Consider the following 52130-nt stretch of genomic DNA (forward strand, 5'->3'; position numbering starts at 1 on the left):
GGGTCTGGAAGGAAGGTCAGATTGGCAGGGCCAGCTTGTTGTTTTTTTTTAGCATAGCTCTGCAGTCTGAGGCACTAGTCACTTGCAAGGATCTCTAAATAAATCAATTCCCTGCCCTTGCAGGGGCCTCAGGCATTGGTGCAGCTCGGTCCTTCCTATCCTTTGTTTGTGACACATAAAAGTTTACTTTTCTGTGAGCTGTATTGCTTTGGTCTAATTCTGGTTGTTAGGTTTAGTGTGGGTGATGTTTGTGACCTCTGACATACAAGAGGTCAGATTAGATGATCTGATGGGTCCTTTCTGGCTTTAAACTCTAGACTACTTATGACTATCTTTAACACTTCTCTCTTTCCCCACTCAGGACAAGGACTGTCTGTTGTGTTAGTGCCATGTCTAGCACAATGGGGTCCTGCTCCACAACTGGGGCTCCCAGGTGCTACCTCAATACAAAAAATAAAACAGTAATAATATATGGAGGACTAGAATACTCCTCAGATTACCTTTCTTTATAGGGAAAGAAAACGAGCTAAAATTCATACAAAAATAGGAGCTGTGACAGCATTAGCCTCTCACCTCTGAGGATCTAGCTTCAAAATTCTGGATATCTGATCATATGCGAAAAAGAGTGCATTACAGCATGTTACCCAAACTGCCAAGCAATATGGGATCACTTGCCCTTTCATAGGTCTACACAGGATCAGCAGGTGTGTGGCACTAACAGGATTGAGGTATACTGCCAGGAGTGGGTGATGAGAAGCTTCCCACTCTAACCCTGCCTCAAACCATTGCTATCAGTCCATCACTTTTCAAATTGATCTGAGTTTTTAATAAATGATTTACATGAAGATTAGTCAGTCTTCCTCAAAGCCCTGAAGGGTGACAGCTGCACGGTGCTCTCTCTTCAGAAAGCTAGCTCTGGGAATGCAGCAACTTATGAATTTAGGCAAAGGAAAAACCCAAACCCTGCTAAATTGGCAGAACCCTGGGCAAGTGTCATTCTCTAATTACAAGATGTAATACTTCCTGGAACAGGTAATTTCATTTCAGATAAACAGCAAGCAGTGGCCAGTTGAATTATTCTACAAGAAAGATGCGTTATAAAACCATTTAGTTTATGTCAGGAGTAAGGCACTGCAGATGTGCCTGCTCAGTACTTCTGACACCCTACCAAGCCAGCTAGGCTGCCTGATGGAGCACTCTGCCTAACTGGCTGAGGAAGCCAGAAAGCCAATTCTTAAGCTCAGCAGCAGCTCCTCGTTGGTTGTTCAAATGCCCATGGACTCTGCCTCCCTGAGCCTGTCTGTCTCACCAAACTCTGCTCCTGTTTTGCTCTACCACAGGTCCAGCCAAGAGCCTGCTCTGCTCCTGCCCTCCTGGTAATCTCTCTCTGACCTCAGGCCTGATTCCTGACTCTGACACTGTCTTGGCCCTTGGCTGTGGCATTTGGTTTCCAACTCTGGTTCTGATCTTTGGCTCTGCCTCAAACCTTACTGCTGGCATTTGGACTCTGACCACTAGGCTTGACAGCATAATTCTTAGATATCTCCTTAAATTCAACCCAAGAAGCTTTTGCATTCTCTTACCAACTTATTGAGGAAAAAGGCAAGGAACAATACTAGATTTCTCAGACAGTGATGGAGAGTAAAAGATGACTGGTATCTTTTTAACTATGGTTAATAAGAGAGGACAGGAAAAATGTTCACATTTAGGCTGCATGCATTTTCTTCACTGTGCATAAGAACGAACCATAGTAGGAACACGGCTATAAGTACCTGCATAACCAGATCGTTACCAAGATACTTCTGATCATCCCGGCTACTATAGAAGGGTCAGTTCTTGTATTTATTTTTTATGAGAGGCCCAAGCAGATTGGATCTCAAGAATTTATTATTAAATTTACTAACCAGAATAATAGGTTTTGCTTTAAGCATGGGGTGCCAATGAATGAAACCAGCAAGCTTTGCTTATGCTTCTTTTAAACCATTGTCAGCATTATTATAAGGCGTAATGTATGAAATTAGCTCTCTTATTTAGCTCATCTTTTAAATACTATATCTTCCATGAATATTTTTGGATTGGGATTGAATGATATAGGCACAAGACTTTTGTTCACCACTGTTCTTTAGAAGCCAGGTATTATAATAGCCCTGATCTCAAGTTGAAATCTCTAGCTACTATTGTAATACAAATCTGTCTAGTTATAAATAAAGGCAAAATTGAAATTGCTTGTTTAAGAAAATGAGTGAAACAACACTATCATTCCCCCCTTTAGAGATTGAAGGAGTGGTTAAAAATTAGTGAAATTTTTTTGACAAAACCCTACAAGAGTGCAAAGCAACTGGAAAACTGGGAAATTGGGAGGGATAGTTTTGATATATAAACAAAACTAAGAGGGAGCTGCCTGGAGAGAGCGCAAACAGAACACAAAGAAGAGAGGAACTACAAGGTAATACATAGGCAATCAACTCTATAACATGTTTGAGCTCCAGAGAAGGCAATTCTACAAAGATATAAAAACTATGCTTTGAAGAAACTCAGAGTAAGGCAGAAGGAAACTTTGCACAATTGAGTACTCCAGGGGAGCAGTCCAAGTAATTCTTAACTTGCAAGAATAGCACTTTCTCATAACCATTTATGGAATTTTCTTACACTGTAGCCCTGATTCCAAAACTCTGTTACAATGCTCAACACTTTCATTACATCTTTTCCTCAAAATGAAACTACATCATCTGCAATTTCCTCAAAATACAGCCTTCTTCATTGAAAACAATGAGCCAAATTAATCCCGGATGTAACTTTACCAGTTTCACAGAATTACACTCGGACTGCATCAATAATACATTTGTTGTGCAATTTCTTCAGCCTCTCCCCAAACTAGTTAAAATTGTAAATAAAAAAACCTTAAAAAGATCATAGTCCAGCTGTTTCATCTCCCTGGCACAAATAGCGGCCTCAGCCCTCCCAACCTGTTTGGGAGAGTGCTCCCAGGTGAAGTACAGGTACATCTCAGTGTCACCAACTTCCAGAATTTTATCACAAGTCTTGCAGTATTTGGTGTATTTCTTAAAGTCGCAGCTCCTGAGGTCAAGTGGATACATAACAATCTCAGCTGTCTTTCAAAAACAAAGTAAGTTTCCAGTCATCATGCTTAGCGAGAACTTGAAAATGTGACTTGAGCATCACCTAAAAGTTAAAAGAACAAAAGATGCAGAATACATTTGGGGTCCTTGTTTAACAATCATGTGATTTGGGAGGGTGGGTCTCACTCATTTCTGAACATGTGGGTTTGGCAATACTAGTCTCACACTCCAGTCAGGGGAGAACTTTGGGACACTTCCGTCTTTTCACTTAACCCTTGGTAGGTCTGGAACAGGCCCTGGAAAATGATGAAGACCCCAGATCAATCCAGAAGCAAATCTCTACTGCTCTTGTGACCAAACTATCCCCCAGTTGGCCATAATGTGTAAAACTTTCAAAGTATCTAAGCGACATAGGAGCCCATGTTTCAATAGGATTTAACCTCCAAAATCAATTCGGTGCTTTTAAAAACCATGTTCCTTGTCTCTTTGCACATGCATACTCTTCCCCAAATACACCTGCATTGACAGAGTTTTGCTTCATTTTCTTATAGAAATTATTTAAGTTTAGTTTTTGGATTGTGAGCTCGTTTTTTTTTGGTGTGTTTCCCTGGATTGGGGAGGATTTTGGATCATGTATTGCTTTTCTCCCAGCTGCATGGCTTGCTCAGAATTTATTTTTCCTACATCCCCTCTTCTTCCATCTTGTTTCAGGTTGGCTTTATGATAGAGTTCCAAAGCTTCTTCAATCCCCTGAACTGCTGGTGCCAGTGGCTTTTATGTGGAAGGAAGACAGCTCCCTGTGTCTTACCCTTGTAAGATTTTCTCAGCATTATTGAGAGTCTGATCTCCAACAGTCACTTACTAATAATCTTGCCTTCACACACAGCTACTTGTCAGAAACATTTTCTCCACTTTCTCCCCCTGCTGCAGACTATGGCATATAGCATACAGAGAGGAAAAGCCCTGCCCCCTTAATGAATATGCATACCACCTTTTCCTATTTACTGCACTCTCTCCTCCTCCTGTCAAAACTGCCAACTGAAACCCTACACAACACTCTCTTGAACCTCACATGTTCTAACTTCATGAAAACCAAAAATCCTTATGGTCTCATATGAAGATGATTACTTTTACAAGTTATTGCTGAAGACACAGCACCTCCCACTAAATCATTGGGACTACTCTGGTGAGTAACATTACTCCCCATCTTGAATCTTTGCAGAATTGGGGCTCTATGTTTGCATAACAGAAGACCGATCAAAGTTCTGTCACCAATCAGTATTTATAACAATGCCTTGGATTGTGTCAAGATCAGGGGGTAGCCGTGTTAGTCTGTAGACACACACACGAGTCCGGTGGCACTTTAAAGGCTAACTAATGCACCATGCATCTGAAGAAGTCAGGTTTTTTACCCATAAAAGCTTATGCCCAAATAAATCTGTTAGCTTTTAAGGTGCCACCGGACTTGTGTTTATAACAGTGTTAGTCTGTTCAGCCAAGGGATTCCTCCTACTCCTTAGTAAATCACAAAGGGACAAATTCTTACATCCTTACTCAGATGAAACTTTCAATGAGTGCTTACCTGACTCAGGTTTGTATAATCCCTCAGGTGCTCAGACAGAAGCATGAATAGTGGATATAAGAATGTAGGTAGATGAGATAGATACATGGGGGTCAAGGTTTAAGCACTGGGACTTTTTACAGTTAAACACTGCATAAGTTGGTATCAGAAATGAAAATACATTTATGTAGCTGTAAGAGCTCTTTGGGTCATATGAGATAACTTGAATAACCAGTATGTAGGGTAGGCTTGGCAGAATTCAATTTTTATTTTTTTTAATGAGTGGTAAAATTATTCCATTACTCAGCATTTTACACAAAATCTAGTTTTTCTTCAACTGTATCTGCTTTGATATTGTTGCTATTCACATGAGTTACATACTTTCTGAAACATCCATGAGCTATAGCAAAAAGCAGCTAAGATTGTTTCCTACTAAAAATTTGGGTTGCAACAAATATTTACCAGAAATAATTGGACAAAGAAAAATGTCCTTTCTGCAGAAGATTGTGCTGAGTACTACTTATGTTCCAATGTCTCAACACTTCTCATTGGTAAGGCCAAAAACGAAAGAACTATTGGTAACAAATTCATGAACTAGCTTGGATTATGCACATAATTTCATGTGATGAGCAGTACATGAAGATTTATTGATCAAAAACAGCGAGATACTTGTGTAAAGTACATACTAAAGAAGTCATGAAAACACAACTTGTGATTTCAGCATCACAACTTTCACTCGTACTTGAACTTTTGGAATGCAGTATTGTGTAGTAGAACAAAACAGAACAGGTACATCTGCTACTTTAAGGACAGCTAGGATAGCATAGCATCTGAATTTTCTCACTTTAAATTAAGATGTTCAGGATTAATCTTATAGTGAAATAGCTGTCAGAATGTGTCAAATACAGTAGTAGTTAATTTTTAATAAGTCACTAACGCTGTCTGTCTCAGTTTACCTGAGCAATGCAACTGGTATCTTGAGATGGGCAAAAGCATTTTTACTTCCCATACCAATTTTCTCAAGAGTTATCCTACCCTTCCCCACCCCTGCAGACAAACTTGTTAGTGGTTGAATATACCAACTGTAATATTTTTGTTCTTGTTAAAAGTACAGCATGTTTATTTTATTAATTTATGTACAGACTAGGAGTCTTCATCCAGGAGTGCAGGGTGAGATTCAACGAGAATAGTACAACAGCAAGCTCTCAAAATTTTCTTTTGGCAAAAGCAGCTAGCTGTTCTCATTCTTGTCCAATAAGTAGCATATGCTGATGGAAGACCATTCTTTATCTTACTTTAGGACCTGGTGTTAGTCAAGGAGGCAAACCAATCAGAATTAGTTACCCGCATTTATTATATGAAGAGATGCAGTTTCTACACTGATTTGTCTTTTGTAAACCTATTACAGTGACTACATCTTGGAGAATATTAGACTGTACTGATTATGAAATCAATTGTGGAGTCACCCCTCATATATGCACCACTGCAGTTCAACTGTAACCAAATATAGTTCACAAGGGCTGCCATTAAAAAAGACGGTTACTCACCTTTGTAACTGTTGTTCTTCGAGATGTGGTGCTCATATCCATTCCAGTTAGGTGTGCGCGCGCCGCGTGCATGTTCGTCGGAGACTTTTACCCTAGCAACACTCGGAGAGCTGGCAGGCACCCCCTGGAGTGGCGCCTCCGTGGAGCTCGATATATACCCCTGCCGGCCCATCCGCTCCTCAGTTCCTTCTTGCTGGCTACTCCAACAGTGGGGAAGGAGGGCGGGTGTGGAATGGATATGAGCAACACATCTCGAAGAACAACAGTTACAAAGGTGAGTAACCGTCTTTTCTTCTTTGAGTGCTTGCTCATATCCATTCCAGTTAAGTAATTCCCAAGCCTTACCTAGGCGGTGGGGTTGGAGCGAGACGTTGCGGAATGTAAAACCGCTGAGCCGAAAGTGGCATCGTCTATAGCCTGTTGGACCAATGCATAGTGCGATGCAAAGGTGTGGATGAAAGACCTGGTGGCCGCGCGGCAGATTTCCTGTATGGAAACATGGGCCAAAAACGCGGCAGAAGAGGCTTGAGCCCGAGTAGAATGGGCAGTAAGATGGCCAGTCGGAACATGAGCCAAGTCGCAGCATGTCCGAATACAGGACGTCACCCAAGAAGCAATCCGCTGGGAAGAGATTGCCATGCCCTTCATGTGTTCTGCCACCGCTACAAATAGCTGAGGTGAACGTCAGAAGGGTTTGGTCCTCTCGATGTAAAACGCGAGAGTTCTGCGGACATCTAAAGTATGCAGCTGCTGTTCCCGTCGCGATGAGTGCGGTTTTCGAAAAAAAGACTGGCAGGAAGACGTCCTGATTGACGTGAAAGGAGGAGACGACCTTAGGGAGGAATGCCGGGTGTGGTCGCAGCTGTACCTTGTCCTAATGGAACACCTTATACGGAGGATCCACAGTCAAAGCTCTAAGTTCCGAGACTCATCTAGCTGAGGTGACAGCGACTAGGAATGCTGTCTTCCAGGACAGGTACAGCAGTGAGCATGTGGCTAAAGGCTCAAAGGGGGGCCCCATGAGCCTGGTCAAGACGAGGTTCAGGTCCCAGGTAAGGGCTGGTTGTCTGACCTGGGGATAGAGTCGCTTCAAGCCCTTGAGGAATCTGGAAACTATAGGATGGGAAAAGATGGAACTGCCAGCCTCCCCAGGATGGAAGATGGAAATAGCTGCAAGGTGCACTCTTAGCGAAGAGATTGCTAGACCTTGCTCTTTGAGAGACCATAAATAGTCCAAGATGGTGGGGACTGATACAGACTGCGGAAAAAGGTCCTGCTGAGCGCACCAGTGACAGAAGCGCTTCCATTTTGCAAGGTATGTTGATCACGTGGAGGGCTTTCTGCTTCCCAGCAGTACTTGTTGCACTGCAGCGGAACAACGCAGCTCCGATTGACTTAACCAGCCAGCAGCCATGCAGTCAGATGAAGGGACTGCAGGTCCAGGTGTTGTAGCCTGCCGAAGTCCTGCGTGATGAGGTCCGGGAAGAGAGGCAGGGGAATTGGGTCTGACAGAGACAGGTCGAGCAGCATGGTGTACCAATGCTGCCTCGGCCAAGCTGGAGCGATCAGGATCAGGCGGACTTTGTCCCTGCGCATTTTGAGCAGAACTCCGTGGATGAGAGGAAACGGTGGGAAGGCATAACAGAAGTCGCCTGTCCATGGAAGGAGGAACGCATCCAACAGGGAGCCTGGGGAGTGACCTTGCAGGGAGCAGAACACCTGGCATTTCCTGTTCTCCCTGGAGGCAAAGAGGTCTATTTGGGGAAAGCCCCACCTCCGGAAAACAGAATGGAGAATGTCCGGACGGATAGACCACTCGTGCGTCAGGAAGGACCTGCTCAGATGATCTGCGAGAGAGTTCCAGACTCCCGGGAGAAAGGAGGCTACCAGATCTATCGAGTGGGCTATGCAGAAGTCCCACAGTAGCATCGCCTCTTGACAAAGGGGAGAAGATCGTGTCCCTCCCTGCTTGTTTATGTAATACATGGCCGTTGTGTTGTCTGTGAATACTGCAATACAACGGCCCTGTAGGTGATGCTGGAAGGTCTGGCACGCCAGTCGGACCGCTCTCAGTTAGCGGACATTGATGTGAAGTGCCAGCTCCTGAAAAGACCAAAGGCCTTGGGTGCGAAGGTGCCCTAAGTGAGCGCCTCAGACGAGAGAGGAAGCGTCTGTTGTCAGGGACACAGAGGGCTGCAACGGATGACCGACACACACCAGGGAAGGCATCAGCCACCAGTCGAGGGAGCCCAGAACACTTGGTGGAAATGTGATTATCATGTCTGTGGCATCCCTGCATGGACGATAGACTGAGGCGAGCCAAGTCTGAAGAGGATGCATGCGCAGTCTCGCGTGCTTCGTAACGAAGGTGCGCGCAGCCATGTGACCGAGGAGGCAGAGGCAGGTGCGAACAGAGGTTGTTGGGAAGCTTTGTAGTCATTGTATAAGGGAGACTATAGCCTGAAACCACGGTGGGGGCAAGCTGGCCATTGCAAGATTGGAGTCCAGCATGGCCCCTATGAATTCTATCCTCTGCATAGGTAGCAGAATCGATTGTCCAGATTGATTCTCAGGCCTAGACGGATGAATAGGGCCTTGATGACGTTTACATGAGCGGTGACCTGAGCCTCGGAGGTCCCTTGAATAAGCCAGTCGTCGAGGTATGGGAAGACATGTATTCGATGACGGCAGAGGGAGGCGGCGACTACCACCATACACTTCGTGAAAACCCGAGGGGCCGAGGAGAGGCCAAAGGGAAGGACTGCAAATTGGTAATGTTGACAATTCACCACAAAGCGTAGGTACCGTCTGTACGGGAGGTAAATTGCGATGTGGAAATATGCGTCCCTCATGTCGAGAGCAGCGTACCAATCTCCGGGATCCAGGGAAGGGATGATGGTTCCCAGGGATACCATGCGGAACTTGAACTTTCTCATGAATTTGTTCAGTCCTCGCAGGTCCAGAATAGGCTGGAGGCCCCCTTTTGCCTTGGGAATTAGGAAATATCTGGAATAGAACCCCTTGCCCCTTAATTCCTCCGGAACCTCCTCTATAGCTCCCATTGCAAGGAGCCTCAAAACCTCCTGCAGAAGGAGTTGCTCGTGAGAGGGGTCCCTGAAGAGGGACGAGGAGGGAGGGTGGGAAAAGTGGGGTTGAAACAAGCTGAAGACGGTAGCCACACTCCACTGTGCGGAGGACCCAACGGTCTGAAGTTAGCTGGGATCACGCAGGGAGGAATGCAGCAAGGTGGTTGGCGAACTGAAAAGGATCCTGAGAGGTCATTGGTACAGTGCTGTCGGGCGCACCCTCAAAAGTTTGGCTTCGGTCCCGCCGGTGGCTTGGTGGGACCGGAATTGTTACCACCCTGAAGTCCAGACTGTCATCTGCGAGAGGTACAACCTCGCCTTCTGGTGAAGTCTTGCCTTGGCTGAGGCGGGGGGTAGGGGTGCTGAGGTTGTGACCGGAAAGATCGTCTTTGAGTCTGCGGCGTATGCATTCCCAGCGAACGCATAATTACGCGATTTTCCTTCAGACTCTGTAGCCGAGGGTCCGTCTTCTGGGAGATGAGGCCCTGGTCATCAAAAGGTAGGTCCTGTATAGTGTACTGAAGTTCAGGTGGCAGGCCTGACACTTGCAGCCACGATATACGCCGCATGGCAATTCCAGAGGCGACGGTTCTAGCTGCTGAATTGGTGGCATCCAGCGAGGCCTGCGCAACTTTCTTCCCTTCCTCCAGGAGAGCTGTGAATTCTTGGCGGGAGCCCTGCGGGACGAGCTCTGCAAACTTCCCTACTGCCTCCCAGGTCTTATAGCTGTACCTACTCAGGAGGGCTTGCTGGTTCACCATCCTGAGTTGGAGGCCTCCCGCGGAATAGACCTTTCTCCCCAACAAATCCATTCGCCTGGCCTCCCTTGATTTAGGAGCAGGGGCTTGCTGGCCATGGTGCTCCCGTTCATTGACGGACTGTACGACCAATGAACAAGGAGGGGGGTGTACATTCAGGTACTCGTACTCTTTGGAGGGTACCAGGTATTTATGTTCAACCCCTCTGGCTGTGAGCGCTACTGATGCCGGGGATTGCCAGAAGGTATCCGCTCTAGCTTGGATCGAGCGGATGAAGGGGAAGGCCACCCTGGTTTGAGCCTCCACCAACAATATACTGACAACTGGGTTGTCCACCTCAGGAACTTCCTCTCCGGGCAAGTTGATATTGAGGGTGACGCGGCGCAGAAGGTCCTGGTGTGACCTGAGGTCAATTGGTAGCGGTCCAGATGTAGACGTCCCCGCCACCGCTTCATCTGGGAAAGAAGAGACTCAGACTCATAGATCCTAGGTTCAGAAGGGACCAATGTGATCATCTAGTCTGACCCCCTGCACAAAGTAGGCCACAGAACCCTACCCATCCACTTCTATAACAAACCCCTAACCTACCTCCGAGTTATTGAAGTCTTCAAATTGTGGTTTGAAGACCTCAAGCTGCAGAGAATCCACCAGCAAGTGACCCATGCCCCACGCTGCAGAGGAAGGCAAAAAACCTCCAGGGCCTTTGCCAATCTGCCCCAGAGGAAAATTCCTTCCCGACCCCAAATATGGCGATCAGCTAAACCCTGAGCATGTGGGCAAGACTCCACCAGCCAGCACTCAGAAAAGAATTCTCTGCAGTAACTCAGATCCCATCCCATCCAACATCCCATCACCGACCACTGGGCATAGTTATCTGCTGATAATCAAAGATCAATTGCCAAAATTAGGCTATCCCATCATACCATCCCTTCCATAAACTTATCAAGCTTAGTCTTAAAGCCAGATATGTCTTTTGCCCCCACTACTCCCCTTGGAAGGCTGTTCCAGAACTTCACTCCTCTAATGGTTAGAAACCTTCGTTTAATTTCAAGTCTAAACTTCCTAGTGTCCAGTTTATACCCATTTGTTCTTGTATCTACATTGGTACTAAGCTTAAATCATTCCTCTCCTTCCCTAATATTAATCCCTCTGATATATTTATAAAGAGCAAGCATATCCCCCCCTCAGCCTTCTTTTGGCTAGACTAAACAAGCCAAGCTCTTTGAGTCTCCTTTCATATGACAGGTTTTCCATTCCTCGGATCATCCTAGTAGCGGGTCTTGGATCGACTCCTGGTCTTGGGGGATGTCCTGAGGCGGTGGATTTTGTGGGTCTGGTATGTGGGCTGGAGATTCCTCCATACCCGCCAGGGGAGGTCTGCTCACTGTGGTCTCTGGCGCCCGATGTTCAGAAGGGCCGGAGCGCGATGGTATATGCGGATCACCTTCGGTTTGGTGGTAGGCCCAAGGTGTCCAAAAGGGCCACTGATGAGGTCCCTGGTGGTTATCCGAATCCCCGTATGATGCGGAGAGGAAATTGACGGATGACGAGACGGCCATGGGGAGGCGGAGACCATTTGATGTGGGTCTCTGTGTCCACTTGAACTGTCCCTACGCGGTGCTGGAGAACAGTACCGAGAGTCATGATGGTGCCGGGAGTGGGACCGGGACCTGCGACCAGCGCGGTGCTGGGAGGTCGACTGGTGCCTGGAATCGCTGTGCTGAGATCGGCTGCGAGAGGCACGGTGCCGCAAGTGGTGCCGAGATCTGGAGCGGTGCCGATAGTATCTGGATGGCGACCGGGACCTCGAACAGTGCCGCGAGTACAACCGGTACCTCGATGGGGAACGGTACTGGGACTGTGAGCGGCTGCGGGAGTGCCTGTGGGACCTGGATCGGGACCGGCGGCGTTCTGTGGTACCGGGCGGAGATCTCATGAGGGCCGGCTTGCCTATTGACTGAAGAACCCGCACCGGTGGCGCCGGGGGTTGAGGCAGCTCAGGCTCTGTCAAGGCAATCAAGTCCCGTGCCGTGGAGAACGTCTTCGGAGTGGAGGGCACGATAAGCTCAACCACGGCGCGTGCCGGGGAGCTGGTAAGCACCGGACTCGAAGGCTCTTGCGAGGCTGGAATCAATGGTGTGGAGGATGTCGGTGCCGCGGCAGTTGATGGTGCCAGGCGGTCCGACTTGGCTAGGCACTCAGACTGCGGTGTAGATATAGCAGCCGCAGGACGCTTGTGCTTCTTGCTCCGTGGTGAGAGCGAATGGTGCCGGGTAGGAGCTTGGGCAGGTGATGGTTGATGTCGAGGAGCCTTCACTGTTGGCGTGCGCTCCGGTGCCGAAGACGCACTTGTTCCCAGTGCCACTAGCAGTGCCGAAGACTGGGGAGTCAACGCTGCCTCCATCAGAAGTTGTTTTAGGAGAATGTCCCGCTCTTTTTTAGTCCAGGGCTTGAACGCCTTACAGATACGGCACTTGTCCGTAAGATGGGATTCACTCAAGCACTTAAGACAGGAGTCGTGAGGGTCTCCTGTGGGCATCGGCCTATGACAGGCCGAGCATGGTTTGAAGCCCGGTGAACCAGGCATGGGCCCCGGTACCGGGCGAGGGGAAGGGGCTAACCCCCGATCACTCTTAACTACCACAGAACTAATAACTAAAACACTAACTATACTTGAAGAAATCGAACTATATACACAATTACAATAGAAACGAGCGAATCGCTAGGGAGGTGGAGATCAGCTAAGCTGCGCTCCACTGTTCCAACGACCGACACGGGCGGTAAGAAGGAACTGAGGAGCGGATGGGCCGGCAGGGGTATATATCGAGCACCATGAAGGCGCCACTCCAGGGGGGGCCTGCTGGCCCTCCGAGTGTTGCTAGGGTAAAAGTCTCCGACCAACGTGCACGCAGCGCGCGCACACCTAACTGGAATGGATATGAGCAAGCACTCGAAGAAGAACATCTCTTCCAGTGGTGGTGAGGATGGGAGGGGGGCAGTAAATATCTCCCTCCCCATCCAAATTAAGGCTGAAGAAGTGGATGCTGCCATATTCTCTCTCTCTATGTACAGGCTAAGAACTACGTACAAAGCCTCTGTAACTTCAAACTAAGCCAAAGAGGTTGCTTCCCCTTGTGTTTAACTTTGTACAATAAGGAAGTGATATTGGCTGTCATTAGGTCCAACAGTTTTCCACAAAAATCATCGTTACACCAGTGAGATTTTTACAAGCCTTGCCTATAACTGTCTTGGGATTGGACAGCCATTTATCTTTCCTCTTGGTTTTTGCTATCTTAGTTACTTCCTTTGATGTCAGTGCTCCAGAGTTCACTAGAACAGTTAAAATTACTCCCAGTCTGTTTTAATTCCCTCCTCGGGTTGTAACAAACATATCTTTAGTTTAAATAAAATATTTCCTAATAGAAAAAAGGATAGTTCTAGAGCAATATAAAAGCCAACTGAATACACCTGCACATAGCTATATTGATTCAACGGAATATAATAAAAAAGTTATGATTTATATAACTATATTTGATATTAACAAAGAAAGACTCACTAAGTAGACTACTGAATCTTCACCTGTGACAGCATGATCTGAAATCTATTCGTTTCCTCAATGAGGACCTAGTCCAAAGCCCATTGAAGTCAACAGAAAAGCTATTAGATCTGTCCCATAAAGATACCATTACATATAGCTGCTCTGTGGATTAAGTACACACATGTAGCAAAACTTACTAAGGCCTGGTCTACACTGGGACAGGAGGTGGCGGGAGATAATCGATCTACATGAAGTCGATGTACTTAGATCTACTTACCACGGTGTCGTCACTGTGGTAGGTCGACTGCTGATGCTCCCCCGTCAACTCTGTCTATGCTTCTCGCTCTGGTGGAGTACCAGAGTCGACAGGAGAGCAGTCGGTGGTCGATTTATTGCATTTTCACTAGACATGATAAACCGACCCCGGCTGGATCAATCGCTCCAGAGATAAATGTAGGCATGCTCTAAAAGTGGTACCTACTGTAAAAGATTTTGCAATGTAATCTACTGAGGCAAAGGAATTTAACAAAATTCTTCCTGACAAGCCACTGCTCTCCCCCCAAACACAGTCATGTGGAGTACCAGAGACAGTTGGGCATAGTTCCTTATTATAAGTGAAGCTGATAGTGCTGTTTAGTTAAAGGTTGCCTAGCACTTCTCAAATTTAGTATACCAAAAGTTACACCATGTTTTTTCTCACCCCGTGGAACTACTTCTTTACATCATGAGTTGAAGATTCTAGCATTTATTCTACAGAGTTTTGTCCTTGTCTATAGTTATTTGAGAAGAAAATGCATCTAACTGATGGAAAAAACAGCATTGTGGACTCCACGGCAAACAATTATGCAGACGCTCCAAACAAGGAGTAGGTACTGTTCATTTAATTTTCTAATAAGAGGAATGGGGGGAGGGGGAAGGGGAAGATGAAGTTACCCTTAGCTCCCTTACTGAACTGTATGTCTACACTATGGGATTATTCCGATTTTACATAAACTGGTTTTGTAAAACAGATTGTATAAAGTCAAGTGCATGTGGCCACACTAAGCACATTAATTCGGTGGTGTGCATCCATGGTCCGAGGCTAGCATCAATTTCTGAAGCGTTGCACTGTGGGTAGCTATTCCGTAGCTATCCCATAGTTCCCGCAGTCTCCTCCGCCCCTTGGAATTGTGGGTTGAGATCCCAGTGCCTGATGGGGCAAAAATCATTGTCCGCGGGTGGTTCTGGGTAAATGTCGTCAGTCATTCCTTCCTCCGGGAAAGCAACGGCAGAAAATCATTTTGCGCCCTTTTTCCCTGGATTGCCCTGGCAGATGCCATGGCACGGCAACCATGGAGCCCATTCAGCTTTTTTTTTTACTGTCACCGTATGTGTACTGGATGCCGCTGACAGAGGCGATACTGCAGCGCTACAGAGCAGCATTCATTTGCCTTTGCATGACAGCAACGATTTGTTCTGTACCATCTGCTACGCCATTGTAAATAGGCAAAGAGATGACGGGTTATCTGTTGTTCTGTACTGTCTGCTGCTGTCATGGGTGCCCCTGGCTGAGGTCGGCTGGGGCACAAAGACAAAAATGGGAATGACTCCTCAAGTCAATCCCTCCTTTATGGTATCTAAAAATAGAGTCAGTCCTGCCTAGAATATGGGGCAAGTGTACTAGAGAACCAGTGTATCAGAGAGCACAGCCGCTCTGTGTCAGATCCCACAGAAATGATGAGCTGTATGCTATTCTAGGGAGTGTCCCTGCCACAACCCCACCCGTTGCTTCCCTCCTCCCCAAACCTTTCTGGGCTACCATGGCAGTGTTCCCCCATTTGTGTGATGAAGTAATAAAGAATGCAGGAATAAGAAACACTGACTTGTTACTGAGATAAAATGAGGGGGAGGCAGCCTCCAGCTGCTATGATAGTCCAGGCAGGACAGAATCCTTTTCTTTATACATGAAAGGGAGGGGGCTGATGGAGCTCAGCCCCCAGTTGCTATGAGGACAGTTACCAGCTGTTCTGTACCATCTACTGGGAATCATTCCTATTTTTACCCAGGCGCCCCTGGCCAGCCTCACCTGAGGCCAGCCAGGAGCACTCATGGGCTCATGACTAGGATGGCTATCAGTCCTACTGCACTGTACCATCTGCCACTGGGGAGGGGAGGAGAGAGGATGCTACTGTTCACTGCTGCAGCACTGTGTCTACCAGCAGCATGCAGTATACACAGGGTGACATAAAAAAAGTCAAGCAACGATTTCCCCCCCTTTTCTATCATGGAGGGGGAGGGGTGGTAAATTGACAAAATAGACCCTGAACCACCCTGGACAATGTGTTTGACCCTACAGGCATTGGGAGCTCAGCCAAGAACACAAATGATTTTCGGGGACTGCGGGATAGCTGGAGTCATCGGTAACCCCTCTCTCCCTCCATGAGCGTCCATTTGATTCTTTGGCTTTCTGTTACAAAATGTCATGCAGCACTGTGCTGTGGACTCTGTATAATAGCCTGGAGATTTTTCTCAAATGCTTTGGCATTTCGTCTTCTGTAACAGAGCTCTGATAGAACAGATTTGTCTCTCCATACAGCGATCAGATCCAGTATCTCCCGTATGGTCCATGCTGGAGCTCTTTTTGGATTTGGGACTGCACCACCACCTGTGCTGATCAGAGCTCCACGCTGGACAAACAGGAAATGAAATTCAAAAGTTCGCAGGGCTTTTCTTGTCTACCTGGCCACTGTATCCAAGTTCAGATTGCTGTCCAGAGCGGTCACAGTGGAGCACTGTGGGATACTGCCCGGAGGCCAATACCGTCAATTTGCGGCCACACTAACCCTAATCCGATATGGTAATACTAATTTTAGCGCTACTCCTCTCATTGGGGAGAAGTACAGAAACTGATTTAAAGAGCTCTTTATATCAATATAAAGGGCCTCATTGTGTGGACAGGTACAGCATTAAATCGGTTTAACGCTGCTAAAATCAGTTTAAATGCGTAGTGTAGACCAGGCCTAAATAATGTACTACAGTATAAACATTATTGGAAAGGATAAATGAGACCAGTGAACTGTTGGTCTTGGACTTTATTGTTTCAGAAATCAGTACACAAGCATAGCACATTGTCAGCATAGCACATTGAAAGGATAAAATAAGTTTCTCAATTGCTGATTTGATCTTTGCCAGCACTGGTAACTAGACTGAGTACAGCAGCAGTTACAGAGGCCTTGTTTAATTTTAAGGATTTCCAGCAATAGCTTGTGCCCAATATTTTCCACAGGCTTACCTGTTATCCCAGCTTATACTACTTGTATTTGCCAAACCAAGTATGGTACTAGAACAAACAATGAAACATAGTTGCAGAAATTCACCATTAATGTTAGTGGGGCATTTTTGTTACATATGGTAAAGAAAATAGGAGTTGTATGGCAGCAATTTGGGAAGAGGAGTCAAAGGATTACAGGCAAAAGCACTTGAAAGTATATATAGCATTTGGTTTTGGGGCCTGGAGGACAGGTCAAAAAAGCAGAATGTAGTTCACCTTCCCTTTGTTCCAGCACCATCTTTAAACAAATTTTAGAGTGGGACTGGTCACTGAGCTCAGACCTCAGGAGGCCATCACCAAAAATAACTTAGTTGATTTCAGTATAGTTGTTTTATTGGCCAACACACACATTATAGCTTAAATATGTTTTGTTAGTGGAACCAACACTTCAGTAGTTTGATGTTCCCAAAGTTTAACTTCTCAATGCAAAGACAGATATAGCTAATGAACATTAAGGATGTTGGAAACATTACAGCCACACTGAATGCTAATTTTTCAACTATTTACAGGAAAGGTGCTAAAGTTCTATTTACCCACAGGACAAACAGATGTAGTAAGAGCACAAGCTTCTTTATCACTGCCCACCATTCCAGAAGGGTCACATTACCTCTCCAAGGCCTTTGTATTTCTCTGTGCTCACTCTAATTCTTTCCAACATTTCAGTTGAGATGTTACAAGGGCCCAAATTGTGATAGACTAAGTCAAATTCTAGTAGATAGGGCTCTAAATCCTTTCAGGTAGGTCACCCAAAGGCCATCATATAGCAGCAACAGCTCTCAGACAACACCATTTTCAGTTTAAGCACAAGGTTCCATATTTCAATATCAGTCTCTTGAGTTATCTTGTGCCCCTTTCTGTACACTTGATCCCTTATTTTGGAGATCACTTTCTTTTTACTATGCAATTATAGTAGATGCAAAAAGTGATAGTTACAAAATAATATATGTTGTCAAACCTTTCAGAGAAGCAGACTGATTTAGTTTTGTTTACTTAAGTTTAGAATATAATTTACTAAAATATATGTCTTTCCCATTAAGATATCACAAATTATGTACAAGTGTTTGCACTGTAATCCAAATTTGACCTGTCCACATAAGAACTGGGAAACTTATCCTTGAGATTCATGTTGTACTGAAACACCTTAATAATGCTGAAGTGCTTCAAACTTCTGACTTCCACATGAAAGTTGCTTGTACACCAGATTAATTTTTACTAGGCATACGCACTAAGCAGAGTTTGGTGAACTATCAGATGGTTAAAAGGAAAAATCTTAATTCATTTTTTCCTACTGCTCCCACCAGTGGCAAGCATGGTGGCCACCCGGATAAAGATGTTCAGTGTATCCACGTAAATACCCAGACACCTAAAAAAAAAGAAAGAAAGCCAGTTAGTTTAGTTTAATTTACTATAAGCAGTGTTATAAGCAACATTAATTATTCAATGTTAATTCAACACATTAGGAAATTTAAAAAATAAGGTTGAGGACCTGAGTGTCTCATTCAACTTGTTTTTTATGGTACTACATTGTGTATGTGAATCTTGTTTTTCTGAAGTGAACTGTGTAATCATTACAAGCAGAAAATGACTAAATTTGCCACTAAGACTTCAGTTATGACATATAGCTCTTATTTACATATGTTTAAATCACATTCTGGAAACTGGAACAACCACCACATGTGTTAAGCAATAAGCTATAGATGGGTACAAATGCACGGTAACTTGTCATGGAACATTCCAATATGTTTAATTACAAGTGTAACTAGGATTTGGCCCAAAACAACTAAGCTACCATTAAATTCAGTGGGACTAGGATTTAGAACGAAGCTGAACAATGTTGGGTAGATTCCTTCTTTCTTCCTCCCAACAGCTTACCCCTCAAATCCCTCTTCTTTTAGAGTCATAGTTATTTACATAAAAGTAAATACTGAACTTAGTTCAAAAAGATAACAGAAATATGCCTTTCCAACTCAAAAATATAACTTTGGAGTGAAGAGACACTTTTACAAGGTGAGAAGGTTAACCTATTATCAGATTTGGCTCTTATTGAGAATAATTAATCCCTATATTACTATTAGCTACAGGGGTCATAAAAGTTTTACTAATTTACAATGACAAAGGGTACACATTATATAAATTAGGATATTTTACAGTTTACAACACAACTAAAATTGCTTTGTTTGAACAAATTAAGAATGTGAGCTGAAAGTCTTTCAGAAAGCAAGTACAAATAAATTTCCCCCATCCACACAAACACTGTTAGAAAAACTTACATTGGCTGAGAGATGTACTTAAAAAGGAAAAAAAGACCTCTTTTTTGGCATCGTATATAGTACTTAGTCATGCTTCTGTAGTTTTAAAAATAGGTATTTTTCAATAATAGTTTTATCCCCATTAACTATTTTCATATTGTATTTGGAAAATAATGTGGCTATAATCTACTGCATTTTAGTGTAAAGTGAGGTTTAACATCCCAAAGTGAATTCCTCTATTTAGTATCTGCGGGACTGCAGGCAAATTTTCTTTATACCCTACTCCATAGCTTGAAGGGACATCATCAGTTAAAATAGTCTTAAAATCAGATCAGCGTTGACACCAGGATAATACTTACGAGTTGATGGGGTCATACTTTGCTACTCCATATATGGATACTGGGTGCGTCTCTGCACGTTTGATAACTTTTTGTGTATCATACAGCAGGAACATGCCAAAGAGGATCAATCCACCATAAACTGCTACAGAATAGAGGCCTGCTCCAAATGCAGAGGTAGGAGGCAGGAACATAGACCCTGGAATAAGTGTCCAAAAAAGGTATTAAAAGCAAGCCCCTTCTTTGTGTATAAGCATTGTTATAGTCTTAATTATTTGAGGAATAAAATGATTGATAATGTAGGAGCATGGAAGGACCATCCTGCAAGAGTGCTCATGTCATTCATGGTGCTTCTTATATGCCAGCTATTTTCATGGATTCTAGCATACAATGTACATCCTAGTAAGAGAGTGACATTATTCAAAATTGCAGAAGAGTACTGTATAGGATTGTTGCACGATTAAAAAAATTAAGTGTGTGATTAATCATGCTGTTAAACATAATACCATTTATTTAAATATTTTTGGATATTTTCTACATTTTCAAATATATTGATTTCAATTACAACCCAGAATAAGTGTACAGTGCTCACTTAATTTTTGATTAAGTATTTGCACTGTAAAAAACCAAACAGTATTTTTCACCTAATGCAGTACTGAGTGCAATCTCTATCATGAAAGTTGAACTTACAAATGTAAAATAAATTAAAAAATAAAACAATGTAAAACTTTAGAGCCTACAAGTCCACTCAGTCCTCCTTGTTCAACCAATTGCTCAGATAAGCAAGTTTGGTTATAATTTGCATGATATAATGCTGCCTACTTCTTGTATACAGTGTCATCTGAAAGTGAGAACATGGGTTCACATAGCACCGTTCTAGCAAGTGTCACAAGGTATTTATTTATGGGCCAGATGTGCTAAAGATTCACGTGTCCCTTTATGCTTCAATCACCATTCCAGAGGACATCATCCATACTGGTGACAGATTCTGCTCAATAATGATCCAAAGCAGAGTGGACCTATGTATGTTCACTTTCATCATCTGAGTCAGATGCCATGAGGAGAAGGGTGATTTTTCTCTTTTGGTGGTTCAGGTTCTAGTTTCCACATCGGCGTGCTGCTCTTTTAAGACTTCTGAAAGCATGCTCCACACCTCATCCCTCTCAGATTTTGGATGGCACTTCAGATTCTTAAACCTTGGGTCAAGTGCTGTAGCTATATTTAAAAATTTCACATTGGTATCTTTTCTGTGTTGTCAAATCTGCTGCAAAAATGTTCTTAAAACGAACATGTGCTAGGCCATCATCCAAGACTGCTAACAATATGAAATATATGGCATAATACGGGTAAAACAGAACAGGAGAAATATAATTCTCCTCCAAGGAGTTCAGTCACAAATGTAATTAATGCATTATTTTTTTTTTTTTTAACAAGCATCATCAGCATGGAAGAATTTCCTGTGGAATGGTGGCCGAAGCACGAAGGGGCATATAAATGTTTAGGATACTGCCTGTTCTCACTTTCAGGTAATGTTGTAAATAAGAAGCAGGCAGCAGCATCTCCCATAATGGTAAACAAACTTGTTTGTTTTAGTGATTGGCCGAACAAGGAGTTGGATCGAGTGGACCTGTAGGCTCTAAAGCTTTACAGTTTTGTTTTTGAGTGCAATTATGTAATGATAAAAATCTACATTTGTAAGTTACATTTTCAGAATAAAGAGAATGCACTACACTACTTGTATGAGGTGAACTGAAAAACACTATTTCTTTTATCATTTTTACAGTGCAAATATTTGTAATCAAGAATAATATGAAGCGAGCACTGTACACTTTGTATTCTGTTGTAACAGAAATCAATATATTTGGAAACGTAGAACAGGGATCGGAAATCTTTGGCATGCAGCTTGCCAGGATGACTTTGTTTATCTGCCGCGTCCGCAGGTTTGGCTGATCGCGGCTTCCACTGGCTGCGGTTCGCCGTCCCAGGCCAATAGAGGATGCGGGAAGCGGCATGGGCTGAGGGATGTGCTGGCCACCACTTCCTGCTGCCCCCATTGGCCTTGAGTGGTGAACAGCAGCCAGTGGGAGCCGTGATCGGCCAAACCTGCAGACACGTCAGGTAAACAAACCCGCCCGGCCCGCCAGAGGGCTTACCTTAGTGAGCCATGTTGCCGATCCCTGATGTAGAAAAACATCCAAAAATATTTAATAAATTTCAATTTGTATTCTATTCAATGAGATTCATTTTTTTTAGTTCACTGCATGAGTTAACTGCGATTAATCAACAGCCATAATATTGTATGATCTAGAATATTTAACATTATTCAATCACGTGTTTAGACTGTAGCATAATGAACACATGCAACCCTCACTTCAACATTGAGACTTCTGAATTCTTAAATGTCTGCCTTAATTTCAAGAGCTAGAACTTGTAAGTCTCTTAACAAAGTTTCCTTAAAGTATCTTTTCACCTAGAAGGCGAAACAAAACCCACCTAATTGGTGTTATTTTCATATGAAACTTCTATGTCAGACAGACAATTTCACAGAGCAATTCTAGCATGTATGTTACAAAAAGAATATATAAAAAAAATTCAGTAGCTAATTTGAGTCACATTTAACACGGCAATTTTAATATTTATTACAAGAAGACACCATTGCAGTTTTTTGCTGTGTTACAGGTTTACTGAAACTTAAACTATATGGATTTTTATCCTAGACTTCAAAAAAAAAAAAATGCATGAAGTCCATGTCTATCAGTACTCTTCACAGAGTATTTATAGTGTGATTTTAAACCAGCAAAAGCGTTATTTTAAAAACAGGGACATGCTGACAATCTGCTATGGTTCCAGATTAAAAAAAAACTTGCTAAGAGAAGGTTGAGGGGTGACTTGATTACATGTACCTACATAGGGAACAAATTCTTAACAACGGGCTCTTCAGTCTAGCAGAAGAAAGTATAACATAATCCAATGGCTGGAAGCTGAACCTAGATAAATTCAGACTGGAAAAGAGGTCTAGATTAAAAAACAGTGAGAGTTAACCACTGGAACAGTTTACCCAGGGTCATGAAGGATTCTCTACCACTGACAATTATTAAATCAAGATTGGAAGTTTTTCCTAAAAGATATGCTCTAGAAATTATTTTGGGGAAGTTTTATGGCCTCTGCTATTATCCAGGTCAGGCTAGATGATCACTGTGGTCCCTCCTGCTTTAGAATCTATGAAGACAACTGCTCCTGCAAATACTATCTAGCCAGGTACTTTTGGGTATACCTTTCCCAGTCAGGGTCAGTCTTACTGTATTAAAAATACTGTATAATTAGGTGAGCTCAGTTTTAGACACTTGGAAGTCAAACAAACATCAAAACAGTATTTTGTTTACCAATTGAAGAAGCAAGAACAAGGCCAAGGCCTACTCCCAGTGGTCCTCCCATGTTCAGAAACTTTTCACTTGGTGCACACATGGCCACAGTTGAGAGACCGCCTACAATTCCTGCTGTGTACCAGGCAGCTCTGATTAGCAGAGGACCACCCAACAAGGTCAAGGGAGCCACCACTGCACCCATAACACCTAAGTGAAGAAAAAGACAAGCAAGTTTGGAAATGTAGTTATGTTCAATGCTGTATATATTGAATGGCTGAAGATAAATGCCCTATCCCAAGAGAGTATTTTTCAGCCATATAACTGAGTCAATAGGCCAGACTCCGTACTGATTTACACTGTTCAATCTTATTGAAGTTCAATGGGTTTGCTCAAGGAAGAAGAGCCAATGCAGAAAAGGCAGAAAATATTCAGTACAATGCCACAAAATTTAGATCTTAGCACATTTCATCTACTGTTCATTTAATTATGAAGGACAGTTTAGAAAAATGAGCAGTTTTTATGCTGGCTGATGACAATTACAAGGCCTGTTCAAACTCAGCAACAAGTATATCTTGAACCAATAAATGCTTCAGACAGTACAGATGAACCAGTCAATACTTTTTCAGTGATACACGTGTGATTCTTTATCAGATTTGTAATTAAAGTTAAAAATCTGCTTGATATGAGTGAAGTTCATCAACCATATCTTCTTACACTGAAAGTGTTTCAGAAAAGTGGGTTGTCAATGACAGTGAATTGAGCATGTGGGCATTTAATATGTCACACAATACTAACTTTTCAGAAGTTACAAAAAACAGGAGAAAGAGGATAAATGCTCTTCCTGATAATATACTGTGAACAGTACAATTACAATTCCTTTACTGAGACACTTCTGTTGCCTAAGAGAAGGTGGTCTTCAGAGACCAGACCTTATTAACAAAAAAGAGTTGCAGGAGAGTTAAAAAGTGAATGAATATTGCACACAAGGTACATAGCAGCTAGCTGGTAACTCATATCGGAGTGGACATAACTGTACCCCTTCCCATTGATCCATGAAAAGCCAATGGTTCACTGATATTGTGACAACACGGTGAGTGATTGGCTTACTTCAATCATTTGCATGTTACTATAATTTTAAACTATTATTATAGATCAAAACTAATGGTACATTCATTTGCACAAAAAATATAATTCAAGTGACACCTTACTTGCCCACATCAGAACTGCAGAAATAATCTGCTGTACACTGACTCATACAACTTGATTATATAGGACCGCTGATGAGACAGTATCAGTATGACACTTATAAAGCCACGCTAACCATAAAGCAATCATTCAGCAGGTAAGCTGAAAAGACAGCTAGAAGATGCAAATAATTTCATGTACTAATGTGGCATATATTGCAGGTTTGACTTGAACATGCATTTTCATAGAAGAAAAAAATTACAGTTCTTTAAAGGGACACACATTTGATTAACCACATTTCCACCTAACTGTTCTTACCATTATAACTCATAAGATCACTATAAAAGATTCAAGCAGAAACTATTTCTATTCTTTAGATTGTTCATTTCAGTGTACTTTTTGTACTGTCAGTTTCATTGTTTTGTGGAAGGAATAAAGCCTTCCCCAGGGTCTTCAAGAATATGCTTCACCTGTATTAGTAACTCTGACAATGAAATCAAAGGCAGTGAGAAATAGAGAAACAATATGCACGAGAGGAAGAAGGGGTAAGCCTGAGCACATTTGCCCTTTTGAAGGGTGTTTTCAAAGGGCCCCCAAAGAAATAATAGGGAGCAGAACACTCCTTTTGGGGTCATTCTTTTAAAATTTTAAAAAATGCTTTTTTAAGGGAGCTCATAAAATTCCTTTTTATGAAGCATCTTTCAACTTTATTTTTTAAAGGAAATCTCTTCAACAAAGGAATAGCTTTGCCTTCTCAATTACCAATGATGAGTCTAAAGTAAATTGTTAAATTTTAATATAATGGAAACATTACTGTACCAGTTTTTCCTATAATAATGAATGCAAATGATCGCAATCTTTCAGCAGATGATCTGCGGAAAACAGCCTTGTGACTAGTCATGAAGACTTCCAACATAACCTACAACATACCACTAACCAACCAGTAATTTCTATGTTTCTACTGAGCTACTGAACTGAGGCTCAGTAAATTCACTGGTCAAGCAAAGGATGGGCAGAGGAAATCAACCCAAACTTTGACCTTTGGGGGATCTCCAGTAAGGTCAAATCAGGATTATTAACTTTAAACTCCTCAGGTACCCTCTGATCCATCATGAAGTCTGGTGTATTCATATATTCAGGGCTGCCATCAGGCCCTCAATTTTTACTTTACCAGCATATGGGGGTTGTTCTGTGGCAGCTGAGTACAGTGAATAGAGGGTAAGGGTTCCTCAAGTGGAAAGTCATGCTTGCAGAATCCAGATATCCCCAGTACCATTTAATGAATATTAGCAAGACAGAAAATGCATGGCAAATACCAAAGCCACACCAACCTTACAGAGGATGTGTTATCAATCCATTTATTTTTAAGAGAACAAGGAAGTCTAAATAGCTGAATGCTGCACAACGTACTTGGGGCAAAAGACAGCTCCAGAACTCACCCATAAGCCCCCGTCAACGTAAGAAAGATAATGAAATATTCTTTTAAGTAACAGCCACATAGAAGGTGCTGTAAACAAGAATGAAAGGAGCTAAAAGGAAGTTACAGCTCCCCAAAAGCAATAGATATTTCATTAAAGTTTTGGGAGATTAAGAACTTGTTGTCCTTTAGAAGTAGGCTTATCTTCAGCAAAACCACAGACATAATATTTCATGTTAAGTAGCTGAGATACTGTCACACAGAAAATTAAATGCACCTACCTGCATGAAGCATCCAGGCAAGGTGTTTAGCACCAGGATTACCTTCATAGGATATTGACCTAACCAGCATCCCAGCACCAATCATAGCTGCAAAACTTGCACCTATTGCCTGTAATATAAAGAATTACCATACAAGAATTCAAGAGCACATTGAGATGTACAAATTTCTTTACTCTGCCTCTGAAATCTTGGTTTCTATTAAATTTTACTAGCCTAAAAGTCAATAGTACTCCTATGCACAATTATCTCTCAAAGATTCAAGAGCAGAAAGCTGCACACATAGTTAAGTAAAAGCACAATTAATTCATAAGTACACAACTAAACTTCACACAATAGCCCAAATCCAGCAGTTCTTACTCTAGCAAGACCCTAATGAAGTCAATGCATTTTTTACCCAGGAAATCTTAGGATTGTAGAAGCCAAGTGGTATACCAATTGGTGTTGCGTGTCTAAAGCTGTCCAGTACAAGATATGTCAGGTAATAAAAAACACAAAAACAAAAACCACACACATATAAGCAACTAACTGGATGATTCCAAAGGTGTCCTCTGATGGTTCACTGTATCCCCACTTATGACCTTTCATTTACTTCAAATATTTAAGCATTGCTGCTTGTTCTTGGTACACGCTTTCTCCCCAAGCCTCATCCAAATACCATCTGTTGCTGCTCCCATTTGTTTCCAAACCATATGTCTCTCTCCTCATGCTCAGTTTAGCTGCTTCCTGCTTGAACAGGAGCGTGTGGTCCAGCAGCTAACAGATGATTGACTGAGACCATTAGCTGCTACTTCTGATTTGCTCTTGCCAAAACCACATCTCTATGACATGCCTAAATGCACCTTGGTGCAATTCTGTAAATAGATGAAACATGGCTGTCTGTAGCTATGCCTTCTACTTTGTCCAATTATCTACATTTACCCTTTTCAGCACACATGTTCTGCGGACACCCAGCCACCCTTTTTAATGTATGTCTCCTGCTCTCCCTGCCTCATGTATGCACACATTCATTAGAATTTTACTCTGCACACAATTTAAAATTCTGCATATTTTATTTGTCAAATCACTCCAGTTTCAATTATTTTGGTAATTTGTTTCAAAATACCTGTCAACATGTCAGAAATACAGACAAGAGCAAAAAGATTCCCCCAAGAGTAGTGTGTTAAAGATACCCCTACAAAAACCCAGATCCAGTGTGTGTGCGCGTGTGTTGGAGAGAGCTGTGGGGGCCCCCTAAAGCCCAGACACCAACATCCCTCTCCCCACAGAGTCCAATCATGGGGCACCCCTTGACCCAGAGCCATTACTACCTCAACTTCTTTACTATCCTGCTGAGGGGCATTGTATAGTGCAGTCCACTCCTTCCTCACCATTTGCCAGAGTTGGCTGGATCTCCCACGCCCTCTCCCATCCCTAGGAGAATGAGAATCAAAGGGCATGCAGCCTCCGGCCCCACTAGGCTAGGTGCTCTGCTCACTGTGAGTTGGGCTCTGCAGAGTCCAGCGGCCCCTAGAGGCAGCCAGAAATTCTGCACTGTGCAGTGGTACGGAATTCTCCCAGGAGTAGAATTTACATCAGCATGAACATTTGAACATTTGGACCTAAATGTCATCACTACATTATGCACAATTAATAAATGGATTTGCAGAATCTGGTACAGATGTCATTTTAATACTAAATTTTCAGATAGTCATACACCTACAAATGCCAGTGTGCATGTTCACAGGGAGGAACAAGCAGGAGATATGTATACACAAGATTTCCAAAGGAGATGGCTGGACATCCCCAGAGCATATGAAGATGCAAATGGATAAATTAACAAGCCTGGCCTCAGGCAGCCAAATACCGTATTCATAGTTGTGCATGTCGCTGATCAACCTATGCGCAGGCAAGCTAGGCATTGTTTTGGCAGCAGCAAGTCATATGACCTGCCTTTGAACAATTAGCTATTGGCCACTAGCAGGTTTACGCAGTCTTTGATGACATCAGTCTGATCAGATAAGTCAAGTCTGATGTGATAGGTCAGTTTCATACCAGAAGCCACAGCTTTAGGATTTCACCAACTTTAAACTATGCTGAATTGTTCAATATTACCAGCCGAAGAAACTTTTACATGACCACAATAGACTATTAACACAAGTAATATTAGTTAGCACACACTATGCTCTTGACATGCAAATATACCTAAATTTAAACAGAAAACAAACATATTTAAAATTTAAAACATAAGTATGTTTAGTTAGGATTCTTTGATGTTCTTCATAAAGCCATCTTTTACTAGGATTAGATTATTAGCTATAGCTCCCTCTACTGTACATAATGTGCCCTTAGCGATATTTCTGAAACAAAATGTTTCAAATAAAACCACATTCAGCACTTTGTGGAGTAAAACTAGTTTAACCTTATCACCATTCTTATTGCCAAGTTATGTATTATAAATTAGCCACAGTTTAACTATAACCAAGCTATGCACATTTTAGCTAAGATAACTAAACCTTCAGTTTTCTTTATGACACTTTACCACTACTTGATTTGTTACCATTAAGTGTTTAAGTTACTTTACAATAGCTATTAAAGAGTGTTTAAAGCAGAGTTCTACTTTCAGCTTTTACTACTTTATGCTGTTAAACCATCTAACCATGAGAAATTGATCTTGTTCAGTTTAAGTCTGAGGTTATCCATAAATCCAGTTACCTAAAAGGGCAGCCACTTGTAAAATTATGAATACTGAAGTGAATCATACCGGTTAGTTTAAACATAGAAGCTTGTTTCAAATATTCCTGTTAAGTTTGTGAAAGATTGCTGTACATTAAAGTCAGATTTCAGTTTCATTGGGGTCTTCAGTAGAGATGCCTAGAAAACTGAATTTCAGTTCTGTGAAAATTTGAGCGTTCACAAAATTTTTATCTTCAATCAGGACCAAAAGGAAAAACTCAAAACTTTTGGCGGAACTGAAATCCCACTATATTGTTTTGGAAACATTTAGACATGGCATTGCCAAAACAAATATGCTCCCGAGATATTTGTCAGCTTAGCAAGAGTCTGACCAGTTTCACCAGTGCAATTCAGTGGTGAGCAACAACCAAACTGATCATGTCAATTTCACAGGTACCAGGATTTCCAGGGTTGAAGAAAAACATGGAGCTTGGAAGTGCCAGCTCCCAAATTTCAAGGCTCCTGGCTCAGCTAGGGTTCTCAAGCTCCGCTTCAGCCTGGCAGTGTTCTGTTGGAAGTTAACTGATGCCAAACCATTTCCTTGAAACATTTAAATTTGATTAACTATACAACAGAAATGTTTCTTCAGAATTTTTCCAGACACCACTAGTATTTAGCTTACCTACTGAGACACACTTAAGAAGAGGAGATTGAACAGTGAGACCACTGAGCTCTAATTGCTTTCAGGTAGCAAGCTCCTGTCATCAGTCTGTTTTTTTAACACTAGAGCAGGAGTAGTCAATTTTTTTTTTGCCAAGGTCCAAATTTCTTGGATGAGGTATAATCAAGATCCAGACGCCAAAGAAAATAATTAAGAAACCCAACAACAAGTACATAAAAAAGAAGATGTCAGTGTCTGTTCCAATGGCAGTCTGGATTTGGCTTACAGTCGACTACTGACAACCCCTGCACTAGTTCATGTAAAATGAAGTTTCTTGTCTCTTCCCCACCCCAAAACACACACAATGACCAGAAGTTTGTAGATGCGCTTTATTCAAAGAATTATGTAACCCTGTACTGTTGGAGTTGCTTTAAGACAACTAGACACATCCCATAAAGTTTCACCTCCTAAGATTCCAAGTTCTACTTCAAAACATGGTTTTCTTAACACTAATCTTTTTGATTAGAGAAAGCCATATAGCCTTACAGCCAAGAACCCCTCATCATGAGGCTCATGAGTGCAGGGGATCTGCTGACTGCTACAGCAGACAATGCGGTCAAACCAACACTTCCTGCAAAGTACATGTAGGTAGAACGGATTCGGTCTTTCACATACTGAGGCCAAATACTGAAAGAGATGAAATTATGAACAGTTATGTTGCTATTTTTTCATGTTTTAATGATCTCACCACTTATTCTTAGTTCTGATACAATCAAACTGTTGTAAATATTTAAGACTAATGAGATCCCTCTTACAGTGGCATACAACATTCACTTTAGGAGACATTGTCATGCAATATATTATGTTTTAGGTCTTAATTTGTTAATTTCTTTTCCACCATGCACAAAGTTATGTCGTTCCATGGAACTATGCTAGTTAAGTAGAGATGACATTCTACTATAAATAATGCTAGTTTACGTAGATCAGTTGCACATTTCCTGTGTGCGAGCCTTTCACTTGTGTCTCCATACTGTAAGTATCTTACTCTATCACTATTTAAAAGGCAAGACAGTGGTGTAAATAAGTATATATAGGTTTAAAAACAGTCTAAAAGGAAAAACCCATAGTACATATACTAACAATTGTAAATTTAATGAAATGGTCACAAGTTGCTTAGTCACTAGAGCAATGTATTATCACATGACATACATACTATGTTTTGAGATAAGGAATACCCTAGAAATTATAACCTTAGATACGAAAAGCTTTGTATTACTATGTTTAAAGAATAGATTCTACAAAGATAGAAATTCTACCAGTTAGTGACACTGAATAAAGATTATGCATGTTTTCTACCACATTCCATTTTACAAAGTTACTATTTTTCCCAGAAGTCTGCAGACAACCCAAAAACATCTCAGAAGTGCAAACTTTTCCCCATTCATCTTAATAGGTGCTAAATTAATGACAGTTTTTGAATGTTAACAGAGAAGATTGTCAATTGATTATAAGACTGGTACATAAGATGCTAAAGTGAGATGTCACTTGAAGCACGAATGCGTGGAGCTTGAATACCACTTCTTCCCCATCTCTTTCTGTTATGAACCTAGTAAGTTATCACAAAACTGAGCAAGATTTTCTTCTTTTAAGCCCACACATTCATAAACTTAACATATGATTTATTGCTGAAGGCTCATCATTAGCTAGGATGCTTCACCCAACACTGTACAAATGGAACAGATTTGTTATAGACCGAGGGCACACACTTTTTGTAGTTAGTGTTTACAAGAGATGGGCAGATAGGAACAATTATGACCTGCTTACAATGTTTACATTTCTTACAGCTCTTGGTGAATTCAAGAAGCTATTTTTGCTTTCTGAACAGGGTCTCAGAGGAACTTTAGATAATGTGGATTTAACTAGCACTTTCACAGAAGTTAGAATATCCACCTTCCTTTTAACTCTCGACATTTCCCAGACAAGAATATAGATACACACCATTTGAGATGGGGCAGAGGGCAAAAATACTTCAAAGTTAATAGTATTTGCAAGACAGAAGTGGGATATTTATAGCAGCAGTCAGCCAAATTGCATTTAAACCCAAAGCTTTAATAAAATTTGTTTTCAGGTTTATATATAAAAATCAATGCTTTCTGCAAGAAACTAGCATTTTTCTTTTTAGTTTATAGTCATAAAAAGTATGCATGCACAGGAGGAGACTAGTTGGGCGAGAAATTTGCATGTAAATAGGGGTGAGTTTCAACTGATCTAGCCTTGATTTGAAACAACAAGCATAATATTTTGCTCACACGGCTTTTTCAATGGCTCCAATTTCATTTGACATTCCCATTCCATAATAACATAGAGCTCCAAGACCAACAGCAGCCCCTCCGGCAACAATCCATCTTCCCATCTGGTCCACTGCACAACAGAAAAAGATATTGATATTCTTGTAAGTATTTTGTCTTGGGATAGAGTAGAACAGTTTTCTAATTTCAGTTTAATTATGTAAACAACTGATAAGGAAGGGAAAAAAATCTCAAGATTTATAAAAACTCTTCATTCTTAACGTCCAAATAAAAACTTTACCTGTTAGTCTATCATTTTATAGGAACTTTTCATCCACACTGATTGTTTCTCTTCCATGCAATGAAGTTCAGAGAGGAACAAAGAAGCCCCTTGTATATCAAATTCTCTTGTACTGCTACGTGATGCAGCTTCAAACTACAGCTAGCTAGCTATGTGGATCAGTAAATAAATGTTACATATTTCAAGTTTATCAACAGGAGGCAGTCATTTCTAAGATTACACAGTAAGTGGAATAAAAACAAAGAATAAAAAAACAAGAACAATGTCACCCATCAATTGATTAGTGATATGTGCCTATCATTTAGGTAAGTTTCTTCATTAAAAATAGGAGAAAAAAAATCAGGCCTTTCAGATCTCTTACCTTTATGCCCTCCCCTCTCAACGTTGCCTTCTAAACCTGCTCTCATTGACAATTGTAACAAATTTTTATCCATCAGAAAGACCTGAAATTGGACGTTACTGACACTACTGTAAAGGATAACTGAGTAATAAAGATGAGAAGTAGCAACTGTTGATATTTCCAGTTGCATGGTTTGTTTTTATTGGAAAAACTGTAGACTCTCTCAAGGAAGTTTTACGTTTTATGGACTAGATATGTTACTCAACAGTAACCCCTTTGTGGTCTACCTGGCAAATCCATATTTAGAAAAGCAGAGTTTTCAACTTCAATACATAAAGTCAGCACATTTGGCATCTGTGTTGTGTACACTATGACAGCAGATTAAGTTCAAAAGCATTGTACACTTACTAACTACAAACACAGGAAGACTGATCTTTCAGTATAATAATATAATATACCTATATCTCAGAACTGGAAGAGACCCTGAAGGGTCATTGAGTCCAGCCCCCTGCTTTCACTAGTAGGACCAAGTACTGATTTTTGCCCCAGATCCTTAAGTGGCCCCCTCAAGGACTGAACTCTCAACCCTGGATTTAGCAGGCCAATGATCAAACTACTGAGCTATCCCTCCCCCCATGCTGCACAATACATAGTTATCAAGACAAACATTCACTCTTAGAATAGAAGATGATACTTCTTTGGATGTAGAGAATGGTAATTTCGCATTAGCAAAAAGGACTTCAATCCTCAAGCTGATTTACTGAAGTCATTGTCACTAACAAGCCATAAACTGCCACTAAATTTATCGTACCATAAAACGGCAAACCAATCCAGGGATTTCAATTGAACGGTACGTGTTTACATCCAGGGCTCATTTGGGCACAGGTTCTCTTTAGTCACTAGAGTGATTGATTTAAAATCCCTTGCCAAGATCAGTAGGCAAAGAATTATATTTGAAATTATACAAGCTCAAAGTAGTCTGATCAGCTAACGAACAGACCCTGGAACTAAAGCTCAGTTTATTTTACTTCCTTTCATCACCCCACAATCCAATCCCACCCTAATACTAGAGTATCAGATGATGTGAATTCTGTCACTGAGTCAGTATACAAATTTGGGAAAGTCACAACCATTTTGCCTTCTATTACCCATCCATAAAATAGAGGCCATACCTCAGGGATGTTGCAAGGCCACAGACATATGAATCCTACACATAAAAATAGATCTCTGCTTCTTAAAAAATATGTTTAACTTTTTAAGAAACTTACTACTTGACATATTAATGAAAGACAGTCTTCAAGTTCAGGAATTTCCATGTATGGTTATGAATATGAACAACTCAAATTGCTCCATGGCTACTGGAGGTATTAGCAATATCAAATGTTGCAGAAAGATGAATAAACCCATTTTTAAGACATTTGTTTTCAAATGCATAATTGACACTTAGTCAAACTCTATAGTAAGTCATAATTATCCAGGATTTTAAACTGATTTCTTTGTCATAAGCTTTACAGTTAGTGTTCAAACATTCTGAATATTCACCTTTAAATGCAGTTTCCATTGCTGGTTCAAAGGCTGCTTCTTTAATTTCTTGGCCAGTTCTTCCACGCCGCACACCCATTTTTGCCTTGGAGGTATACCCCTGTTATGAGCAAACAGAAAGGAAAGACAGTTAAATAGATCCTAGAACAGGGGTCGGCAATCTTTCAGAAGTGGTGTGCCAAGTCTTCATTTATTCTCTCTAATTTAAGGTTTTGCGTGCCAGTAATACATTTGAACGTTTTTAGAAAGTCTCTTTCTGTAAGTCTATAATATATAACTAAACTATTGTTGTATGTAAAGTAAATAAGGTTTTAAAAATGTTTAAGAATCTTCATTTAAAATTAAATTAAAACGCAGAGCCTCCCAGACCCATGGCCAGGATCCGGGCAGCGTTAGTGCCACTGAAAATCAGCTCACGTGCCGCCTTCGACACATGTCGTAGGTTGCCTACCCCTGTCCTAGAACAATAAAGATTTACAGATTTACAAGCAGTACCTCTAGCTTAATGGCAAACTCTGTTTCAATTAATAGCAAGATAACAGTATAAGAAAAAAAAAAAAAAGAGTTATCTAAATATAACTGATCCCTTCTAACTCAGGAGTCATTATCCTCTTGAACAATTGTGCAATACTCTAACAATGCTGACTACACTAAATTACAGAAATTACAAAAAGGATCAATTTATCTTAATATATGAATACTGGTAGAGCAGACAGCATGATTTTATTCTGAGAAAAAGCTCAAATACCCTTCCACCCCACCCACTGGCCCTGTAAATGGCCAGAACATACTGGTTTTTGGCTTTGCATAAATAAAGGTAAATATTTGCTGCCTATGTGTTTGTGAACAGGCCAGACTGAAAGGCATGAAAACTGAATTCAAACTGATCACAGGTTTTGGGTGAACCAACTATAGCAACACTCCAAGCTTCCTCACATTGTACCATTTGAACGATTAACTCTACTCTGAAGGTCAAGAGTAGAACTAGGGTCCATAAATTAAGATTTTATGGCAGAGATGGTTTAAGAGAAAAGATTTAAGATGAATGCCAACAAACTTTTGAAATATAAGCAAATCAAAATTATGTTATGATTTCTATGATCCTTGGCTCTCACTGATTAAAACATCCCCTGGAAATCTGAAGCCATTGCACTCTCTTGGCTTTCTTTATTAATCTGCATAGGCAGATGTGTTCCTAAATGTGGGCTATAAGCACTTAGGAAATTAAAATATTCTGTAGGAGTGTTTCAACACAGATTTAGAAAACATAAGGAAAGGAGTGGTAGTCAAAGTTGACCCTAGAAACTTTTTAACTATAATTGCAAGAGCAACATATATAGCACTGATAGCTATTAGAACAGAATTTAACACCAATCTCTTTTTTTTTAAAAAGCAATTTACAATGATATAGCACAGAATATGCACTGTCACACAATCTACAAAACAAACACAAACCGCACAAAAAGAGGATATTTAGAATTTAGTTGAAATAACTTGGACTTTAGTGCTCATGAAAGTACCAGAATAAAAAACTGGGAGACAAAAACACTAAGCACAAAGCAAACCTTTCGTCAACTCAGTTTTCTTTAAAACCCACTCTGCAATTTTTTGGGGAGTGGGGTAGAATATACCCCTGTTGTAACTCCACTGGTGATACAGACAGGTGAAATCATTTTAAAATTGAGTTGTTTCTAAATCTACTCCGGCAACAATGGTAAATATGCCTGATTCTTGTCTACACTAGCGTTTCCAGTGTAGTAGAGAGAGAAGTTGGATGAGGGAGGTAATAACTTCTGTTGGTCCAATAAAAGATACTACCTCACTCACCTCGTCTCTAATATCTTGAGCCCACCACTGCAAGTTTCCAGTGTAGTGGCAGAATGAGACTGAGAAATTGATCTCTTGGAGAAGCCTGCACCAGTGTCAGTGGACAAGGCCTTCCCAGACACCACTTATAACATGAAGGAGTCCAATCTGTCAAAGAAGCTTATTGGAATATCTCAGGGGGTGAGATTTCATCTGTAATCGGTTTCTTAATGTATTAGGCTTAGACTTGCATGTTGTGTTTTATTTTGCTTGATAAAATATTTTGGTCTGTTACTACTTCGAACCACTTAAATCCTACTTTTTATATTTAATAACATCACTTTTGCTTATTAATTAACCCAGAGTAATAAATAAAGACCTGGAGGAGCAAACAGCTGTGCATCTCTATCTAACAGCGTTAGAGGGCGAACAATTTAATAGTTCACCTTGTATAGGCTTTATACAAAGTAAAACGGATTTATTTAGAGTTTGGATCCCATTGGGAACTGGGTAACTGGGTGCAGGAGATAGGAACACTTCTTGAGCTGTTTTCAGTTAAGTTTGCAGCTTTGGGGATGTGGTTCAGACCTGGGTCTGTGTTTGCAGCAGGCGAGCATGTCTGGCTCAAAAGGCAGGGTTTTGAAGTCCCAAGATGGCAGGGAAAACTGGCTCAGAGGTAGTCTGAGCTCATCAGGTGATGGTACCAAGGGGGTTTTATGATCAAACCCGTGACACCACTAACATGAGAGATCTGAATGGGTTTACTCAGGCTTGATGAGTGTGAGTGGTGAACAATTAGCACACAGAGCAACGAGGAACACTTTCACCCCCAAGACAAAAGAGAGAGAATACATTTACTACTGGAGGAGGACATGAGACCTTATCGGAGAAGCAGGGTTTGATGTCAGACATGGCTTAAATGAGCAGGTATCAACTTACAAAAGGCTCAGTGTAGCCTTAAAGGCTAAATGCCCAATGGGTGCAAAACTCAAAACACTGTTGCAGAACTTTTTTATACAAAATATTGTATTGTACTGCATTTTCCCAAAAGAGAGGGAACAACTGAGGAGTTGCATATACTGTAGAGTTCCTGTTTCATCTGCAATGGCTGTAAGAGAATGCTCTCTTAAGTCCTTGAATCACATGGAGCGAGAGGAGGGAGAGAAACATAAGGACAGGCAAGATCTGAAAACATCTCCAATGACTGATGCTGTTCAACAGTTTTGAGTATAGATGCTCAAGATGCACATGACATTTAAATGGGAATCTGTGCAGACAATTCAAGAAATACAACTCCATTCTAGTCTTCTGAGCCAAGATTTCTAACAAGCGCATCTCAACTGGAGTAAAATATTCATTGTACATCTTTGGGCCACTGTTAATAATCTTTTTGTCAGGCTGCTGCTTCAGTAACACATTGAAGTCTCCTTAAGTTGGGCCTTCCATTTCAGTTACCTCACTTACATTTTTATCTGCACCAAAATGTGTCTTTTAGTAAACACGGAAATGGCCTCAATGGTCTAATTTGACACCTTTTGTACAAGCAGTTCTTATCAAATTAAAAAAAAGCTACATTACCCGGTTAGGTTGCAAGATCCACCTATTTGCTTTTATGCTGGAATTCCTCAAAGCTGGAAAGGTCTGTGTAAGTGCAGGACGGAGATTCTGGCGTGGCAGTGTCCATAAACACGCTAATCTTGTTGCCAGCATGGTTGCTGCTATTGATTCAAGAATCAGTATTCCTGTAATGGCATGAGAAGATATGCTTTAGTATTTGGTTATTGTATCACAAAAAGCACAAATAAAGTAGTAAGATTATTTGTCAGCTAAGTTTTATTTATCATCAAGTACTATTAAAAAAATAACCGAGCCACTATGTGAGATGTTCTGGAGTTAAATACAGCCAGTACAGATAAAGGCGAGTTTAACAGCACACCCTTTAGTCTAGAAAGTGAAGGATTTGATTTCCCATGCCAGAATTTTGATTCATACCACATGCTCATCAGAGAAGAGGGAAGGTTTCTCTTCTAATTTATCTGAACAATTTTGCGTGTGCTCATAACTAATGGCAGTCCAAATGTAGGTTTGAGACCTTGTGGCAACTAACTTCTGGTGTTAAGAAATAAACTAATCTCCTGCTAAACATTTGTCCCACCCTGAATTCTGGAAACAGAATGCACTACCCAAGACTATCATGTACGTGGACTACTAATCAAAATATTACCTTAAGTGCATTGAAGTGATGTGTAATACAACCCTACCACCAGCAAGCTCTTTTTAAATAAATTTAAAAAATGCAACTAACAATCTTCATACTCCACAAAGGTCACAGATTAAAGAACCTATACAAGATAAACTTGGTTTTGTTTTATTTACAACAGTTAACCTACTGTATGCTCTACTAATACTACCACAACTATCAACTTATTTTCATGAACACTTCTTTTTCTAGCCAAAGGCCATGGCTACACTGGCACTTTACAGCGCTGCAACTTTCGTGCTCAGGGGTGTGAAAAAACACCCCCCTGAGCGCTGCAAGATACAGCGCTGTAAAGTGCCAGTGTGCAGCGCTTTGAAATTTCAAGTGTAGCCATACCCTTAGAAGTATTGTCTTCTAATACAAGAGATATGTATGACTTCTCTATAAAGATTAAAACTAAGCTACCAATACACTATCACAGTTCCTTGACACTTCCATAGACACCAATTTGATTTTATTTATATGTGGCGACAAAGGGATGCATAGTACAGTTTTAATCCTCATTTCAGGCACCTAAAACAATTTTATTTGTATTTATGCACATTAGAATAAGCACAGCTATTTTTCAGAATTCAAGTGAAATTTTCTACTAGCCCTTAGAGTAAGATCTTTGGGACAGTGTTACTATGAAACCTATCTTTGTGACAGACACCACGTCTTTGTTTATACAATGACCCTGGAGCCCTAATCATGACTGAGGCCTCAAGTACTACCATAATACAAATATTAAATGAGTCAATTTCAAAAAGAGAAAGTAAAGCAGATGTCCAAAGAATTGCTAAAGAAAAAATATATTCACTTTGTTTTGTAGCTCAGTTATGAAATGCCACTGTTACAAGGAGTTTTTTTTTCAGAAACCAGTAGACAGTCTTTTGATTTTTGTATTACGACATTCCCTGAAAGGCTGATAAATTGCATCACTTATGACAAATTTTCAGAATTTTAAAGATTATATGGGAAAGGACACAGCTTTTAATTAATTTTCAAAACAGACTTGCTCTCAAAAGTCTTATGTATTAAAAGCTTGAACAGAAGTTGCGCAGGTTATCAACAGAATGAAATAAATCCTAGTAACGTTGCAGATCATCTTTTCTGAAAGAACATGAAGCAAGAAAACAGTTTGGTCATGACTGTGTAACATTATATAGGACACAAGTTCCAATCCAGAAGGCCCCTTTACACAGAAGCCTTGCTAGTATACTTCTTAAATAGTGATGGGATCAACTAAACCTACAGACTGAGTCAAGACTCCTGGATTTTGTTCCCAAACTGCCATCAACTTGTTACGAGCAAGTCATAACCTCTTTGAATTTCAATTTATCCATCTCTCACATGGGCATAAATACATAAATTTCACAGAGCATCACAATATCTTATTAGTAGCTTAAATGGTATTACATATACGGCCAGTGAAAACTTATCAAAGATATGTAAGGGTTAGGCTTTTACTGTCATTTGCCATACATGGACTGCCACTGATAGTCATTTGACAAAATAAATGTACCACACAATATTGGGATAAATCTTAGCCTCTAATTAAAGAGAAAAATAGAAGTTATAACTAGAAATGTGAGCCTTTAATATGCATTAAATGACTTATACCATCAATTACCCAAAATAATATAAACAAGAAACTGGGCAATTTTTAGGTGGAGAGGGTTCTGAAATGATGAGGTGTACAATTTTAAAAACACAAATTCTTGTTCAACACACTCCCCCCAGCTCACTTATTTGGGACACAAAACACATCCCCCAGAAGCTTGAGTGCATATTAGGGGTGGGGCACTAGTGCTGAAGTCACAGGGAAAAAGGGAGGGAGTTATTGTTCCATACTTGGGGGGGGTCTCTCCCTCAATATTATTTCTACCCCAGCATTACTCTTGTTTTAGAGAAAAAGTCTCCCTCCAACTCTGGCCAAATAATTGACTGCATCCGATGGGAACTCCCTACGCCTCTCTCTCTCCCCAAGACCCTGCACCCCACAAACAGCAAGAGGGGCAGCTCCCCCAGGGCCCCTCCACACGAGTGACAGCTCCCCCGTCAACCCCCAAGGCCCTTCGCGCTGCCCCTCCCCCACGGCGCTCTGGCACCCGGCCGGCGGGACAGGAGGCACAGCTGCCCCGCAGCCCGGCCCCGATAACGGGGCCCGAGCACATGAGGGAAGGTCACAGGACCGGGCGGGAGAGCGAAGCCAGCAGTCGGCCCCGAGACGCCTCACCTTCCCAGCGCCCACGCTACGCGCCGCCACTCCGCTCTATGCCGTATCGCTGATGTGCGAACACAATTTGTGCGTCACGAGCCAAGTCACGTGTGATGACGTTGACAGTAAAGCTGAGTGGCTCGCTCTTCTCACGTAATCTTAAAAGAGAACACTGCCGTTGGCTACGCCGCGCTCAGCAGCCATATTACATTTGGGCAGCGTAGATACCTGCCCTCATATTGAAGAAGGGCAAAGAAGCCATATTTAATTCAGCGGTGGAAACTTCTGGAAGACATCTTGCCTGGGAGCGAGGGAACCATTGACAGGATCTGGGGCGTTAGCAGCCATCTTGCAAGAGGGCATCTCTCGCTGTTAGCCGCCATCTTGAATGTGGTTAAGCCGGCCAGCAGCGACAGCCATTTTGAATGAGGGCAAGGAGTCTTTGCTCAGGCTGAGAAGCCTGTGGCCGGTGCTGGGCCGTTATCCCTCATCGTGTGGTGTGCTGAGTCCTTGCGGCCACCCTCCCTCCGCTGCTGGGGAACGCTGGAGCTCTCGGCCGCCCTCTAGAGAGCAGCAGGGCCCGGCCGCTCTGCCTGCATCCCCCACCGCATAAGTAGGCCAGGCAGCAGCCTGAGGCGGGGCGGCGGCGGGAAGGGTTTGGTGGCCGGGCCCTGGATGGCGCTGACACCCTTCGTTGGCCCTGGGAGGGGACACTGCTGAGTTCAGCACAGGCCCCCTGTCCCCGTGCGCCGCACCCCGTGCAGGCAGGCTGCCAGCGCCAAGCTCCCGGAGCCCTGAGCTGCCCCAACGCCAGGGTCCCTCGGCACGCTCAGAACCCAGCCCCTCCGTCTGGCACCTTCCTCCAAGCCTCAACCCGCTGTCCTGCTGCCTGGCCCTCTCAGGCCAGCGCTGGCTCCTCCGACTCCCCGTGACGGGAACACGGCCCTCTCCCACAGCCCCGCCCCACAGGGGTACCACCGTGGATGACAGTTTAACGCCCTCAGGGGCATGCAGGAATTGTGAAACAGTCAACATCCTCCCCAGCCAGTCTAATATCTGTATGCTCTGTACTTAACAGCTGAAGCCCAGGGGAGTCCAGAGCATACAGAACATCCTAAATGCAATGTCCCTCACCAGCTCACCCCTCCCTATGGAGGGTCTTGGAGTTTCATTTGTTATCACCCTCACCGACCCTGCCCCTGCAGCAGCGTCCCTCGTCTTAATCTAGTGAAAAAGGGTTCTTTCCCCCTGTCCCCCACTGTGAGTTTTTTTATAGACTCCTGCTGGGTAACCTGCTTCTTTTCTGCCTTTTGATAATTTTCCATTACTTCCAACTCTATCCCCACCTTCTGACAAAAAGAGGAAATGTTTTAAACTAGGTAGGTACAATTGTCCCAATGTATTTTACTTTGAGTAGACCATTGTTGAGGGCTGATCACTCACCCTGTCTCTAGCTTGGCAGAGACACCCCTGCTAACTCAGAGTGGATCCACATGCATATCTGGTTTTCATGACACAACAATTTTCATTATACAGTTTCATAAAATGATCTACAGTTCAGAAGTTGTACAACCAGAATTCCTAATTTGTTACAACATACCACAAAATATGCTATCAGCTCTGTCAAAATACCTCTGTGTGTATGTGTGTTATCGGGAGGTGAATGGATGGAGAAAAATAAAATCATAACACAAACCTGAGGGTCACCCTATGAAATTAATAGGCTGCAGGCTTAAAACAAAAGGAAGTACTTTTTCACACAACACAGTCAATATGTGGCGCTCAGTGCCATGGATTTGTGAAGGCCAAACGTATCACGGGGTTCAAAAAAGAATTAGATGAGTACATGGAGGATAACAGCTATTAGCCAAGATGATCAGGGATGCAAACCTGTGCTCTGGGTATCCCTAAATCTCCAACTGCTGGAATTGGGATTGGACAACAGAGGACGGACAACTCAAAATTGCCCTGTTCTGTTCATTTGCTCTGAAGCATCTGTCACTGGCCACTGTGAGGGACAATATACTGGGCTAAATGGACCGTTGATCTGACCCTGCAGGGCCGGCTTTAGGCCAATTCAACCAATTCCCCTGCATCGGGCCCTGCCCATAAGAGGGCCCCACGCCCAAGCCTCAGTACGGCGTACCGGCAAGAGCCAGTGCGGTGTACTGGGGTGGCCCGGCTTTCCTAGGGGGCAATTTAAAGGACCTGGGGCTCCCAGCAGGGGCTGGAGCCCCAGACCCTTTACATTGCCACCAAAGCCCCGCTGCTGGAGCCCTGGGGTAGGGCTCTGGGGGCTATTTAAAAAGTCCAGGGCTCCTGCCGCTTCCCCATGGCTCCTACGGCTATTTAAAGGGCCAGGACAGTAGAAGCATGGGAGTCGTGCGCCCTTTAAATAGCCCCCAGAGCCCTGGGATGGCAGGAGGCTCCGGGGGCTATTTAAAGGGCTGGAGCTCCAGCTGCTTCTGCTGCCCTGGTCCTTTAAATAGCCGCCTGAACCCCATCGCTTCCCCAGGGCTCCCACGGCTATTTACAGGGCCAGGGTAGTGAAAGCAGGGGAGCCCCGAGCCCTTTAAATAGCCTCCGAGCCCCTTGCTGCTGCTGCTACCCTGATGGGGTAGGGAGGGGCACTCACCATACAGGGTAGGCTGTACCCCCTGCCCCCGCACCTCCTGCACTACCTGCAGCTAGTCCCTGCCTGCAACCAGCCCCGCACTCCCTGCCTTGTCTCCAGCCAACCCGTGCCTGAAGCCAGCCAATCCTACACTCCTCTGTCTCCAGTCCTGCCAACCCACGCCGCACCCCCTGCGGCCCTGCCTGAAGCCAGCCAGCCCACCCCACACACCCCTGTCTCCAGTCAGCCCCACACTCCTTGACCTGCCTGCAGCCAGATCCTACCTCCAGTCAGCCCCTGCCCTGCCTCCAGCCAGCCCCATGTCCACTGGTGCCCTGCAGTTCCCAGGGCAGTAATCCTGCACACCTGCTTCAGTGGGGGAGGGGAGGGCAGGGAGCAGCTGGGCCCTACACATGTGCACACCCTAGGGTGACCAGACAGCAAGTGTGAAAAATTGAAATGGGGTGGGGCATAATAGGATCCTATATAAGAAAAAGACCCAAAAATTGGGACTGTCCCTGTAAAATCAGGACATCTGGTTGCCCTAGCACACCCCCAGGGAGTGGGGGGGACCCATACATGAAACAGCTCATTTCTAGTTCAGGCCCATCATTTTAAAAAAGAACTTTAGGTAGGGTTAACATACATCCATATTTTCCCGGACATGTCAGGCTTTTTGGTTCTTAAATTGCCATCCGGGGAAAATACGAACCTATGGTAACCCTATTGGTACAAAAAATACATACTGTGGTACATCCCTTAAATCAGAACTTTTTAAAGGGAACTGGTTGCTAAGAAATGAAAGGTGTTTGTTTTTTTTAATTTTTTTTTAAAGTCATCCCTGCCAGGGACCCGCTGACCATGTTTGAACTGGGCCCCGCACTTCCTAAAGCCGGCCCTGTGACCCTGTATGGCTGTTCTTGTGCTAATGAATTCAGTTGCTCAATGTGCAGTAAAAGCTGGGATTAGTGGCTCTGTGGTGAGAAACAAAATAATGAGATACACCTTTGGGTTTATTGATGTTTAGAGAATAAAGACTAGTGCTCCTATGAGATGTTTATTAATTGCTATGTTAGTCCTGGGTAGCTATGTTGTTAATACAATATTAACTAAAGTGTGGCACTGAGCTATAGCCTTCTGTTAGGGGCCACATGGAGCCAGCAGGAGTACAGAAGGCTTTGAACCCACCTATTCCTTGCCCCTTTTGCATAGCTAGTGTCAAGCCTAGCTTTGGGTACATGTGCTTGCCAGGTGGGTGAATAGGAGGAAGGAGAGAATTTGGCACAGTACCAAATAAAACCTTCTGAAGAAAACCTACCCTTCATCAGAAAAAAGATTCACTTAGGGCTTGTCTACACTACATGATTAGGTCGACATAAGGCGTTTTATGTTGACCTAATTAAAGTGTTGACAGCCTTGCTCCTTTCAATGTAAGTGCCCTGCTACGCTGACTTAATAACTTCATCTCCATGAGAGGCATAGGGCTTATGTCAGTGTAGTTAAGACGACACAGTGTCTGTGTAGACATTTGCTTACATTCCCTGTTGGCTGTCTTGTAAATTTCATGGCAGGAGTTGTGAAATTGACAAGAAAGCTGGGAGCTAGAGCCCAGCAACCTCTCCCCCGACTCTCCTGGAGAGCTAGGGGGCTGGACTCCACTCCCAGCTCAGAGCCAGGGCAGAATGGATCCCACTCCAGGCTGGGAGCTGGGGTGAGAAGCCCAAACTGCAGGACTCCACTCCCAGTGGAGAATGGGGAGGTGAGAAGCTCAAGGCAGCTTCCCTCACACCCAGTGGGGAACACGGAAGCCTGTGCTGCAGCCAGGCTCCCAGCAGGGAGCTACCTTTGGCGCTGGGGAGCTGAGAGCCTTACACTGCCCCTCTTAAGTCAGTGGAAGTGCTCCTGGTGAGGTCACATGCCACTGATCCAAGGAGGGTAGTATGGATATACATACTGCAGTGTTTGTAAATTGACCTAATATAGGTGGACTTACATTTCTAGTGTAGACATACGCTTATATACAGTTTTGAAGCTCAGTTATGACATTCCACCCCAAAAATCCCTTTCCTTCCCTCCCCATCTATCCTTCCCTTTCCCCTATTTCTTTTGCTCCCTCAAACATTCCTGGCATTCTTCTTGTCTCTGCTCTTCTGCCCCTTTAGGCTGGGATTTTCAAAGAGGCCTAAACAATTTAGGTGCCCAATTCCAATGGAAAGTCAGTGGGAGATAATTGCTTTTGGTTCCTTTCAAAATTTCAGCCTGTGTCCTTCCCTATAAACTAAACACTAATAAGATGTGTTTCTATCACAATGCTGCTCAGTTTGTGTGTTGCATCCTTTTCCCAACCATGTTTTCTTTTTAAATGGTAAGGTTTTCAGAGCAGAAAGTACTTTTTTATGTATTGTAGCGTGCCTAGGACATTGTGTATGCTACTGTAATAAAAATAAAATATCTATTAAGACCTTGTATGGAAGTTAGGGGAAAGGGTGTGGGGGAGTCTCAGTGAACCTTTGCCTTCCTTCAGTGTGCACAGACCCTGCTGCAGTGGCAATTTGGTCCAGAGTGCCCTATGAACTGTAAAATTGTTTCTCTTTTTTCCAGCAGATGGCATTAGCTGTGTGAAAATAAATACGAGGAAGGCTTTAAAAAGTTAACTTTCCCTTCAAAGAGCACAATAGTCCATCTTGTTCTCTGTGAATTTCCCTCCATTTTGTCAGATACTGTGTTTGCTGAGACAGGCTTTAGAATGGCAGTGAGGAGAGGTTTATTAGCTAATAAATGCAGCCACTGAGCAGTAATAATAATAGGCATTTGATCACTCTGTGTCAATGATATTTTGTTTTTTTAAACGTGTGTTAATAATGACAGAGGTACAGATAACAGGCAATGACTGCCATATATGTCACTGTATAAGAAAGTAAGTTATTATTTATCATTTCCATACAAGGGACAAGTGGGGCAATTTGCCCCAGGCCCTGGGTCCCACAGAGGCCCCCAAGAGAATATAGTATTCTACAGTATTGCAAATTTTTTTTTATGGAAAGGGGCCCTGAAATTGTTTTGCCTGAGGCCCCCTGAATCCTCTGTGCAGCCCTGTACATATAGTATGTTGCTATGCATGAAATTTTACAGACAAATAAAAGATACTGTAAGAGCCTTGAGAGATTTCAGTCAAACAGAGGAGAACAAGGAATTGAGGTTAAATTGAATAAAATGTGAAGGTTGACAGAATTGTTAACGATTGAAAGATTAGCGATTGTATGTCTGCATTTTATTTCCTTTTCTAATAAGAAAGTTAATACAATAAATAGATGATTTGAAGAAGCAAAGTCTAGCAAAAATCACGTGTGGCAGATTGGTGGATAGCTGATCAGAACATCGAATCTTGAGGAGGGATTTGAATGAGAAGAATAAGGCTGCAATGATGCGCACAATCTGGGAGGATATTCCAGGCAGAGGAGGGCAAGTCTAATAAGATTCAGGGCCTGTTTGTTATTTACTCTAAAGCCTCTTTTACACTGCTCTGGTATAACTGAAAAATCAGCCCCCTAGAGCTTTGAAGTTTGTTGAGTTAACTTCAACCCCAGAGTGCTATAGCACTGAAGAAAGTACCAGCTTCGAGTTCACTGTAAATTTTATTTATTTAGGGTTTTACAGTGCTTATTGCAGGCTCTAAACACTTTATAATTCTAACATAAAAAGGATTCAATAGAGAAGTTTAAATTTACACTGCAGCTAATAATCATGATCTATGAAAACAACACATCTTTCCTAGTAAGGCACCTGGATGACAGAAAAATACCTTTGGGACTTTCAGTGCAGTTAATCAATCAGTTCTGTCCTAAATCCTGTACTTCAAAAATGGCTTTGCTGTTTGTCAGAAAGTGAATGAATCCATGCTATAGTGGACCAAGGTGCAGAACAAATTCCACAACAGAAGTGTGTTTATGGAAACTGTTCTGCGAGCAGCCCTTCCCTTTGTAATGGAGGGAGTTCAAGCGTGTGCAGTTCACTCAGCCAAACACAACTGTGCTGGTATATAAGTAACCAGGTCCCCAGCCATTTAGGGCTTTTAGATTAAACCAACACTGTGGATTCCACCTGGAAACCTACTGGCACCAGTGTAATGTGCTCCTTTCACTTAAAGGCAGACATTTCTGCATTAACTTCAGTTAGTGCACAGCCTCAAGGTGTAGCCCCATAGGAAGTGCTTTGCAGTAGTTCAGTCTTGTGGTGGTAAAAGCGCAGATGAAAGGTAGGGTAGCCAACTGCAGATGCTGCATTAAAAAGCAGATTTTTCTAAGTCATGATTCCTTCTCAACACTTCTTTTGGGATAACACAGCTGTACATCACCCTCTACTTTGGGCTGCATCTAAATTCTAAAGTGTCAATTTAACTGTGTATCCTTGACCTGAAATTTGAATCACCAAAATAGAAATGATTTATGAGGAGCCAATTTACACGTGACCAATTTATGCCAATTACAACTGATTGAAAAATGGTATTTCCTGTAAATATTTTGAAAGAAATGACAAATTTCTAAAAAAATAAATATTTTGTTTTCAAAAGATTTCACAGAAATTTTGGCTTTGACAAAAAAACCTGACAATTTGATTTTTCATAAACTAAAACCCCAACATTTTTCATTTTCCCATAAATAAACCTCTACAAATTTTGAATAAAATGAGATTTTTGTGTGTGAAAATTTTAATTAAAGAAAGCCATTTTCACCAATATAAGTCTTGACAAAAAATTTCAATCAGTTTTAATGCCAATGCAGGATATGTTGGAAGAATCCAGTACACAACAGACATTGTCCATCTTGTGAATAAATATTAAACATGCAATTCCATCCAGTAGGCAGTGTCTACATATATCTCTTTCTTTTGCCAGAACAGAAAGCATGGATGTAGTATGGCTACTTTAATTAGTTGAGTCAGTATAGTTTGACCTCAGTTCAGCCATAAGGAGTCCCGAGACAACTCTTCCATTGTATGGGGCCACTTTGGCAGATGCCGAGCCAGCATAGTTGGCCCTACACACCTTCCCGCAGAAGATCTTGGTACAGAAAGGATTCGTGCTGAGGGTAAGAGAGTTTTAGTCTGCATGATCATATGCCCCAGTTATTTCCCAGTAGCATGACAGACCATTACGCCATTTCTGCCAGGGCACAAATTAAGTTGGTCTCAGAATGCCCTAACCAGTATTGGAGGCTGAACTAGCTGCCATGAGGCTAAGGTAGGGGAGTGTGGAAGGCTCTCCGCCTCTCTAGCACCCTCTCACAGATGAGGTGGCTCTGAAAGTGGCCCCTGCCTCAGAATTCCCTTATCTAGAGATGCTAATAATAAAAGTCCCTCTGCCTTGATTCAGAATTCTCCAACACTGTCCAAACAGTACATTCAATCTTTCAAGTCCCAACAGTCCAACAACTCACCAATTATAGCTCCAGCATCTCTCTTTAGACGCTCACCAATTTTAGCTCCAACTTCTCTCATCACACCTCACCCCAGCCCCTCTAGCTGGAGTGCTTCTCTGCCCTGTTTTGTTCTCAGGTGTGGTTCTAACTCTCACTCAGAGACATCAGCAGGATCACCCTACATAATCCCCCCGCCTTCAGTCCTTTCCAGCCTCACTGGCTTCACCTCTCCAGCCATGACCATGCCTACACTACAAAATTTGGTCAACACAAGTTATGTCAGCATAAAGCCACTGGAGTTAGTATATTGCTTGTGCACAGGCATACTTGTCTCCTTGCATTGGCACAGCACTTACTCACCAGGAATGTGTTACTATTTTTGTGTTGTGTTTCTGCACAGTGTGGTGCACCAGGGGTAGGTATCCCAGTTTGCAGCCCATCACCATCCAGCACACTGTCTTTTGGGAAGTTTTGACAATGCATGGTGGGGCAGAAACAAGTTGTGCAGGGGTGACTTGGAGCAAGGCATCAATTTCCCAGTGTGCAACTGTCTCCATCCCATTATATATTCTATATCCCATAATTCTCATATATTTTTTAAAAATCCTGTGAACCTGCATGGCCCTCCTCACTATCTGCTGTCTCTGACAGAAGCACAGAGCCTGTACAGCTCTGCACTATTCTCATAAGAGTTACGAGTGCAGGATGCATAATCTTCTGGTATTTGCAGAGCCAGAAGGATAATCAAATCTGTAAGAAACAGGATGATTTCTTGGAGGACAGATTGCTATGGGACATAGCGAGAACCTATTCAAGGTTTTTGGTGGCATTCGTGGAATAGCTGAAGATGGTGGAGTGCTGCTTCTGGGCCCAAGAAATGAGCAGTGACTGGTGAGATCACATAATAATGCAGGTTTGAGATGAAGAACTGTGGCTGCAGAACTTTTGGATGTGCAAAGCCACATTCCTGGATCGTTGTGCCAATCTTTCTCCAGCCGTCCAGTGCAGGGACATCAGAATGAGAAATTCACTGACAGTGGAGAAGTGAGTTGTAGTAGAACTGAGAAAACTTGCAGTGCTAGATTGCTACTGATTAGTGGAAAATCATTTTGGAATTGGACAATGCACTATGGGGGCCGTAGTCATGCAAGTGCAGAGCCATTCATAGTCTCCTGGTACACAGGATTCTGACTCTTGAAAATATGTAAGACATAGTGGATGGATTTGCAGCAATGAGGACCCTGAATAACAGTGGAGCAATAGGTGGCACGCATGTCCAATTTTGGCACCAGACCACCTTGCCACAGAGTAAATCAACAGAAATGATTACTTTTCTATGGTTATGTGAGATTTGGTGGATCACTGGTGACGCTTCACCAACATCAATGTTGGCTGATCAAGGAAGGTGCATGATACGCACAGCTTTAAGAACACTGGACTATCCCGAAAACTACAAGCAAGAACCTTCCTTTGCCTTCAGTGGATTATCTTGTTGAAATGCTAGTAGTGATCCTGGGGGACCCAGCCTGCCCCTTGCTCACCTGGCTCATGAAGTCATATACTGGCCACTTTGATAGAACCAATGAAAGATTCAGCTATCAGCTCAGCAGGTGCAAAATAACATTTGAATGTACTTTTGGTAGACTAGAGAGACGCTAGCATTGCTTACTTACAAGAGTGGATCTTAGTGAAAAAAAAGTCCTAATGGTTATAGCTGCCTTCTGTGTCCTACATAATATCTGTGAAGCAAAGGGGAAAAGTTCCTGCCGGAGTGGAAGTGGAGTGGCCATGTACTGAATTTGAACCACCAGGCACAAGGACTATTAGAAAAGCTCAGTGTAGAGTTATATAGCTCAGAGAGGCTTTGAAAGAGCATGTTAACAGTGAGCCACAGTAATGCCATTTTCCAAAGATGGTGATGATTTTAGCTGATCTCTCATTCCTGAGAGTATTAACGGCACAAGAGTGTACAGCTGCTGCTGGCATCCCGAAACTGATCAGGCTTGTATGCTGCACATTTGTGTAGTACAATGGTGCCTACCAAAGTTATTGCTGATTGGTGTGGGAAAGTGTCCTACTACAGAAGAAGAAATAAGGCTGTCAACGCTAGAAACCTTCAGGAGAGGATTGCAGAATACCTCCATGAAAGTTTCATCGAGATCTCTCAGTACAATTCAATGGACATCCCCGTGTAAATAAACAAACTGCTCTACATGGCCTCCCTTGCCTAACTCTGCAGGGGAATGAAAAGCAGATAAAAACACTACCTCTCTTTATTGTACCGCTACCTCTTCTAATACAAGTAAATTAATGAAAAGTCAATATCTGTGTCCTGTTACGTTGGGGGCACCATCAGTACATCACTATAATGGGAAATATAATTGCACCCTTCCTTGAGGTTCCTTCCCCTGCATAGGGCTCGCCCATGATCAATGGCCAGGACTGACTGGACTGTGATGGAATCTCAAACAGGTCCTGGCTCGTGGCACAGCTGGACCACCATGACTGCACATCCTCCTTCCTTCTCCTCTTCCTCTATATTCTCTTGGTCCTCGATGTTCACACTAGGGGCATGTGACCAATGTTCCCTCTAATTTTTTCCATCCATGTTCAGAATAAAATTTGTTACGTGCACTAAGGTAACGTGTGGATGTGCACCACCAGTAGAAACAAATAACCTAGATATAATATATATTTTTAAAAAGTTACCATAGGGATAATTACTCCAGCCAGGACAGGATAGGCATTTTAGAACTCACTACTTATAGAATTAAATTTAAGTGTAAGAGAGAAATAAAGATTATGAAATGCATAGACCAGTCAAAAAAAATAAAATAAAACGCTTCGAAAGAATAAAATTACAGAGAATATATGTGAATTGCAGGAAGTACCAAGAAGTAACAATAACAATAATACAAGCATGTGTTGGGAGGTGACTCTGTGTGTGTGTGTTTGTGTGTGTGTGTGTGAGAGAGAGAGCGAGAGAGAGAGAGATTGATTGTGTGTGCGGGCTGCTGAGAAAGTCTCTGAGAGACCATGGAAGGCTCGTTCAGACCTCAGACTGCAGCAGCTCTCCTGCTCCTGAGTCTTGTTCCTCCTCCCCCACTCTGCAGAGAGGGAGTACAGGGTGGGGGCAGGGAAAAGGGGATACCCTGATATCAGTGCCCATGTCTCCCCTTCACCTGCATAGTCAGTGGGCGGGTCCCAGGAGCAACTGGCCAGGGACTCCAAGGCAGAGGGCAAGAGCAATGTGGCTGCAAAGCAGCGGGGGGAGGGACACTTGAACACACCCTGCCAGATGTACAGAGCTCTGCTAATCACATGTGTGACACTTGAATCACTCCTGGGCAGCCACCCAACCATGCAGCTTAGAGGGAACACAACCTGTGACTCAGGTACTTCATAGGGATCCACAGTGGTATGTGGGGTAGTGGTGGGGTCTCCACCAAGTATGGAATGCAGTTCTTTGTAAAAGCAGCAGATTTATTTGCTTCCTTGGTCTTCTGATGTGCCTGATGTAGCTCCTTTGCTTTCATGCAACACTGAAGCTGGTCCCCATCATACCCCTTCTTCTGCATCCCCCATTATATTTGCTCAAGATGGCCACATTTCTATCGCTGGTCCATAGCTTTGCCTGCACAGCCTCATCTCCCTACAGGCCCAGGAGATCCAATATCTCCTGTCTACTCCAAGTGGTAGTGTGTCTGGAATGTGTAGCCAGCACACAAAAATGGAGAGCTGCTAGGTATGCTGGCCAAACAGGAAAAGGCATTTCAAAAATTCACAGGGCTTTAAAGGGAAAGAGGGGGCTTTCTGGTGTCTGTGACCCCTGGACAATGGAGTTCACAGTTATAACCGAAGCAGTCAGTGTTGGGGATTGTGGGACAGCTGCTGGAGGACTGTTAGGGTCAAATAAGTAATGCAGTATCGACACTTGCACTATGTCGACCTCAGTACAATGACCATGGCTCAGCATCACGCAGGGAAACTGTGTTACTGTAACAGGACACTCATAGCAGTGGGGGGCAGATTTAAGCATAGACACGTGAACAGCTACATCAATGCAAGGTGGCTTACATTGACCTAACTTGGTAATGTAGACCAGGCCCAAGAGAGCCAGTAGACATCTGCCTCTGCTGCTGTCAGCCTTTAGCCCTCTCTGGCCTGAGGAAGTTTGTAGGTGTAAGCAGAGTCAGGATAAGCTCTACACTGACATCTGGTGGAAAGAAGTTCAGAGAGTGTATTTGCATAGGTATGCCCACCCTATCCCAGACTCCCAAGCTGTGGGATTGCTTGGTGACAAATTGCTCACTCTCAGTTGGGTGGCACTGGCT

General features: G+C 42.7%; 1 protein-coding gene across 1 annotated transcript; it reads right to left on the reverse strand.

The window, feature by feature from the left end:
- Positions 1–16623: 16623 nt before the first annotated feature.
- On the reverse strand, positions 16624–39890 carry GHITM (growth hormone inducible transmembrane protein). Its single transcript, XM_030568436.1, has 9 exons — positions 39784–39890; positions 36884–37047; positions 33500–33599; positions 31338–31449; positions 29574–29715; positions 25716–25824; positions 22851–23039; positions 19489–19666; positions 16624–18243 (listed from the first exon to the last, which is right to left on the reverse strand). The coding sequence occupies exons 2-9, from the start codon at positions 37013–37015 to the stop codon at positions 18156–18158; spliced, it is 1050 nt and encodes a 349-aa protein (XP_030424296.1). The 5' UTR covers positions 37016–37047; positions 39784–39890; the 3' UTR covers positions 16624–18155.
- Between the last annotated feature and the right edge of the window lie 12240 nt (positions 39891–52130).

The sequence above is a fragment of the Gopherus evgoodei genome, chromosome 7, assembly GCF_007399415.2.
Source record: "Gopherus evgoodei ecotype Sinaloan lineage chromosome 7, rGopEvg1_v1.p, whole genome shotgun sequence".
In the NCBI taxonomy this organism is placed as follows: Eukaryota; Metazoa; Chordata; order Testudines; family Testudinidae; genus Gopherus; species Gopherus evgoodei.

Coding starts and splice junctions, on each gene's coding strand:
- GHITM (XM_030568436.1), bottom strand. CDS start 37,015: ATGCTGGCAACAAGATTAGCGTGTTTATGGACACTGCCACGCCAGAAT. Junction 33,600..36,883: donor GGATCTTGCAACCTAACCGG/GTAATGTAGCTT, acceptor TGCTCATAACAG/GGGTATACCTCCAAGGCAAA. Junction 23,040..25,715: donor TGCCTGGATGCTTCATGCAG/GTAGGTGCATTT, acceptor TTCTTCACTTAG/GTGTTATGGGTGCAGTGGTG.